General features: G+C 41.6%; 1 protein-coding gene across 1 annotated transcript; it reads left to right on the forward strand.

The window, feature by feature from the left end:
• The first annotated feature begins 3074 nt into the window (after positions 1–3074).
• Positions 3075–60439, forward strand: LOC138367248 (fap1 adhesin-like). Its single transcript, XM_069328659.1, has 3 exons — positions 3075–3113; positions 50658–51416; positions 60257–60439. Exons 1-3 carry the CDS (start codon positions 3075–3077, stop codon positions 60437–60439), a joined length of 981 nt encoding a protein of 326 aa, XP_069184760.1.
• Positions 60440–72089: the final 11650 nt, after the last annotated feature.

Here is a 72089-nt window from a genome sequence, read left to right on the forward strand (position 1 = left end):
ACACCATTCATTTTTAAACTAGATATGATCAGGAAATAGGTCAGGAATCATTGCATTTGTCAGCTGGCGGATGGAAAAGCAAGAGCCATTGCTCGATCCTGCAAACACATATAGGTGAGGACACACACACACACACCTGTGTGTGTGTTTGGAAAAGATACACCTGTGTCTTCTCTGGAAGACAGAAGAGTTAGGGGGGGACATGATCACCACATTCAAGATTCTCAAGGGAATTGATAGGGTAGATAAAGACAGGCTATTTAATACAAGGGACACACGCACTAGGGGACACAGGTGGAGCCCAAATGAGCCACATAGATACTAGAAAGAACTTTTTTAGTGTCAGAGTGGTTGACAAATGGAATGCATTAGGAAGAGATGTGGTGGAGGCTGACTCCATACATAGTTTCAAGTGTAGATATGATAGAGCCCAGTAGGCTCAGGAACCTGTTGATTGATGGTTGAGAGGCGGGACCAAAGAGCCAGAGCTCAACCCCCGCAAGCACAATTAGGTGAGGACACACACACACACACACACACACACACACACACACACACACACACACACACACACACACACACACACACACACATGCAGCTTGACATGTGTTGACAAGCACGAACAAAGCTTGAGACACTGTCACCGTCGGAAGTTTTATTTTACGTGAGTGACCTGCCCTTAAAACTTTGCTGGTGTTTGTGTACACCTGACAACTGGCACACCAAGTGTGTGTGTGTGTGTGTGTGTGTGTGTGTGTGTGTGTGTGTGTGTGTGTGTGTGTGTGTGTGTGTGTGTGTGTGTGTGTGTGAGCTTCAGTGACAAATGTTTTCCCCCATAGGAGAAATTACGTTGTTATGACTTTATTATATGTTGCGGAATACTTTACATTATGTTTCTGCACACTTTATATTATGCAGTATAATATATTCCATCTTAAGTAAAGTTTGTAAGAGTACAAGATACTCCCTGAGAGAGATACAAAGTGTTGACATTTTCAGGTGTTTCTGCTCATCGGCTTATATTTGGAATTAAGATAGATTGTCTCGTTGTAATGGAGTAACCACTGTTCCACTGTTCACGAACCACTGTTCGTGATGTATGCCGATACAACGACTCAATCTGCAATTGATGATTAACAGAGCGATACGTTATGCGTGGCACCAAAGCTTGAGTGAAAATTCGGATAGTTTGGTGTCGAACACTGCAAGTAATGGCCGCTGCATTCGAGTGAGGAGATTTTGCACAACAATTAAGGGAATATTTTCAGATACATCAATTTTGTAATTGTTATATGTTTATTATATTGCTTTGTATACTTGTTATTTTTCCAAGCTCCTACATTTTTTGTTCTGCACTTTTCATTTCAATAAAAGTGAATGTAACAAAAATAAATCAATGTAAAATATTAATATTATTCTGCCAGTAGTTAATATTATTGTTGCGAAATGATTATGAATGTGTTATGGTGACTCGACAGTTTTATGAAGTGAATTTATTTCTCGTAGTTCACCGCCAGACACTCCAAGGTGAACATTCAGTCCCTGGCATGTTGCAGTAAATTATTTACAGCCGGCGGGGGAGCCGACTTTCTTTTATTTCGTTTGCAGATCCCCGCATGATGTTGGGGAGAGTCGAGCAGCACCTCGCAACATGGTTTGTGTGGATGTTAATGTATATTTTGGCCGGATATTTCTTGCGTTGGTGATGATGTTAATGTGTATTTTGGCCGGATATTTCTTGCGTAGGTGATGATTGTGTGTGTGTGGCTTTAGGAGGCTTTCCGTGCCACTAGCCGGCCGCCAGGGCAGCGCGGCCTTACCACACAGTGTTCATTAGGTTCCGGACACCTGTGGTGATGGTTTTGCCCATAAACCCGACAGCGTTCAATAACTATTTCAAGCAGATCCGATCCCTGCCTTTGAAACGGCACACGAAGGCTACTATTTTTTTTCAACCCGAATTTTTCGAGTGATATATGTGATACTAGTTTACAATGCGTGAAATTGCAAATGTTTTTTTTTAATATGCGAGATTCGAAATATATTTCAGTGGCGCCGACTGAGTCGAGCAATTCGCAGGATAGTGTGAGTTGCAGTTTATGTCATATAGATTTCGAGGTAAGCAAGACTTCGGTTATCTAGTTCGATAGTTTCAAGACGTTGATCACTATTTTTTCCCACTGATGATTTGCCTCCTGAATTTGAAGATCTTGATCGTGTTACCCTCCACTCAGTGGCTCCAGGAAATAGAGAGAGTGACTTCCCATAACCTCTCGTCGTTCGGCAGGTCTCAATCACCAGGCTACGCCAGATTTTCTTGAAGAAATCGTTGTCCACTCTCTTATATGGTGGTCAGAGCTGGACGGCGAATGAAGAAAATAATTAACATATTGATAATTTCAGCCACTGATAATTTCAGCCACTGATAATTTCAGCCACTGATAATTTCAGCCACGTCATCATTTATCATATGAACCACATTTGTTTCCAGGGACCCAGTTCTCCACTCTGTTCTGGCCTGGTATAGCAAAAACAAAACAAAATTCTAAGATTTGTATTTACATTTCTGGACACCCTGGCGTCATGAGTTGTATTATTTTTGCCTTAATTCGTGAGTAACGTATTGTATCTCCCCCTTCTTGAAATTTATTAAGTGTATTTCTCCTTTGATGGATTTTATATATATACGCAGCCAGTGAATATTTTTGACTTAGGCCTAGTTTCAAGGTTCCCCAGTGGGTTCAAGGCTAATTTCAAGGTTCCCCAATGGGTTCAAGGCTAGTTTCAAGGTTCCCCAATGGTCGAAGGGCTCAGCCTCCCCAGGATGCAACCACACAAGAGTTGCCTAACTCTCGAGAACCTATTTACTGCTGGGTGAACAGAGGCAGTAGGTGAAAGGAACAGTTCCCCCCAACGAAATTCCCAATTTCGTTGGGGGAACTCTTTCGTTCCCACCCGAGTTCGAATCGTTCATCTCACTCAAGGGGGCCAAAAGACCCTTCGCAACATACCAATTTCCTATGTTGCCATGCTGGCTGGAGCGGTATGTTGCATATGTCGGCGTGTTTTCGAAGATGGCGGAGTGTAATGTGTTGTTGTTGGCTGATGACTTGGTTTGTTTGATGCCGCTGGCGAGAAACGATGGGCAGAGTTTCTTTCACCCTGATGGCCCTGTTACCTAGCAGTAAATAGGTACCTGGGAGTTAGTCAGCTATCACGGGCTGCTTCCTGGGGTGGAGGCCTGGTCGAGGACCGGGCTGCGGGGACACTAAAGCCTCGAAATCATCTCAAGATGCCTCGCCCATGTCCAGTCTTCTGATGTCGCTGTGTTTGTCGTGGGTGATTATGGTGTTTGTCAGCACGTCTCTGGTTATGTGTATGGCGATTAAGAGAGGGATTCATACAGACTCATACAGACTCACAGACTCACAGATTCATACAGACTCACTCGGGTAACTACGGGTAACCCCATAGTTACCCAGGTGTGTGTGTGTCTATTATAGCATACTAGTGATTGTTTCTTTGTCTATCTATAAAGTTGGCCTGAAACTTAGTCCAAAGTATATATATATATATATATATATATATATATATATATATATATATATATATATATATATATATATATATATATATATATATATATGTCGTACCTAGTAGCCAGAACGCACTTCTCAGCCTACTATGCAAGGCCCGATTTGCCTAATAAACCAAGTTTTCCTGAATTAATATATTTTCTCAAATTTTTTTCTTATGAAATGATAAAGCTACCCATTTCATTATGTACTAGGTCAATTTTTTTTTATTGGAGTTAAAATTAACGTAGATATATGACCGAACCTATCCAACCCTACCTAACCTAACCAAACCTATCTTTATAGGTTATGTTAGGTTAGGTAGCCGAAAAAGTTAGGTTAGGTTAGGTTAGGTAGGTTAGGTAGTCGAAAAACAATTAATTCAAGAAAACTTGGCTTATTAGGCAAATCGGGCCTTACACAGTAGGCCGAGAAGTGCGTTCTGGCTACTAGGTACGACATATATATATATATACATATAACAGTGTCAGACTACGGAGGAAGAATTGAAACACGAATTTCCCTAAGTACTTTCGTATATTAATACATCTTCAGAAGGCAAGATGAAGATGTATTTGATATACGAAAGTACGTAAGGAAATTTCTGTCTTCAATTCTTTCAATTCAATATATATATATATATATATATATATATATATATATATATATATATATATATATATATATATATATATATATATATATATATATATATATGTATATATAATATCTTCCCGCGTATGCTTTTCTCTTGAGGTGTGAGAAGAGAATACATGGGACCCGGGGGAGAGACGTGAGGCTCCTGAGTACGAACTTTGTATACAGTATTCTACTAAATATTGTGTTCTTCTCAAGATTATTACAACATTGTTTACATACAAACTACAAAGTTATTAATCATAGGTTACAGAGCTCCTTAAACTCCTCGGGTGCTGTGCAAAGGTTACTGGCAGTTCTTGGCTATTTTGTTATTTCGAAAATGCCTACAATGAGAAATGATTGAGAAAGGTCTTGCCACAAATACCTCAGTCACTAATTGTCTCTAAAAAAACAATCATATTGAAATTGTACTGATGGCCCAGTTCTCTGTACTTTCGGGTGTTGGCTGGTTCCCCGTGAGTGATACACGTGTGAAGTCTCCCACTGAATGGCAACCGTTCTTCCATGTGTGTGTGTATACACTGAGCTACGACCAACGACCACAACTACCACCATCTGTTGCTATATATTTATAAAGTGATCGCCCGCGTGGACAGAAGGCCGCGTCCAATCACGTTCTGCGTTCCTAATTATACAAACGAGTCTCACCTAAATCATCTTAATTCTAATCTTCAACTTGGCTACACACGTGGGCTCGTAGGTCTTCACTCCCACTTCCTCGAACAACGTGGTTCAGCCAGCCGGCAAAGGAGATGAAATAGCTAGCGTGTTATTTTTGTAAAAATAGCTGCCACGACCATCTGGGCCGTGTCCATATTGCCTCCATGTGCAAATCTCCCCCCCATGTGTCACTCCCGTACTGGCGCGCAAATTGGCGCAGTGGTATAAACAACATGTGGTTGTGCTCGCCTCTCTGCCGGGATGTCTGGTTCGCTTGCATGCATATATCCCCCTCTCCCTCCCTGTCTCTCCACGCCAGATATCACAACCACGCCAGATAACACAACAACGCTAAATATCACAACCGCGCTAGATATCACGACCACGCCAGATATCACAACCGCGCTAGATATCACAATCCACCAAGGAAAGTTGTGGGAGTCTAACCATATTTGTCAAGCTTCCAACTTCAGATAGAGAGACAAGCATTTAGTTTTGTAGATATAGAAGTGCGCTTTGAGCCTAAGGGAGGGAATTATCAGGGGGAAGCGCCAAGACAATTCGACTATATATCACTCGAGTATATATATATATATATATATATATATATATATATATATATATATATATATATATATATATATATATATATATATATTGCACTGTTCAAGGTTCATCAGTTATGCCAAGTTTTACCTTTACGCCTTCAAGAACCTCTCATTTTTTGTCTACCATCTCTTTTAATTCTTAAAACTGCCTTCCTAGGAAAGATGCCTCTTCCTTAAGTGACTGAATTTCTTCTCCACTTGTGTTTCCCTCCTCCTCCCACTCTTCCTATTCCACATTGCCACTCACTAGTTCATCCATGCGTTCCCGAAGCTCTGCAATGCTAATGGTCTTTTCTTGCTCCATATTCATGCGTTGCTCTAACACCATAAAAACTCTTCCATATGGTTAGGTTGATATCCTTTGGGCCACTGCCTAGCTATCCTATTCATCCCTCCTAGCTGTTCCTGTGACTAGCAACACAGCAGGTACAGCAGCTGAGTGTGGCTTTGCCTTAATTGCATAACAACTCAGCCTCCCACGACACTTGATAGGCGTTGTGGTGGTTCCTGGTTAATATTGATGTAGCGGGGTAGGTGGTGAGTGTGTCCTCTTGCCGGCAACCAGGAGGCCTGGTCGACGACCGGGCCGCGGGGACGCTAAGCCCCGGAAGCACCTCAAGGTAACCTCAAGGTAAGGTTGCCCAACTGGTGAGGTCACGGTTGGTGGTCATCTATTTTGAGGTTATCTTGAGATGATTTCGGGGATTTTTAGTGTCCCCGCGGCCCGGTCCTCGACCAGGACTCCACCCCCAGGAAGCAGCCCGTGACAGCTGACTAACACCCAGGTACCTATTTTACTGCTAGGTAACAGGGGTAACTTCAGTTCAGGTCAGGTCAACTCGCCTCACCTTGTGGCACTAGTCACTTCACAATGCGTTACAACACTCTCTTTCAAATACGCTATTTCTGCTTGGTTTAACTTTATTATGGTTTTTGTTAGTGTGGCAGATACTCGTTCACTCGTATGTACTTTCTCCCTGCTATATTAACTGTTTATCCCTTGTAAGTAAATAGAAAACACTAGAGTTCCTCCCAGCCCTCAACCCCCCCCCCCCCTCCACAGGCCATGTAAAAACTGTGTGTGTGTATGTGTGTGTGTGTGTGTGTGTGTGTGTGTGTGTGTGTGTGTGTGTGTGTGTGTGTGTGTGTGTGTGTGTGTGTGTGTGTGTGATTGATTTCCCACTCACGAACATTTGTGTGTTTGTCGTATCCCTGCAAACACGTGTCCTCACAAAAAAACATATACGTACATAAAGACCATAACAGAAAAAAAATATGTCGCACATTAGTTGTCGCCCGTCGACCAACAAAAATTATGTAAAAGCGCGCTTGAACTATCCTAAAAAAATATATATAATATTCGAAAAGTTATCCACAACAGTGAACGGATCACCAACCACTGATCCAGTGTATGTGAGGGGAAGCTGCGACCACTTGCAACCACTGAGTCGTCAACAGTGGCAAATGTAACCCCCTCCCCCCCTGTAGCAGCTCACAAATCACTGAATGAGGTAATATAATCAGCAACAACCACTGAATCAAAAACACAGTGGTTGTTATCCTTCACGATCACATGGCAGTGGAAATTATAACACTCAACACCCACTGAATCAATCAGAGTTTGTTTACCTTTCATAACCACTGGATATGTCTCCAGGGGTAAATGCTCTTGTCTTAGAAAAACCACAAAACATCCTCTCAGATCTTTACGGGCTCACCATAGCCCGTGCTACATGGACACTTCGTCCTGAGTAGCTAAATCTTTAACAACAACAACAACCTCTCAGAGTGTTCAGAATCATTGAACAAGTTCAAGTATGTTTATTGAGATAAGAAAGAAATACATCTCAAAGGGATAGAGTAGCTTAGGCTATTTCTACCCCCCTAATCATTGAACATAAGTGCAATTGAACAAAAGAGAGTTTGTGTGTTCGTAGGGCTGTACCAGGTCAACATTCAGAGCGAGCACCTGTGAACATAAAGCTTTGCCAGATGAACATTCAGAATTCCTGGGAACATAGTGAATTACGAGATGAACATTCAGAGCTTCTGTGGACATCAAGCTTTACAATATGAACATTGAGAGTACCTATGACAACAAATGAAAAAAAAAGAAACACTGAAAGTTAATATGCAAATTTTCAATATGTGTGCAATATGCAAAATAATTATAATTTGAAATCACCTTCATGAAACAATAATTGTCATGGGAGCAGGTGTATTGGAAATGTTTAAACTGTTAACCAGGTGAAGTCTAATAAAGTTTAGTAGTGTTGACTTCTCTTTGTGTGGCCCTGACGATGTTTATATATCGTAGTGATGTTTACAACTTGGTGATGTTTACACTGGTGATGTTTACACTGGTGATGTTTACAGGCTGGTGAAACAGATTGTTGATATTTATAACTCGCAAATTATCTCATTTCTTTCCCCGGAATACCTGCACTTTTTACGGTTGTTAAAAGGATTTATTAATAATTTAATTAGACAACATACACTGCCATACCTGCCTTTCTTTTTTCCCTTTTATTTTGTGTATAAATGTCCAAGGTAAGGTTGAGTATACGACCAAGTTAGTATAAGCTACGAGTTCTACGAGCATAGTCCTGTCTATGGTGCAAGTCCTGTCAGTTTAAGTCGTAGTCCTGTCGAGTGATGCAAGCTCTGACAGCAGCTGGGACGGTAGTCCTCCTGTCTAAGAGAGCATCTGCTGATGCCTTGATTAGCAGTAATTAATTCCCGTCTGGCCTACCCCCTAATCTGATAACCTTTTCAGCAGGGAAAGTCGACAGCTCCGTCAGCATGCAATCTTGGCTAGTCAAGATGAGCTCAAATTAGCAAATGGATTAACAGGATATTCTTATGTTAGAGAATAATGTATTAAATGAAAATCCATATTGTTAAGGACAATCTTATATAGATGCTTGTATTCGTGACGGCCTGCAGAACTAGTTACTGAAATAAACCTGTTATATGTACATTGGCGCTTTCCTGAATTCAGTATTTTATCTGAGTTTTAGTTTGCTAAAGAAGAAGCAAACATATTACAAGCCGGTGTGTGTGTGTGTGGTGTCACATGGTGTGGATACAGTGAAAGGACACTGTATCCACACCATGTGACATCATATAAAACAGTGACAGGAAAATAATCTTTTTCACTTTCACTTTTTTATACTTTCAACTATTTCGACCGCGAACCAATTTAGATTTACGCAATCGCCTCACGACTCTGTGACGTATAACATGCGCAAAGGTATCATAGTGCTAGAACTCTCCTCTTATATAAACAGAAAATCTGATATATAATATTCTTACCTGTATGATCCTTACAAATATTCATACATGCATACATAAACTGTTCACGTGTGCATTTTAGTGACCTACTGAATTCAAACCTGCAAGATGACACAAAAAATATAAACTCTAAATAAACTGTGGTAAGTAAAATAAATGAGAAATGTGTAATTAGGTTTACCTATTCAGTGTGTTTAGTGGGCCTATTTCTTGTTGCTTATCCTGATGCAACCATGCTTGCAACGGGGATAAGGCAGCATCTGTGGTGAAGTTAAGGCGATATATCTAAAGATCAGATTGACAACATTCACTACCTTGAGGTGCTTCCTTGAGGTGCTTCCGGGGCTTAGTGTCCCCGCGGCCCGGTCGTCGACCAGGCCTCCTGGTTGCTGGGCTGATCAACCAAGCTGTTTATCACTCAGATCATTTATCAAGCAGTCAGCAGGCAGAGCATCACGGTGAATGAAAGCAATCATTCCAAGGTACGACATTATGTCTGCTGCCTCTCATATTTTCCTCACAACCCTCTACTGTATTTTACGGTATATTTACTGCACCTTCAGTTATAGCTCCTTTGCAGTTATGCCAGTTCAGGCATAATAGCAACTCTGATCCAATAGTGTGTGTGTAGGTAAGGTCATGTTGCCCGTAAATCATGCGAGATTTCCCCCCTTGAATGGGTATCTCACGGACACGGAGTTGCACGATTGCATATGTCACTTTATATATATATATATATATATATATATATATATATATATATATATATATATATATATATATATATGTATATATATATATATATACATATATATATATATATATATATATATATATATATATATATATATATATATATATATATATATATATATATATATATATATATTTGTGTGTGTGTGTGTGTGTTTGTGTGTGTGTGTGTGTGTTTGTGTGTGTGTAAGCATGAATAAACGTCACCCCATTACTCCAGTTCTTGGAAATTAATATTGCCAATTATTATACATTTATAGACACAATAAGTTGTTATGAAACACTCCCCCAACAATGGTATAAAATAAATATTGAGAAATTCTCGATGGAAATCTACCGTAGTAAAATAAGAACGACAACAGGAGAGGTACGGAGGGAAGCATAACAAGGTCTCTCCTTCATCCTCAAAGAGTCAACTTGGTGGAGTGGTCAAGGCTCTCTCGGGGGATACCATTGACCAAAAAGCAATATCCCTGAACGACAGCTTCGTGAATTGGTCCCATCTGTAAAACCCTCCCAGTGGTCAGAATACACGTCTGATATGACTCGCCATTTTTTTTTATGCAGAGATAATAATAGTGACCATTGAAGGCACTGATATCAAACATAGGCCTTTAAGAGAGAGAATATTTATTTGTTTCTATCTGTTCAACGTTTCAGGTCAGACGGTCGCGGTTAGCCTCATGAAACTTTGCATGGTGAACAGTGATTGTATGGCGAGTGTCATAGGATTAGTGGTTTGGGGTCGACTTCCCTGTTCGTCATTAATTAGGATTCACTCCAATTACGAGACAACAACTCCTATGAAGTCGGAAATGTGGGATGTGTTGACCATTCAGTATTTTCCAACTTATTCGACATCGATAACGTTGATTCGACGTCGATTTAATGTTACTCATGCATATTTTGCCCAATAGGAGAGGGAATGCGATGGATAAAGGGAGATAGAACAGGAGAAAGGAGGGACGCTGTAAGGGAGATTCTGAGGGAGGGACGGAAACTAAGAGGCTGAGAACGGGAGAGAAAGAAGGAGGAACAGAGGGAGGGAGGGAGAGAGAGAAAGAGAGGGAGACAAACGAACAGAGATCCAGGCTTCCCGGCTCCCCATTTAGTATATATATATATATATATATATATATATATATATATATATATATATATATATATATATATATATATATATATATATATATATATATATATATATATATATATATATATATAGGTTTTGTTCTATTCGTGACAGGTATCCTGTATAGTATGGATGGTTGGTAGTCAGCGATTGAACGTTATAAAATGAACGTTTGGCTAGGTATTCCTGTATACTGTGGGTGTTTGATAGCAGTCTGGGAGGGGTCCTGTTGAAGGCAGTTGTCCGTGGGGGGGGGGGAGGCTCCAGCACAATCTTCTTCCATCCTATATTAAATCCTCGCTCCTCCGTCAACTCCAATTCTTTACCTCTCTCTTCCTCTACCTTCGTCATTCCCCGTTCTCTCAACCACCTCTTCCATCACGTTCCCTCCCTCACCATCCATCAATCTCCACCTCCATCAACTTTCCCCCTCTATTAGCATTCACCCCTTATCCCACAACTCACATCACCCTCATCCATCAATTCCCCATCCCCTTCATCCATCAGCTACCCTTTTCAATAAACGGCCCATTTCTCTTCCCCATCCACTCTCCACTGCTCCTTCTACCTATTCTGCCAGCTCATAAAGTGAAGAGTTAGATTGAACTGAAGTACTATTGTAGAAGAGATATGGGGAGAGTTTTGATGTCATGAATCACAGGAGAATATCATGTTGGACCACACTGCATGATGAGACTAGACCTGCATCATGCCCTTGTACCTAGGACCACCACGGGGGCACTTATACCCTGGGTGAGGAAGCACAGGATTATCCTGGGGTGGATGAGGAGGTCTAGGACCACCACGGGGGCACTTATACCCTGGGTGAGGAAGCACAGGATTATCCTGGGGTGGATGAGGAGGTCTAGGACCACCACGGGGGCACTTATACCCTGGGTGAGGAAGCACAGGATTATCCTGGGGTGGATGAGGAGGTCTAGGACCACCACGGGGGCACTTATACCCTGGGTGAGGAAGCACAAGATTATCCTGGGGTGGATGAGGAGGTCTAGGACCACCACGGGGGCACATATACCCTGGGTGAGGAAGCACAGGATTATCCTGGGGTGGATGAGGAGGTCTAGGACCACCACGGGGGCACTTATACCCTGGGTGAGGAAGCACAAGATTATCCTGGGGTGGATGAAGAGGTCTAGGACCACCACGGGGGCACTTATACCCTGGGTGAGGAAGCACAAGATTATCCTGGGGTGGATGAGGAGGTCTAGGACCACCACGGGGGCACTTATACCCTGGGTGAGGAAGCACAGGATTATCCTGGGGTGGATGAGGAGGTCTAGGACCACCACGGGGGCACTTATACCCTGGGTGAGGAAGCACAGGATTATCCTGGGGTGGATGAGGAGGTCTAGGACCACCACGGGGGCACTTATACCCTGGGTGAGGAAGCACAAGATTATCCTGGGGTGGATGAGGGAGTCTTGGATAACGCCGGCCGAAGTATATCTTCAATTTTCTGCTCGGCAGCTACGCCCGTCATTCTCTTCACCCGCAGACACGCTGCCCGCAGAGATGTGGCCATAGCGTCCGCCTTTAATAACAAGAGCGAGTTAGGGGCGGCAGGCAGCAGAGTACCCGGGCGGGAGAAGATTACGGTGAACCCGCCCGTGGGGGAGAAGTAGAGGAGAGATCACACGTCCGAAGTGAACTAGAATAAAGGAAGAGAGAAGAAGAGCAGAAGGACAGGGTAAACCAGGTGGGTAGGGGAAGGAGGGACTGAAGAATAGGAGAGAAGATCAGGCAGGCAGGACGAACAGGGTTAGGGAGGAGGAAGAGGAGGAGGAGGAGAAGGAAGAGGAGGAGAAGGAAGAGGAGGAGAAGGAAGAGGAGGAGAAGGAAGAGGAGGAGAAGGAAGAGGTGCAAAACGAGTCCCTAGTGAGCCAGATTAAGGAAAGGGAAAGGGTAGAAAAGCCGAACACCACAGTGAAGCAAAGGACGAAAGAGGACAAAGAGAGACTGAGAGATGAGGGAAAGAGAAGAGGAGGAGGAGTGAGAGATCAGGGAAGGAAGATGAAGGGAACTATCAGGAGAAAGTACCAAGCCATTACGACTATATATTGCCCTGGGAAGGGGTTGGGATAAGGATTTAGGATGGGACGTGGGGGGGGGGGGCGGAAGGAATGGTGTCCAACCACTTTGACAGTCGGGGATTGAACGCCGACCTGCATGAAGCGAGACCGTCGCTCTACCGTCCACCCCCAAGTAGTAGTGAGAGTCCAAGGGAACGTGCGTGAGGTCCAAATATTAATTAATATTTCTCTCCGGTAAAGAAAATAAAGAACCGTAACATTATATTCCTCTCAGGTTGAACCCACTTAATAAATAAACAAACATACGACCTTTCTCTCAGACATCTGTGAACATTGAACTGGAACACCAGACACACACACACACACACATACACACACACACACACACACACACACACACACACACACACACACACACACACACACACACACACAAACACACACACAAACACACAAACACACAAACACACAATCCCACACTCACACTCACACATACACACACTTCACATTTAATAATCCCATAGCTGCCGACACGTGATGACATAGAACTATCTCCGCTTGAGCTGATAAGCTTGTTGAACTATACATCCTGTGTGCGAGTTCACGCACTCAACACTATTTATCATGCCCTTGATCCTTGCCATCCACTTACCAACCAAAATCGCTCCGCTAAGAACTGTTAATCTAGAGCGCACGCGAACCCGCAGTTAGTCTGAACGAATAGTAGCCTGTAGGCCTGTATCTCTAGCCTGACCTGTGAGCCTGTTGCCTGAGGAACCTGTGAAGGAGGAAGAGATAAGATGGACACGCTGTCTGGAGCTTGGGAGTGTGCTTCTGTCTGCCTGGAGTGACAGCTGCGGAACAAACTGAACATGCAGGCGATGAGTCACAATAACGTGGCTGAAGTATGTTGACCAGACCACACACTAGAAGTTGAAGGGACGACGACGTTTCGGTCCGTCCTGGACCATTCTCAAGTCGATTGTCATAAGGTCATCGATTGAATAAGGACAATCGACTTGAGAATGGTCCAGGACGGACCGAAACGTCGTCGTCCCTTCAACTTCTAGTGTGTGGTCTGGTCAACAAACTGAACATGCTGGAGAGCCACGAGGCGCCTGACCGTCTCATAGACGGAACTAATTGTGCAATGAAGCCTCAAGACTTTATTTAACTTCTGTAACATCACACCAGAGTCAGGAAGGCTGCTCTCCTAACTTCTTCCGACGCCCCACACCAGGTCAATATGATCTTCATCTCAGAACCTAAGTAAGATAAACAAACCAGAAACTCACCTCTCCACTTTCTCTCCTCACAAAGAACGTGTGAGTTATTTATCTCGTCAAATCGTCATGAGTATTACATTACTCTGGATATAGCTGTGAAATAAGGACAAAATGGGTTCAAGTTGACCAGACCACACACTAGAAGGTGAAGGGACGACGACGACGTTTCGGTCCGTCCTGGACCATTCTTAAGTATCGACCGTCATTTGACTTGAGAATGGTCCAGGACGGACCGAAACGTCGTCGTCCCTTCACCTTCTAGTGTGTGGTCTCGTCAACTTACTTTAGCCACGTCATTGTGACTCATCGCCTGCAAATGGGTTCAAGGTTCCACACAGTCAGCGCCATCTATGATACTGTCTACAACATCCGTAAACACAATCAAATAACTTTAATAACCCAAAAAATAATAATAATGGGCACAAGACCTTTGATAGTCTCTGGCACAGAGGTCTTAAGAACAAACCAGCAAACACCCAGTCCAAAACTGGTCCCAAATTCGTCTTATCAGAAATATCCACAAAAGCTACCAATATCATCCTATAATGTCAAATAAAATATATAAATAAACCCTGTAGATAGATAAATAGATAAAATAAAACGCTGAAATAGAGGTTTTCTCTCCGAAAAAAAAGGTAAGTATGGATCAAAATTTTTTTTGACAGCTTGAAGTTACCTACGTCATCGCTTAGCATTCGAGAAAATCAAACCTGACGATAAATGCAATGAAAACATGTTGCAATTGCAATATAAACCCAGGTAATGCACAGGTTTTGGCAGAAAACGAATTGCCACACGAGGGGATACTCCGGTATTCCGGGCCGTAAACTTGCCCGGGGAATTGTAGTTCTATCGTAAAATCGGCAGGTTTGTACCGAGTACTGCAATCACCCGACACCATACAACCTTACCCCCAACCATCTTCCTCCCTTAACTATCGCTGATGCTGGAAATGCAATTTAATCGTTGAAACGTAATGAAATTCTCGAACCCTGTGCGCTGGTCAGCAAGTGGAATGTATCGATATATGGTCAGTATGTAGAATGCACTGAAATAAGCAGTCAGCATGTAGAATGCACTGAAATAAACAGTCGGCATGTAGAATGCACTGAAATAAGCAGTCAGCATGTAGAATGCACTGAAATAAGCAGTCGACATGTAGAATGCACTGAAATAAGCAGTCAGCATGTAGAATGCACTGAAATAAGCAGTCAGCATGTAGAATGCACTGAAATAAGTAATCAGCATGTAGAACTGACTTAAAGAAGATATCATCAAAGTCACTAACAACCATTACTTAAAGAACAAACAGAAATAAGAGAATTTAAGTGTCAAGATATATAAAGAGTGGGCCAGGTATAACACACCAGGAGGCTGGGAGGCATACACAGTTACATCTTACTCACTTACTCTTACAACCCACACATCAGAAAATGAAGAAACGACGACGTTTCGGTCCGTCGTGGACCATTATCGAGTCGTGTGATGGAAAGAGTGTGTGGAAGGGATAAGCAATACGAGAGATGAGAGTGAGGCGAAAGGAGAGATGAATGAAAAAAGCAATATGAAGATCAGAATAACATGAAAGGTAAAAATATTCACTGATAGGTAAGCACTTATCCCAGTAAGAACATTTGAACCTAAGAGTTATGGAACGCTGTAACCCTAGAACCCTAGCAACCTAGCCAGGTGGCTAGGCTCATGACCATGTCATGGTGTAGTGGTGTAGGGTGCTTGAGAGTTCCAAGCGTGCTGGTTCGAATCTTCCTCCTCATGTCTCCTACTGATTTTCTCATTGATACATCACGTTAATGAGATATCATTGTGTAGCTATATATGTGCGTCAAGCTTGAATGGTCCCCAAGCTAACATGCATCAGAAAACTCTTGACCCCCTGAAGGATTCGAATCCGGTCAGCCAGGGGCCTCCAGGCCCCCCTTTTGGTAGTCCAGTTCTGTAACCACACAGCCACCGACTGTACAAAAAGTATTGGGAAGTCGTAAGACCAATATACCCAAACACCCGACAGCACTCGTGGCATTACTGGACACAGATATTTCATCAACTCACTTCAGCATGCTGAGGCCGCATGGGCAGCAAGTGTCCGTCAGGCGGGAATGATCCTGAAGTCATCAATGGTGGGGTAGATCTTAAAGGGTCATCACAGGAAGGTTTGAGGGACCTCTCCATGTGGCTCAACAAAATATTCCGACGATCTGGACTGTCTGTGGGTGCAGTCAAGTTCTGTGTTTTCCATGCACTTCACGAAATATTTTGGATTCCAAGTGGTAATAGAGAAAATTCTGGATGTGGTCCTAATGCATACTTGGAAATATTTCTGTACTCACGTGGTAGCAATAACTTTTTTATCAGTGGCTCCGGGAATTTTTTTTTTTTCATAGCAAAGGGGAAAAAATTGTCTTCACAGCCGCAGGAATTTTTTTCTCCGTATGCTCAGGAAAAAAACTATTTCTTATTCTACGAGGCAACAACAAAATGTTCTGGTTTCTCGATGACTGCAGGAAAACGCTATTGTTTCTATAGCTAATTGGAAAAGTTTTACCGTCCCCCTTGAATGTAAAATGTGTTTTGCATCCAGATGCGTACAGGGAAGACTTTCCTGATGTAATCGTGGCACCAGGAAAAGCTTTATATGACTCGTGTTTTCAGACAAAAAAAAATTGTAAAGAGCCCTTGTATCTGCAGCGAAAAGTTGAGTTGTTCCTATAACAGTAGACTCGCTTTGTTTGGTGTCCTTGTTGCTTCATTATAGACCATTCTGGTACATCAGTGATATCAGAAGAAATGTTTTAATGTCTCCCTCACTTTCTGACAAATTTAGTTGACACGAGTAGAAAATATACCCATATATATATATATATATATATATATATATATATATATATATATATATATATATATATATATATATATATATATATACATATATATATATATATATATATATATATATATATATATATATATATATATATATATACTCATATTTATAATGTTTATACCCAATTTATACTATTGGAAAACCGCATTCAGTTATCGTGTCAATGGAAAAAGATTGCGTGTCCACGTGATTTCACAGACAACATTTGATGCCCCATAACTTGAGAAGAAACATTGCGATGCTCTTGGGAACGCCTCGAGGCATTGTTTTGTCCCATATAGCATCAGGAAAAACATAGTGTTCACATTTCTTAAGGAAGAAAAGTTATGTTTCTTTTCTTGAAACGTTCTGTTACCCCCTCAAAGTCCTTGATAAATTGCTTCTTGAATGTCCTCAGTTCCAGAACCTGTTTTTCTGTTTATGTCTAGTGGCTTTATAAACATGAGGTTCTGGCGTTTCTCTGGCTACAGGGGAAAGGTTGTGGATTCCCAATTGGCCGCAAGAACCGTTCTTGAACCACAATAGATGTACTCACCAACTCCCTTTCCATCCATCCTTTCCACGCAGCCATTGTGATTTTCACGTGACTAACAGAAAAGTCATGATATCCCAGTGATTTAATCAGTGTTTTTGCATGCTGGAAACACTTCTTTTACAACAGTAAAAAAAAAATTGCTCTGGTGTCCACGTGGTTTGAAAAAAAATATCCGGGTGTTCTCGAGGCTTCAGAAAAAAACGTTTATGGAAGCCCTACTTTTTCAGGAAGAAACGTTATGAAATACCGAGGTTTCCGAAAAAAAATTATTTGTGTCTTTCCAGCCGCAGGGAAAAATATTTGTGTATTTTTCTAGCATGGAGAGAAAAGTTCCGGTGCCTCCGTATCCCCCAGCGGAAAAGAACAAGCACGGCTATATTAAAGGGAAATTGGCGGGAGAATTGTGATGACGTCAACACGCCATGGTGACTCGCTGCCATTCCTCGCCAGCTTATTGGTCTGGTGAGGACCACCTGTGCTGGTGAGGGCCAAATGTGCTGGTGAGGGCCACCTGTGCTGGTGAGGGCCACCTGTGCTGGTGAGGGCCACCTGTGCTGGTGAGGGCCACCTGTGCTGGTGAGGACCAGCTGTGCTGGTGAGGACCAGCTGTGCTGGTGAGGACCACCTGTGCTGGTGAGGGCCACCTGTGTTCAGGAGAGCCACCTGTGGTGAGCCTCATCGTCCTATCATTATCAAGTAATTATTTGTATAACATCGTTAAGGATAATAATATACACATTTTATGATTCATTATTCACTCTGGTGATGTGATTATAGGGCTCGAGTCTCCTTTCAACCTAAACAGAAATAAAGTACATACATTAATATAATTAATCCTAGCAGAAAAAATTATACCAATATTTTTTTTTATATAGTAAGACTTTATTTAACTTTATCCCTTGGTTATCAGGAATGACTACGGAGTCGATTTAATCCCAGATTCCTCGATTTAAATAACTGAACATCCGAAACATATTGGGAAATATCTAAAAAAAAGATCACGTCAATTATAAACTTTATTCAATTTAACAAAATTAAGGATTTACCCAATTTTTACTAAATCAAATCAAGAACAGCCTGAATGCTGTCAGAAAAAATATATATATTAACATGACGCTGCAGCGTAAATTGACATCTTAATCAAATTATTTGATTGCTAGGGAAAAAACTAAATAAGATTAGAAGGATTTATATTTTGTAGGTTCCAAATGTCTATTGACACTAATCTGAGGATTAACTGCTAATAGACTAGGCGCTAACTACACTTGGCTCTTTACCTTTCTTTAGCGTAGTATATAAGGTTTAGCACGCTGGTCTTGAAGTGGATATTACCAAACTCGTGCTTCTTGGGTGTTTATATCCCAGCTTAAGGTGTTGTGTATGCGAGGAAAGTAAGTTTGGTTCCTGCGTTAGTTTACAGGTTGCTTTAACTATAGTTTGGGACACCTGAATGTATGTATTTGAGTGCTTATGATGGATGAAAGTTGATCTATGTACATAATTTGGCATACTAGCCAATAATATAATTTGTGTATAACGTGTACACTTGTGTACACACATACACAAGTGTATGTAGTGTACATGCTTCTGTACAGTAGCAGTATAGAGTACTGCTTCTGTAGAGGTGCAGTATTTACACATAACCACGCAATTGTCGCTGTGTATTAATCAGCGTTCAGATGAATAATTGCGAGAAGTGAGGTAGGCTCAAGGGGGGAAGGGGGAGAAAGGGAAGGGGAAGAGAGGAAAGGGAGAGAAAGGGAAGGGGAAGAGAGGAAAGGGAGAGAAAGGGAAGGGGAAGAGAGGGAAAGGGTGGGGGGGGGGACGGAAGACAGACTGCACTTGGGTATAATAGGGAAGGGCTCTCACCTGTCTCCGAGCCACCACAATTTTCATACCCCTGATATATAACCCGGGTTTAATAACTCCTTAAAATTCTCACCACTGTAGCTCCACTGGGCCATTCGTCAGCGTATTGGACGGGCGCTCACTTACCTGGCGATGGAGCGGAAATTTGGTCACATATTCTGCCATGTGCCGTCTTCCGGAAGAATTTAATATTAAAATCTGTTAAAGAATGTCTTCGTGTCAAACTTAATTTTTCAGTTGGGTATGGAGAATTTTGGAAAGAAATTGATGTTTTCATGTCAGAGCTTAAGTAGTTTGTTTTTATTTTTAAGTATCTTTATTAAGGAAGATATGTTCCTTTAAGTCTTTCGAAGTTTAGTAATTTTGTGTAAATAATTTGTAGTAATATATATATATATATATATATATATATATATATATATATATATATATATATATATATATATATATATATATATATATATATATGTCGTACCTAGTAGCCAGAATGCACTTCTCAGCCTACTATGCAAGGCCCGATTTGCCTAATAAGCCAAGTTTTCATGAATTAATTGTTTTTCGACTACCTAACCTACCTAACCTAACCTAACCTAACTTTTTCGGCTACCTAACCAAACCTAACCTATAAAGATAGGTTAGGTTAGGTTAGGTAGGGTTGGTTAGGTTCGGTCATATATCTACGTTAATTTTAACTCCAATAAAAAAAAATTGACCTCATACATAATGAAATGGGTAGCTTTATCATTTCATAAGAATAAAAATAGAGAAAATATATTAATTCAGGAAAACTTGGCTTATTAGGCAAATCGGGCCTTGAATAGTAGGCCAAAAAGTGAGTTCTGGCTACTAGGTACGACATATATATATATATATATATATATATATATATATATATATATATATATATATATATATATATATATATATATATATCATTATAATATATATCATATTATCATTATAAACAACATATTGCAGATATAAATAATTCCCAACAGAAGCAAAACACGTGACCTCTCCTCTCCTGTGCCCGACTATTCAGTCAATTATGTAAATTGACTCTTTAGAAAATATAGTTTTTGGTTTCACGAAACGTTAACATTGAGGAATGGGTCTTTGTCAGTCGGCCATAGCTTGGGCGAGCATTATCTGAGGATGGCTTAATACTCCCCCATAGGATGGGCATGGAAGGCTATAATTATACTAATTATAATAAAAATGATTAATAATTATCAGACCTTCAGTTTGTATCAACTTTATCATATACTTTCTGCTTATCTATTTATGCTATCTAGCCTACAAAGGAATCCTTATATAAACATATGTTGCTTTTAACATTCAAAATATTCTGTAATGTTTATCCATAAATGTGATTACAAGTTGGTTTCGTCTGTATTTCTCACATTCACTCTCATTTTCCTGTATTTACACAGCAGGAAAAGCCCTGTCTTTCCTAACAACTGTATTAGATTCAGCTGCTGGGAACAAAAAACGTTCCAAGTAGCACGGGCTATGGTGAGCCCGTAGTGGACTTGTCTGGCACAGGAGCGGGGCTGTAACTCTTTTGTAACAATTCAGGGACGCTTATATATTCCTCCTTGGCGAGGAAAATAAGGGTGTTTTTATACCCAAATAAAAACATGCGTGTTTTTTTTTTTAAGTATCTATTCAGCATCCGATTTCTGCCACGTGCTGCCATCTATCTCGGTCCCCTCAACACTATTTTTTACAATTTGTGTCAACACTATTTTTTACAATTTGTGTCAACACTATTTTTTACAATTTGCGTCAACACTATTTTTTACAATTTGTGTCAACACTATTTTTTACAATTTGTGTCAACACTATTTTTTACAACTTGTGTCAACACTATATTTTACAACTTGTGTCAACACTATTTTTTACAATTTGTGTCAACACAATTTTTTACAACTTGTGTCAACACTATTTTTTACAATTTGTGTCAACACTATTTTTTGCAATTTTTCCCCATAATTTTTGATAATATCGACTCTTTTTTTTTATCTCTATATCTTCCTGATCAATTACTCTTTTCTTCTATTCCCTTTTTTATATCTTCTTTCTCTTCTTCTATTCTCGATTTTGCTAATACCGTTTCATAATGAGACTTCTTCATCCAGCCTGTGATACAAGGCGCTCAACTTCACACTTGTTATACACATGTTTTTCCCTCATTATGGCAAACTTGGCCCCTCCTCATAATCCCCACCTGTCACTCCCCGCAACTTTTCCACTCATTTCCTCCTCCTCCTCGGCGGCACTTTGTTTACCAACTTTGTACCTGAGCACCCCATTGTGGTATTCCACCCATCTCTTCCCCCACCCAGGCTATTCCCTCACCCCATGTTGGTAACTCATGCACACTTTCCCCCCACACTACATCAGTCAAGTTCTCCTTCCACGGTGTCCATATTACTTTCTCATGCATGCACGCACACGCACACGCACTCGCACGCGCACGTGCGCGTACGTACACACACACACACACACACACACACACACACACACACACACACACACACACACACACACACACACACACACACACACACACATCACTTCCATTAGGAAGTGATGTTGTGGAGTCTGACTCCATACACAGTTTCAAGTATAGATATGATAGAGCCCAATAGGCTCAGGAATCTGTACACTTGTTGATTGACGGTTGAGAGACGGGACCAAAGAGCCAGAGCTCAACCCCCGCAAACACAACTAGGTGAGTACAGCTATGTGAGTACACACACACACACACACACACACACACACACACACACACACACACACACACACACACACACACACACACACACACACACACACACACACACACAATAAGCAAGGGTTCCAGCGGCACCAACCTGCTGCCCAACTGGAACTTAACCTTCCCTACGCTGCCACCTGAGCACAGATAAGTTAAGTGATCCATGCCTGAGTCACATAAACTGTCAACCACAATAACGTGCTCAGTGTGTGTGCTCAAGTGGAAGTTCAGGTAAGGCTAAGTTCCAGTTGGGCAGCAGGTTAGTGCCTTTGGAACCTTTCCGTGTTGTGGCTAACTGCGTAGCTCAGTCGGTATGGAGCGGCCTTCTCCCGTGCTGGTGGTCGACTGTTCTCGGGTCTGCCTCCTCCTCTCCTGTTGTTGTTATAGACTACAAGTTCCAAGTAGCACGGGCCATGGTGATCCCGTAGTGGACTTACCTGGCACACCCTCCCCTCCTTTTCCACATTCCTTTTCTTCCTCTATCCCTCATCTGTCCTTCACTATCCCTCACTCTTCCCGTCTCCACCCTCTCCATCTGTCTCTGTTTCTGTGAGTCTCTGTCTGTCTCTGTATCTTTCTAGGTCTCTCTGTGTGGTTGTTTGTTATTCAGTTTGCTTCCTGTCTCTCTTTTTTGCCCTTGTCGACCCGTCACTCTTTCTATTTGTCGGTCTGTCTCTTATTTTGTCTGAGTGTGTGTTTTCGCTGACCATCTCTTTGTCTCACTCATAAAAATTATATATAAGTCATTGACGTGAGGGTTGTCCGCTGGTAGAGGAGCCTTGCAGTGTGGCATAATAATATATAATTGTTACCCTTCTTGCTTTGAGAAAGAGGCGAGGCTTCAGAAAGCCTTTAAAGCTTTCGGATTATCGTCCTTTTTTATACTACTACGGCCAATGTAGGAATAGCAGAAAATTCATGTTAATTTCCCGTGATAGCTGGGTGTAGCTAGCAGGCATAATGACAGCAGGCAGTGCCACGCTGTTTCATCTTGAATTCTGGTAACCCCCATCTAGCCTATGTCCGTTCTGTACCCCAGGACGTTTCCCTTGCAAAGTTGGGTGAAGCTACCCTATAACCTCCAATCTTGGACGGACAGACAAGAAGAGAAACAGACTTTTTCTCTCATAGATATTAGTTAATTCTATATAAATTAGTAATATATGTTTATGTGTATTGAACATAAGCAACATTCGCTACACTTCTAAAATAAAAATCTCATATATCATTTGTGCAGCTGGAGCTCGAGTGCCACTCTAATGACAGAACAAACTGAAGAACTAAAGAATATGGGAATAAATAAATAATTATTTATTATTAAATAATAATAATAATATGGGAAATAGTACACTTATCAAACTAAATAATAAATACAATTGATGGCTTGAGCCAGTATACTCGTGGAGACTATAACAGACTGCAGACAATGAGTCACAATAACGTGGCTGAAGATATGTTGACCAGACCACACACTACAAGATGAGGAGACGACGACGTTTCGGTCCGTCCTGGACCATTATCTAGTCTTGAGTGTCTCTCTTGTGTAGACATATTGCTACATAGCAATATAACAGGCTGTCTTGTGCAGACATATTGCTACATAGCAATATAACAGGCTGTCTTGTGTAGACATATTGCTACATAGCAATATAACAGGCTGTCTTGTGCAGACATATTGCTATATAGCAGACTGTCTTGTGCAGACATATTGCTATATAGCAGGCTGTCTTGTGCAGACATATTGCTATATAGCAGACTGTCTTGTGCAGACATATTGCTATATAGCAGACTGTCTTGTGCAGACATATTGCTATATAGCAGGCTGTCTTGTGCAGACATATTGCAATATAGCAGGCTGTCTTGTGCAGACATATTGCTATATAGCAGGCTGTCTTGTGCAGACATATTGCTATATAGCAGACTGTCTTGTGCAGACATATTGCTATATAGCAGGCTGTCTTGTGCAGACATATTGCTATATAGCAGGCTGTCTTGTGCAGACATTGCTACATAGCAGACTGTCATGTGCAGACATATTGCTATATAGCAGACTGTCATGTTCAGACATACTGCTACAAACATATATTTTATTTTAAAAAATAACTAAATTCTTCGGTTCTTCTCAGTAATCCGGTTTATAACCCAAGTAATCCGCGTATCCAGGGACAAATATATTTGCGAGTCTTTTTTTTTTCCGAAAATTTTCGACGCCTCGAGGCGACGAGCGAGCGAGTATAAATTGTTTGCGGACTTAGAATTTCGTTCTCTGGAAGCCCTCCATAAATCTCTGCCCTTAGAGCCAGATTCTCACCATCTTGACTAGGAACATAAATCCGAATTTCACTTTAGAAGAAAAACTTTCACAAATTTTCACATTTAAAATCAAACCAATAAGCCAAGCCATCCTCCAGAAATGTCAGCACCCAGAATAAGGGGCCGAGCGGACAGCTCGCTGAACACGTGATCCTGTGGTCCCGGGTTAGATCCCGGGCGCCGGCGAGAAACGATGGGTAGAGTTTCTTCCACTCTATGCCCCTGTTAGCTAGCAGTAAAAATAGGTACCTGGGAGTTAGTCATTTGTCACGGGCTGCTTCCTGAGGGGTGAAGGCCTGGTCGACGACCGGGCCGCGGGGACACTAAAGCCCCGAAATCAACTCAAGATAACCTCAAGATAACCCATACCGTAGCAGCTGTGGTGGGACTCTACATGATGTGGACTGTTGGGCTGAACAAATTCATTTTGCACTGTTGGAACTCGTTTTGAGCTATTGGGCATAACAAAAAAGGTGAAAATATCGAGTAATTGTATGCATTACCTAACCAGTACTATAGACCTAAATAAGCAATCCCAGCTTAACATTCACCATCTTAGTCCTAACATTTGCAGTCTTAGGACTCGTAGAGAACATATGCACCATGCTAGGCACTAGGAATAATCAAGTTTAGGTATTAGTATTTTTCTCAGGCACTCAAAAAAATGAATAGTTTTTTTTTCTCCATCGTGGCTTTCGTGTGGGTGCAGGAGGCGCTAATGGCTCTAGGTACTACCATTACTGGATGGCACCTTGCGTTACTAATACCATTATGGTTGAGAATATTTATACTGACTGAAAATCGTTTCTTAATAACTTTGTTTGGCTGCACTTACCGCATTTTAAAATTAGTTATTAGAAGCCAGTGACGGGTCCCCGGGTAGAGGCCCGGGTGTGTAGCGAACGTACGCCCTTCAGACTCATTATGATAAGAGCCTATTTTCTCGATCTGCCGTTCAAGAAAAACCTAATTCGTATTCCCTAACCAAAAACTTGCAAACCCAAACAATACTAACAATGTAGTCTCCGTGGTGTAGTGGTAAGACACTCGCCTGGCGTTCCGCGAGCGCTAAGTCATGGGTTCGTATCCTGGCCGGGGAGGATTTACTGGGCGCAATTCCTTAACTGTAGCCTCTGTTTAACGCAACAGTAAAATGTGTACTTGGATGAAAAAACGATTCTTCGCGGCAGGGAATCGTATTCCAGGGACCCTTAGGATTAAGGACTTGCCCGAAACGCTACGCGTACTAGTGGCTGTACAAGAATGTAACAACTCTTGTATATATCTCAAATAAAATAAAAAAAAACAAATACTCTTGTCCAGTCGAGAACAATATATAGAAATCGTCAATATTACGGTGGCTATATTTGCATTAGTGGGCGCATTTTTAACGGATTATTCGATTCTGGAATAAATGTGACGTATTAGAGAACGAGAGAACCGTTCTCTTAACTAGAGAAAAAGTAGAGACCGGTGGCGATCAATGATGGGGCATCCAGCATCCATTCTCAATGCTTGAGGAGATAAGCATCGACCATTAGTGTAGCATTAACCACAATAATGACTTTATCACAGGTTAAGGGTAAGCTCGCAAGTCGTGTTTCAATAAGCACTTAAGTCTCATAAAGTGAAAAGATATTTTATATTACTTTAAACGATGTAGGCCTAACCTGTCCTAGGCCAATATAAGTATCCCTAAGCGTAGCGCAGGCCATCTTAAGCCTAACTTAGTACATATATGCAGGCGATGAGTCACAATAACGTGGCTGAAGTATGTTGACCAGACCACACACTAGAAATTGAAGGGACGACAAAAGGGGAGAAAAAGGAAAAAGGGGGGGAAAAAGGGGAGAGAGAAAAAAAAGCATTTTATGTGTCTTCTAACCAAAGTCGGGCTCTTACCAGCCCTATCAAATCCCCATACATTACGTCCTCCTATGATGGAGTGATAGACGGCCGACAGGCCTTAATAAAAACATATACACATACATACACATAATACAAAACATATACACATACATTGTCGTCCCTTCAATTTCTAGTGTGTGGTCTGGTCAACTTAGTACATATAAGTGCTATACTAAAGCCTAGAAGAGTTCAAGTTTGGTTATTGCTTTTCTTTCTCCTGCTCTCTACACAATGATTAGTACAGCTTTATGTAGGCGCAACAAGTCTATTTTTATACGTTCCTCCAATACTTTCTATTAGCAATATATTTTTTCAGTGACAGATTCGATTAAGTACACTTCACAAGCATCTTCACGGTGACTGACAGAGCCTCGACAACATGGCCAGTAGCTGTTGAGTCTAACGACATAGTTACAGGACCTGCAGGTAGTTCAGTGTGCGTGTTGCTGGATATTTTATGTGAGAGGAAATATATATCCTCTCCAGGTGAGAGCTGTGTTTACAGTAATTAACTGAGACTCACATACACAATCGTGGCAAGTGGCAGAGGCTGTAGTTAGTGGTGATTGTAACGGTACTGGCAACAGTGGTACTTGAAGTGGAGGTGATAATGGCGATGGAATTTGTTGTGGTTAATGTTAATTAATGTTAATTAAACACGTTAATGGAGGCAATTGCTTTCTATTTCCCAGTATTCAGAACGTTGATGCGCACCGAATGTTGTTGAGTTCTTGGACGCAAGCAACATTCCTGGACCTCAAAGGTCTAGTGCAGCTATCGCAACTCTCTTGGATCAGAGGTCTCGAGAGAGGGGGGTGTTATCCTGATACGGTTCCTGAGTACTTGAGTACTATCCCATGTACTCCCACTACATGTGGTTATGTAACGTCACTCATGACTCACATGCTGTAGTCCCCTAAGCTCTATTATAGTTCCCTAAGCTCCATTATAGTCCCCTAAGCTCTATTATAGTCCCCTAAGCTCTATTATAGTCCCCTAAGCTCTATTATAGTCCCCTAAGCTCTATTATAGTCCCCTAAGCTCTATTATAGTCCCCTAAGCTCTATTATAGTCCCCTAAGCTCTATTATAGTCCCCTAAGCTCTATTAAATATATATTTTTGTTTAAATACACCCCCCTCTCTCCCCCCACCGCCTCTTTTTTTTCTCCAGTCTGTTGTCGACCGAAAGAGATTCATCAACAATGTGGGGTGTGCTTTTCATTCTTATCAAAGGACCCAATTATCCAGCCCCCTCGGAGTTCGAAGCGGCGATTCTTTAGAATGTCGAAGTCGCAGCTGCCTTTTCTCCCGTTCCATTACAATCGCTGCGAGAGATTCATGCTCAGGCATTTTTCTTCGCGTGCCTTTGGCCCACTTCGCTATTTCTGAACTAAACCGTGTCGACATTTATTGCTTTCGAAATAATTCAACTGCTTATTTTTTTTTTTATTCCCCTATATTCAAATAGTTTTCTTATGAGCTATTTTCCAGGTCATGTTTTTTTTATTTCTTCAAGGTGCATGAACTGTCTGATTCTTATTAGACTAAAAGTCTTATAGTCATTTCTTTGATCTTGTAACCGTATTAATTTCCTGGAGGGAAATGAATTTATTAAAATTTCTTGTTTTGCTTTCATGTCGTTAATATCCTTGCTCAGAGGTCAATGTACCCGGTCACTGTATCCGGTCACTGTACCCGGTCACTGTATCCGGTCACTGTACCCGGTCACTGTGCCTGGTCACTGTAACCCGGTCACTGTATCCGGTCACTGTACCCGGTCACTGTATCCGGTCACTGTACCCGGTCACTGTGCCTGGTCACTGTAACCCGGTCACTGTATCCGGTCACTGTATCCGGTCACTGTATCCGGCCACTGCACCCGGCCTCTATATACTACTATACCGTCTCTAAAATTTAACTTTAGTGATGCTGCCCTAAGCAACATCGCTAACGCTAGATTTAAAACATCACCATTCCTTCCTGTTGCCTAAGTTAGTACTGGAAGTGTTTTGCAGCGTTGAAAGTCAAAACACCATTACAGTCTATGTAATGACGGCGTTACAGTCTATATAATGACGGCATTACAGGAAGCAGTCACTTCCTGTAATTCTGTTTGTAACTGAATATACCATTCAGTTACAACAAAAAAAAAATGTGTAGGCAAGATTGGAGATTTTATGAGATAGAAGCAAGTGATTCAAGACGTCTCCACTATTGATGAGGTTGATGAAGTAGTTGCAGTCCTCTCGAGTTGTCACAACGTCATCAAAATGGTGTACTAAATTGCCCCGAACCTAACCTAATCGGAGGACCTCCCCGCGAATAGATCACGTGATACCTCGTCAATTTAGCGAGTCGTTCTGTATAGTGCATCATTTTTTGCCCGATTTATGCGTCAAAAATGCAATGGACGGACGTCCATTTGACGGACGTCCGTCCGCATGGACGTTCAAAGGCCGGCAGACTGAGCAGCTCATGCCTCCAACTAATACCTAAACAAGAGGCACACACACACACACCTTACAAAGTCATTAGACCATTAGGAACCACCCCTCACAATCAGGGAAAACGCATCACAAACTCTCATGAACAAAATTGACCACAATACAACCAGACTAGAGCTGTGCAAGTCAGTTGATTTGCATGAACCATAATTCTAAGTAAATAAATGATAAGACGTGTAATGCCAGGCAGAATACACTCAGAATGGAGAGCATACAATTATTGTATGAAATATTCAGAAGCAGCAGCCATTTACCTGAGTATTACTGAATATAAGTGGCGGACAAAAATGGTTGGCCATAAGGGGCGATTAAGCGCGGTCAGGTGTGTGTGAGCCGGACAGATGGGTCCTGTACACTCGCTGCAGCTCAGTGATGAATAGGTCAGTTGCCAAGGGGGATGACCTTCTCTCCCGGACGACCCCCGTCCTGGGAACTCTAAAATATATAGCAACTGTAAACAATGAATGGATATCCACGAATGGATAAAAAGGTCGCTATAGCAACACAATATCGCGATATATCCTATACTCGAGGACGACGACGGGGGAAACTCTATCGGTAACAAACCGCGTCGTCGAATCAACCACCAGAACGACTCAGCCAGACACCTAAGGTGTATATACCGACAACACACATACGTCTCATTACCGGATATACCGCCCTACCCTCCAGAATGTTCCAGGGTCAGGATAAAACGTCGACACTGGCGCCTGTACGTCAACTGATCGCTGGGGGAAAAGGCACCCTGGCTGTGCCTGGCGGCTACGACGGCGGGCAGACATATTAGTGCACTGTGTTCTGCGTCTCTCAGGATACTTCATATACCAGGTCGCCACCAGCACTGTTGATCACTGTCAGAGGGAAGGGGAAGAAACAAGCCTCCTCCACCAGTGGGAGGGGGGTGTGGACGTCCTCCACCAGTGGGAGGGGGGTGTGGATGTCCTCCACCAGTGGGAGGGGGGTGTGGACGTCCTCCACCAGTGGGAGGGGGGTGTGGACGTCCTCCACCACTGGGAGGGGGGTGTGGACGTCCTCCACCAGTGGGAGGGGGGTGTGGACGTCCTCCACCACTGGGAGGGGGGTGTGGACGTCCTCCACTACTGGGAAGGGGGGGGTGTGGACGTCCTCCACTACTGGGAAGGGGGGGGGGGTGTGGACGTCCTCCACTACTGGGAGGGGGGTGTGGACGTCCTCCACTACTGGGAAGGGGGGGTGTGGACGTCCTCCAACACTGGGAGGGGGGTGTGGACGTCCTCCAACACTGGGAGGGGGGTGTGGACGTCCTCCAACACTGGGAGGGGGGTGTGGACGTCCTCCACTACTGGGAAGGGGGGAGGTTGAGGTCCTCCACCACTGGGAAGTGGGGAGGTTGAGGTCCTCCACCACTGGGGGGGGGGTGTGGACGTCCTCCACCATTGGGAAGGAGAAAGGTTGACATCCTCCACCAATGGGAGGGGGGGGGGGGGGTTGACGTCCTCGTTAATTAACTGAGGTAAAACGCTTTGTCATTCTTGATATAATTGGACTAACGTGTCACCTTTTCCTCTATTTTTGTTCTTTATAGCTAAGGTTGCTATACATATATTTTAGGTGCTATATAGCTATTTTAGGTGCTATATAGCCATTTTAGGGGCTATATAGCCATTTTAGGTGCTATATAGCCATTTTAGGGGTTATATAGCCATTTTAGGAGCTATATATATATAGCCATTTTAGAGCCTACATAACCATTTTAGGGGGCTACATAGCCATTTTGGGTGCTGTTTATAACTTTTTAGGTGCTATATATAGCCATTTTAAATGCTATATAGCCATTTTAAATGCTATATAGCAATTTTAGGTGCTATATAGCTATTTTAAGTGCTATATAGCTATTTTAAGTGCTATATAGCAAATTTGGGTAATATATAGCTATTTTGGGTGCTATATATAAGCATTTTAGGTGCTATATAGCCATTTTAGGTGCGATATTTAGGTGCCATTTAAGGTGCAATATAGCCATTTAAGATGCTATTTAGCCATTTTAGTGGCTATATAGCCATTTTGGGAGGTAAGACATTTTGACATTCTTGTATCGGCCCAAAGCGAAATTTTGTTTATCTTTTAAACCTGCTATAGTCTACGTCTCGCCCTTAGCTATCGGTAGAGCCAAACCAAAGCCGTCAAAGATTGAGGAAAGATGTACACGTTCGTAAGTACTTGCGTAACAGCTTAGTGAATCTAGCCCAGCTGGTGATTGATGTTTGGGTTAACTGCGTACGAGTCTTCTTGTCAACGTTGTGACGGTAACGCGTTGGTGTTCGGCTGTTTAAGGCTAGGGGTATGGCCTCGTCACATAGTTATAAAAAAAATAGAAAAAACTGGAACTTCGTCTGTGGTAAGGTAAGGAGAAGACACACAAAACACAAGTAAAACTTTAACAATGAAATTTTAATTACGTTAAATAAATCAAAACATGAAAATATGGACAAAAAAATATGTATAATAAAATCAATGAATCACAATAATAAGAATACTTAAATGACACAATGAAAAGTTACGTTAAGGCAAAATAACAAGAAGTGCAACAAAAGTTAAGTGGGAGGTGCTGGAATATTGGCTTAAAGCCACCACCTCTCTCAGTACACGCTAACGTCTAGCTGGGAGGAGTGCTGGCTACGAAAGCACGGAACATTCTGAGGACTGATGTTGGGGCGACCCCAGACATCAGGTAGTATTGGGGGCGAGTGCAGGTGCAGCCAGACCGGCGACCAATCAGCGGAGCCGTAGCGATCAACGGGTAGTTTGGTGGTTGGAGTTCGAACAGGTGGCTGGATGCATACGTTTCTGCTCACCCTGGCAAGCCTTGCTGGTGTTGGACATTTCTTCCATAGTCTTTTTATATAATTGTGAAGACGTAATTTTGGAGGGAAGAGCAGGCTCAATCTCTTGAAGGAGATTATCGTCACAACGTATATTCAACACACCTATTTTTTTACTTCCTGCTCCTCTTAAAAACTGGTGTAATGATATCAACATTCGGGTGAACATATCAACATTCAACATGATATCAACATTCTTGGATATCACGTTCTATTTCTACCGACCCAATGGTAATATTTTTCACCCTTGTTAATTATATATTTATGTGTCCAAACTACCCTAGAAACACAAACCGTAACTGTCTCTATTTTCCGCTTGTTACAACTTGTAATAAAGTTATTACATCTTGGCTTAACGTTTTTATGACGTATTAGAACGTCGTTACATCTTGCTATATTGGTTGTTATAACTGGTTAGGAGGTGTTAAAACTTGTTCGAACGTTGTACCAACGTCGTATTTTCGGTGTGTGTTTGGCGGGTATAGAATACTTTTCCGTTTTCTGTGGTAATTTGCCATAATATTGACTCATTATAAGTTTCGTGTATATAATAATTAATAAAAATGATGAGACGACATATTTTTTGGTCAAGTATATATATATATATCTTTTAAGTTTCTTCCCCGCGGTCTCTCTAGGGGGTCACAGGCGAGATCAATAGCCAGTCCTCAGACCTTAACAGGAGACTGGCACGCATTCACGAACACACAAAACGGGGCTATTTTGCACGTTTTCAACCATTAAATGCTCGGTGCACCTCACAACGGGTACCTCAGACTCCCTCACAGTGGCGTATTAGGGACAACAATGTGAGCTCAGGAGAGAGAGCACAGAAGCAACACTCTGCTTGGAAACAGTCTTAAATGGATGTTACTTGTTTGTCGAATATTTTAGGAGTTTTGAGCCTGAAAAAATAAAAACACTCGCACTCGCACACACGAAAACACATACACACACAACACACATACACAGATATACACATACACACCACACCACACCACACCACACACGCACACACACACACACACACACACACACACACACACACACACACACACACACACACACCACACCACACCACACACACACACACACACACACACACACACACACACACACACACACACACACACACCACACACACACACACACACACACACACACACCACACATTACTCTCAACGCACAAACTCAAATCTGAACAGCAATACTCTTAGAACTTATCATTCAATTGGTCGGGGGACAGGCAGCCTGTGTGTATTTATACGATAGGCTTATATTGTAATCCTTCCTAAAGATATAACTTCCGTCCCTCCCAGAATGCACACCCACCCCCCATAATTGACTAACATACACATACCTATTCACTGTTAGATGAACAGAGACATTAGGCAATAGAGAACGTGCCTAACCATTCCTCCCCCACCCGGGATTCGAACCCTGAGATACCCGATTGTAAATCGAGAACTAACCCCCCCCAACTATATTTCCCACGAGATGGCCCCTCACCCAATTCCCCCTTTCCCCCTTATTCTTGTAACAATCTCAGAATGTCGTCGTAACGAGGATTAAAAAATGTGGTTTGGGAGTTATTTAACGAGTGACACAATTGTGACACATTGTTGGAGAGGTAATTGTCGGTGAAATATTAGACAGCCATTGGTTGTTCAGTGTTGGAAGGCCGGATACTGCTTGCAGCCTCCCATAGGCCGCTTGTTCTGATTAAAGGCCTACGTGCAGCACGACGCTTGCGAGGCGCCTCAACGTTCACACTATGGTGTACTAAAGCACCAGAACCTTTACCTAACCGAGCAACACTACGCCCAGAAACACACACACACACACGTGGAAGTTTGTGAGCCACTATCATAGTGTGTGCGTTTTGGAGGGGGGGAGGAGGAGGATTTTGACGTCAAAATGCTATATATGTATTTTTCGAGTGGACAGGTTGATAAGGGAACGAGCCATTCAAATCCTTCCAAATATTGTCATGCGGAGGCACAGTATTCTGTTAAAACGCCAGGAAAAAGATATATATATATATATATATATATATATATATATATATATATATATATATATATATATATATATATATATATATATACAAAAGTTATATGCGGACGTTCGTAAGATAATTCAACCATACGATTCGTCAAATATAGCGGAATGTAGAATTAGTTCGTTCGAAACACGCTTCGGACGAACTCATCAACACTAGGCGACATACGCTGACCCAGGAGCAGGAGCTCAACCCCACCCCCTGCATGCACAACTAGGTGAGTATACCTAGGCGAGTACACCAAGGTGAGTTCAACTACGTTGGTACAACTAGGTTAAGTACAAGTAGGTGAGTACAACTAGGTGAGTACAACTTGGTGAGTATACTTAGAGGTGTAGTACCTCTCTTCTCGGTGTACATACACTAAAAGTTTACCTCCCTTGTGGACGATACACCCTAAAGTAAAGTAGTGTTGTTGGATGGTCAGTCAGTATAAGCACTTGAGGTCGACTTGAAAATCCTCCAGAGGTTGTTAGGCGTGAAGCCCAGCACAAGACCTAACAATTCCTTCAATTGCGTTGGAAACTTTGCTATGATGAGACAGCTGTTCCACTACCACCTGTGTTATGCTGAGACAGCTGTTCCACTCTCACATATTACTAGAGGAAACTCCAGCTGTGCTAGAGGAATATTGTAACTCTCAGCTTCGTCAATCTGAAAATTCCAAGTTGAAACGTTGTTAAAATTCTGCGTCAAGTTTTTGTAACGCTAACAAGGCGTTTTAAAGCTTATCAGCAGTTCAATAAAAGTTTAGTTTTCAATCCAACTTGCGGAATAAAAGGTTAAAAAGGAGGTCATAAAAGTAAAGCAGAGCTTGACCCGGTTACAAAGCCTCTCATCCTGGAGACATCCAGGAGACTTTGAGACATCCAGGAGACTTGGAGCAATCTCTCAAACACAAACTTGTGCAGGTTCGAGCGCTCGTTAAATTATCCATCACGAACTTCGTGACCAGAGGACGCACGGGAAGCCCTCATCTTCACAAACTCATCAGTCATTATGGATTAAAAGTAAAAAATTTTGTGAAGCTTCAATTGCTCTCTGCATATATCTCAACTTGAGGTAGCCAGCTGTTGCCGAGATCGGCCGGTTTATTTGTTTATTGTTTGTACTCGGTTGGAGTGAAAGGTCAAAGTTTTAAGGTCAGACGATGGACCGAATTCGACTGAATACCATCTTAATTACGTGCCTCGCTTGCTGCAAAGTCGGGCTTCGAGCCCCGAAGGTCTAAGTGGTTGGACACTATTCCTTCGCTCCATTTTTACACCCCCACCTCATCATCTATCCTCCATATAACTTCTCCAGATAGTTAGCTTTTCTTACATGTAACTTTTCACAGATAATATCTCTGAAGAAATGCAGAAAGGACAGAGGTTCTGTGAGTGAGTGCAGCAAGACTACACACACACACACACACACACACACACACACACACACACAATCATTAATTCCTGAGAGCTGTAGCCATGAACCGCTTCCTTCAACTAATATTGTTTGAATGCTAATTCTTGTATGTTAGTTATATGGTGCAATGGTTTGAGACGGTATAATAAGAGAAAGTTATTTACAGGAGGGCTGAAGATGTATACTAAGTAAGTTTACCTCATGCCTTGCAAGGTGGAACCCCACGTACATTATTCACTCAGCTTAACGTTTTCAGTAAACTTAACAAACGCTATATACACATACATGTAAACTAAACAAACGCTATATACACATACATGTAAACTAAACAAACGCTATATACACACATGTAAACTAAACAAACGCTATATACACATACATGTAAACTAAACAAACGCTATATACACACACATGTAAACTAAACAAAAGCTATATACACACATGTAAACTAAACAAACGCTATATACACATACATGTAAACTAAACAAACGCTATATAGACACACATGTAAACTAAACAAAAGCTATATACACATACATGTAAACTAAACAAACGCTATATACACATACATGTAAACTAAACAAACGCTGAATAATATAATTCAGTAACATAATTACAAACACAAAAAGTCTATTGTGTTTCGATTGACGACTTATATTTACCTAACCATCAAAAATATAAATACTACAGACAAGGTAAACAACACACGTTAACAAGGTAGACTAAACATCGCCTCTGTTGTCCACTATCAGGAGAAAAATATTCTGCTCTTGGGTGAGATCCACTTATCTCAAGCGAGCCCAGAGTCTGCCGTAGTAAACTGCCCAGAGAATTTTAATACAAGAGTCTGCTGCTCCCCCGTCTAACTTCCAACATTAACCAACGTCTTAAAAACTACTAACTCGAGTCCCTGAGCTGGAATACGTTAAACACGGCGTTGTAAGAAGATATACGAGAGTAAGAGAAGAGAGAGAGAGAGAGAGAGAGAGAGAGAGACTGGCATATATATATACACACAGAGACCCTGGCATTCAGAGCAGCGGGGAAGGTCTCGGCGAAGTATCTTCGTCGAGTCCTTATCCACTGCTCTGAATGGAGCCAACGTGAGGAGGGAGTTTGAAAGGATTACACAAGTACTGGTGAACAATGTGCTATAGTAACCACGATATCAACACCACTATAAGACGACACTTGGACCGGTGGTACAACCCTGACCCAAGAACAGAAACCACAACACCTCACACTAAAATTATATTACAAATCCATCATGTGAAAGAGGAAAGAATAATGAAAGAAATATTCCGTAAAGGAGGAAAAAGCACAACTCCTAACCAAAATATAGACAGCATCAGATACTATAAGACAAAGACAATCGACCTCCTTATTAAAAACATACCGAAGCCAACTGAGACCCCTTTGCAGTAGTCAAACGTGGTATATATGTACACTTGCCCCCACGAAGGATGTAACCTTCAATCTAGGTACATAGGTATGACGTCGACCAAGCTGACGAGGCGTTTGACCTGTCATCTTCAGTCAGATGCCCCTTAAAATCACACGAGACCAGCCCTTGTCATCATAAATATAAATTTATATATATGTATATATATATGTATATATATATATATATATATATATATATATATATATATATATATATATATAATATATATATATATATATATATATATATATATATATATATATATATATATATATATATATATATATATATAATTATACAGTTATAATTCCAGATAATCTGTTTATTTGCATAATATGCTTTCACGAAATCACATCATTTGTGTAAGATGTAAGCGTCAAGTTACATACTCTCACCGATAATGTTATTTGATGTAAAAAGTGTTGGATATAAGTAAAAACTTGTTCGTATTGCTTTGACAGAATATCGGCCACCATCTTCCTCAAACATTTGCATTTAGATGAAAGAGTCGACTTCCTTTACCTCTCTTTGCCAACCTTCCATGAATTATTGGCAACAACATTATTGGTTACGCCAATATTGGTTACACCATTATTATTCTTTGGGTATTGTTGATAAACCAATTTTTTTCTCTCTAGCTGTCACATGCGTGCTGTTTCCCTCCCCTTTGATTTGTCCCGCTCTCCTTCTTTTATTAACGTTCCCCCTTTTGCCATATTTATTTTTAGAATTCACTGTACACGATTGTATTTTTTTCAGCTTCAGTTCGGGGGTTTACGCCTGGTTGGTGGGGTGTAATGCGTCGACCCATCAAGCTGGGCTCTATTTGGACGCAAGATCAAATAGGGTGATAGTGTAGCGCCGTAGGTTGTGTATTTTGACTAAAATATATATATTGCACTAATTTGAGATAGTTCATAGCTACTGATGATATAGCATTATAGTTGCAGGTGGCAGGATTTTGTTTTTTTAATATTGAATAATTTAAAATTTCCTACTCTGGTTGACAAACGTAACCCAACCTATCCTTAACTTAAAATGTTACGTAACTTATCCTTGCTTAATATATTGGTGTGCACTCATCAAACCTCACCCAACCAATCGTAACCTCGCCTATTCTTAATAAACCTATTGCTGTGCATAATCTTAGAAGCAAAGTAGAAACTTCTGATTCCTGTTCACAGGCTTGGAGCTTTCTCTACACAAAAGCTTATAGTAAGTCTTAACCTACTAAAAAAAAATTTCCTTGGACTTGACCCGCCATTTGGTTAACAACCAGATACCCAATTATTGCTGGGTGAACAGATGCTAACAATTAAGGATTGGTGCCCAGTCAGTCCTCCCCGGCTATGACTCGAACCCTAGACCAAATCGCTCACGAGGTCTCGGGGCGAGAGTGTTACCACAACGCCACCAGGGACTCATCAACTGCTACCAATTTGTCTACTTCTACCTGCCCAAACACACGACTACTGAATGATGAGGAATAACTCAAGTTATTCTACCATTCCATTTCAGGAAATATCCATACGTCTAGGACGATCTTCCTTCTCCACTGCCAATTGCCGCCAATCACTAACAATTCCCTACGACAACACTTCGTTCTGACAGGTATCAAGAACAGACTCAGTCTCACAAAATTAGTGTCATATGAAATAACACACATATTTTATGCTTATAACCTCGTAATTGTCTCATACTGGCGTGGAGTTGTTATTTTCAATAACGATTTATTTGTCTAAAGACGCACAATTGTATACTGTTGGAATTGTTCTAAAAGCTTATATTTCGAATGACTTTATAAGCCCAAACGGCATTCTAGACAATTGGAAAATTAACTAAAGATCGTAATATAACCGAACTTAACTTGCCCAAGCAATGCTAGAGATAATGCACGCTTCCTTAGGCCTAATATAGTATATTTATTTGCTATACTAGGCCTATGAATTTGCATGTTCCAGTAATAGTATTTAATATCTTATTATTGTCATTGTAGACCACAATTAAAATTATATTGTATTCAATTATTTCGTGGGACATATCTTTATGAAAACTCAGTTATTAGCATATAAAAAAAAAGAATGAACAGGTTATATTTGGTTGATTGCATCAACGCTGACTAATTGCCAGATTTTACTGTAAAGGGATAATTTGCTGATTAATTTGACTTTCATTAAATTTCTGACCATTTCACTCCACGTTCTTTTTTATTTTGTTTACCCATGGCAAATGGGTAATGTTTACCCATGTTTACCCATGGCAAATGGGTAATGTTTACCCATGTTTACCCATGGCAAATGGGTAATGTTTACCCATGTTTACTCATGGGGAGCATGGCATTGCTCCACATGGCAGCAAAGAGAGAGAATATTTCAATTCCGTGTACGAGAATATTGTATAAAAATGACAGAGATCCTGTTCGGTTATGAAAATATTTCCTCGGGAACGTAGCGATACTCACTAGACTCATGAATGCAGCGATACTCACTAGACTCATGAATGCAGCGATGCTCACTAGACTCATGAATCCCTGTCAAAGGCTGCTGCTGTTGCTGCCAGTAACGAAGTATTTGAGTATGTAACACCCACTCGCTTGCCTCATGCTTGGCTGCCTTCCTATTTGCCATTTGGGAGGCGAGTGAACTCCGGGAAAAAAAAACTTTTCTAAGTTGGTTTTGTTACCCTCTGGAAACTAGTTTGGAGAGAGGTGACGCCGCGGAGACGGGGTTTAATTTCTTTTAAGTGGGGGAGGAGGTTGGGAGGGGCGCCGGGTCCTCTCTGAATGTCTGGATTACTCTCAGTCGTGGAACGATTCTCAAGATGTCGAAATGTTCTGAAATGACGTATAATGATGTAGCATGAAACCGCTCACACGACGTACTTCGAAAGACGTCGTGACGTAAATTTTGCAAATATGTTGTGATGGTCTTTGGGATGCGTCGAGGCGTAGTGATAGGGGGGACATTGTGATTTCCTTCAAACCAGTACTTACGTGCTTCAAACCAGTCCTTACGTGCTTTAAACCAGTCCTTACGTGCTTCAAACCAGTCCTTACGTGCTTCAAACCAGTCCTTACGTGCTTCAAACCAGTACTTACGTGCTTCAAACCAGTCCTTACGTGCTTCAAACCAGTCCTTACGTGCTTCAAACCAGTCCTTACGTGCTTCAAACCAGTCCTTACGTGCTTCAAACCAGTCCTTACGTGCTTCAAACCAGTCCTTACGTGCTTCAAACCAGTCCTTACGTGCTTCAAACCAGTCCTTACGTGCTTCAAACCAGTCCTTACGTGCTTCAAACCAGTCCTTACGTGCTTCAAACCAGTCCTTACGTGCTTCGAACGAGTAGTTTCTTCACGTAGATCGAAACCTGCTTCAATCAGCGGGCTTATGAAAGACTTCGCTTCGAAATCACTCGCATCGCGCGACGTATTGGAAAACACTATATAAGGCGCACAATACTTGTATTGTGCCTCAATATTGAGCTAATTTGTGGGCTGAGCGGTGTGTTGAGTGCTCAGGTGTTTACTCAGCGCTCCTATTGTATAACTCGCGAAACGGCTGAGCTCAGGTTCCTGGGCTCCCATTGTATGACTGAGAGGGGGGTGCGAGGGTTGAGTTGTGACTCTTGAACTCCCGGTGAATCCACTGACGGAATGTGGAGTTAATATTTCAGGGCTCACATTGTATGACTGACTGATGGTGGTAGTTATAATGATTCAGGATGACAGAGTTGTTATTGATTTTCTTGTTTAACAAACGCCAATGCATCACCTGCAAATTAAACATCAAATGCGTAGTAAATATTTGGCTTAATTATCTTTTTAATTGGCTAACTATACAAAGGTTTTTACATTTGTGGTGTATAGGTGATGTTAAAAAAAACACATTTTTAAATTTTTTTTTTATTTTTTTTTAAATAGGGAAGGGAGTTAGTTTTTAATTGGTTTTAATTAGGGAGTTTTTTAATTGTATATTGTTACATCCCGGAATATTTACTGATTATGTTCAATGGCTGGTCAGGTTGAATATATTTTTTTTTTTTTGCATTTTAATTATTAGGTACAAGTAAAGTATGTTTATTTACCCGTCATGATTTTTGTTATGTATTTATTTATTTTAGGTTTAACGGGCCACTTGAGCACATCGAACACACGCACCTAACTCGGAGGTATGCTTTGAACAATATCAATTTTGTTGGAAATTTGTCCAAATGCTTATGTCATGTAAAATATGTAATCCAACCTGTAATAGTTATAGAAGCTACAGCTACTATGGATGGAGTGTACACAATACAGACTGCTGTACCATACACTTTTTTGTGTACTAGTGTAAAATAAAGTGATACTTAAAACTGAAGAAGATTAACATTAAATCAAACTTAACCTGCCCTAGGCCTAAATAAGATACCATAGGCCTAACATATACAATATAAGACCAATTTAATACGTAAATGCCTTACACTATGCCAAAGGTTTGGTAGATGTCGTCCTTAGCGAACCCTTTACAATATGTAATTGTTCACATGTGGCTCCTTTTTATCCTGGTACAGCAATTCGTATTATGTACAATCCATCCACAGGACGGATTGTACACAACCCATCCTGGTCCTGTGGCACAATCGCTCTCGCACCACCGGTTGCACACGCGTCCCCCCTTACGGAGGTCAACGTTTAGGGGCGATGTCTCATTGCACTTAACACCCGGGAGTTAGGCAACTGTTGTGGAGCGCAGCTTGCTGGAGGTTAGTAGTTGGCCCAGGGGAGGAGGGGAGGGGGCGTTGATCAACCTGTACACCTGAAAAGGGGGAATTAGAAATTTGTATTACATTTGAAGTATTGCTGAACGCGAAAATATTTGGGTTGAGGAGATTTCAAGGAATCTCTAAAGTGGTTAATATATATATATATATATATATATATATATATATATATATATATATATATATATATATATATATATATATATATATATATATATATATATATATATATATATATACACGAAGCTCATTTACATATTTTGTTTGTAATTCTTGGCTTTCTCCTCCTAATTATATGCTGTTGGGATGAGTCAAACAAGGCTGAAGTGTATCAAACCTGGACTCTTTACTGAGGGTCATGCATAGCTTTATTTGTATTTATTTTTTAAATTTTAATATTTAGTTTTATCTGTTGATATGAATATGATATGAATATATCTCATTAAGAGAGTAAATTAGAATATTAATTACAACAATCTCAAGGCCTCGATGCGTTCTTTCTGGTTCCTGAAAAACATGAGAATATTTCTGCAACTTTTTAGCAAAGTAATATTATTCCATAGACATATTATACCCAGAACACACAACATATAAATAATTACTACTCATGTTTTCACGAATTGGTTATAGTCCTCGCTCTATATAATTTTCAGAATAATGTATGGAAAATTATACATTGACTATTAAAACTGGGGCTGGACAGTAGAGCGACGGTCCCTCTTCATGCAGATCGGCGTTCAATCCCCGACCGTCCAAGTGGTTGGACACCATTCCTTCCCTCCCCGTCCCATCCCAAATCCTTATCCTGATCCCTGCCAAGCGCTAAATTGTCGTAATGGCTTGGTTCTTTCTCCTCATAGTTTCTTTCCCTTCCCTTAGTTGTCGAAAAAACACAATTTTATATTTATTTAATTCAGATGAATAAACTGATCGTTCATTCGATCATTAATAATGGATAGATCACATATATACTCATTCTCATTGGAATAAAAATGTAATGAGAAATAATGACATTGACTGAGGGCTTTTATCCCGCTGCCGTTGTCTTAACGAGGTAATTTAATCCCAAAATTTCAAACAAATGCGACAAACTAGCAGTCATATTTCAAACAAATATACTTTTAAAACACACTTTTTTTCACCAGACTATCTACGGTCACAGGTGCTGAGTACCCACAGGGTAAATAACCAGGAAGAAATAAATACCGTATCCTTACCAAAGAGAAGCAGTCGAGAGTCCAACTTCTCTATGTTAGCAGCTAACTTAGCACTTATAGAACTTAGCACTTATAGAACTTGGCACTCCTTCACTAGAACAGCAAAGAGCACCACCATCAGTAATTTCACATTTGTTGAGAACTGCAACTGCTTACTGTATTATCTTATTTAAGATAAAAGGTGCAATATCGGCATTATTGTCCTCTTGGGAAATAAACCGGTTCTGTACTTGAGCAGAGTTTGGTTCATCCCAAGGAATATAATTAGGAACAGAGAGACACAAATGTTGCTATAACAAAAAGAACCATCAAAAGAGCAAATCAGCTTCATGTTTGCGTTGCGTTGAAGCAACACTTCTTAGTGCCGGAATGTGTTGTCAACGCCACACATATATTACTTAAAAGCTGCGAATACTGACGGAAAAAAAACACTAGTATGAAACAATATTATTTTTGACAAACTTGAAACAGCCAACAGCATCGTTGATGTGACCATTCCGTGTCAGCAGAGTTGATGTCAGCAGAGTTGATGTCAGCAGAGTTGATGTCAGCAGAGTTGATGTCAGCAGAGTTGATGTCAGCAGAGTTGATGTCAGCAGAGTTTACAAAAACAATTGATGAATGTCACTATTGAGTGATATCACACTAATAATAATAATAATAATAATAATAATAATAATAATAATAATAATAAACGCTGCTCGACGAATATTCAATTTCGTGACAATCAGCCGATGAGTCACAATAACGTGAATGAAGATATGATAACCAAACCACACATCGGAAAGTGAAGATATAAGGACGTTTTGGTCCGTCCTGGACCGAAACGTCAGTCCAGGACGGCTTGGTCATGGTCCAGGACGGACCGAAACGTCGTCGTTTCTTCACTTTCTGACGTGTTGTTTGACAAGCAGGTCACAACGAGAAACAGTAAACCAATCAAGATGGAGGCTGGACACAGTGAGCAGCACAGTAACCTGTGGCACAGTACCCTGTGGCACAGTACCCTGTGGCACAGTACCCTGTGGCACAGTACCCTGTGGCACAGTACCCTGTGGCACAGTACCCTGTGGCACAGTACCCTGTGGCACAGTACCGTGTGGCACAATACTCCTCACTATTAATATTTCTCAATTTCATACCACACAGTCTTACTTACAAAACATGTGGAGGAATTTTGCTCCAGTAAAAACCACTGGATAACTAAAGACAGAACTCAATAATGTCATTACCACAGGGCAAACAACATAATATTTAATAGTGATGAACTCTAGCTATATAGATAGGGAAACTCCGAAAAAAAACTTCGACTGGGAAGAGCACACAAGACGCAGTCATATCTCTTGATAGACTGGCAACACCACGTAAGGCAAGAGGGGAGAATACTTTCACTGAACAACGTAACGTCCAGTCAGTTAGCATGATTAGATTAATCGTGCGTCGACCAGGGGGCCAGATTCACGAAGCAGTTACGCGAGTACTTACGAACGTGTACATCTTTCCTCAATTTTTAACGGCTTTGGTTACATTTATTAAACAGAAGTTGAAGAGACGACGACGTTTCGGTCCGTCCTGGACCATTCTCAAGTCGATATCGACTTGAGAATGGTCCAGGACGGACCGAAACGTCGTCGTCTCTTCAACTTCTAGTGTGTGGTCTGGTCAACATACTTCAGCCACGTTATTGTGACTCATCGCCTGCATTTATTAAACAGTTTATAAGCATGAAAACTTGCCAATCAACTGTTGTTATTGTTATAAAGTGCCTCCTGGTGCTTCGGAGCTCATTAACTGTTTAATAATTGTAAATAAAGCAGCTAAAGATTGAGGAAAGATGTACAGGTTCCTAAGTGCTTGCGTAACTGCTTCGTGAATCTGGCCCAAGGTAGATAAAGAGGGTGTATTACAAGAACCTTCGAATCTAGAGATGCCACCACAATGTTCGTACTTTTCAAACCCAATTGTGCTTTCTCATCTTAATTACTACTCAGCACTCGCCTCCTTTTCCAAGGCAGGAAATATTTCGAACATAGATAGATAACGCAGGGAACACAGCTTGCAAAGACACAGTCAAACATGCAGGAAATATTTCGAACATAGATAACGCAGGGAACACAGCTTGCAAAAGTCACAGTCAAACATGCAGGAAATATTTCGAACATAGATAACGCAGGGAACACAGCTTGCAAAGACACAGTCAAACATGCAGGAAATATTTCGAACATAGATAGATAACGCAGGAAACACAGCTTGGAAAAGACACAGTCAAACATGCAGGAAATATTTCGAACATAGATAACGCAGGAAACACAGCTTGCAGGAAACAAAATCCCACACAGTCAAACATGCTGATACCTGGAAACGTCCCATAGCAGCTGAAAATGGTATCGCTGGAGAGGGAACGAACGAGAGATATCACGAATAATTTACATATGAAAGACACTCGGAGGTCAGGACCCAAATATATACAATGAAATGCCAACTTACTGGAGCGAAAGATATTGAAGAAAATGTAAAATAAGTCCCGTGAATCCTCGGCACTAATAGTGAACCATCATTCGGAAACCATCCAGGAAAGGCTACGGGAATTGAACTTCACGTCTCTGGAAGACAGAAGACTTCTGGAAGACATGATCACCACCTACAAAATTCTAAGAGGAATTAACGGGGTGGACAAAACCAGTTTATTTAGCATGGGCGAAACACGAACAATGGGACGCAGGTGAAAGCTTAGTACTCAAATGAGCCACAGTGACATTAGAAAGAATGTTTTCATCGTCAGAGTAGTTAACAAATGGAATGCATTAGGCAGTGATGTGGTGGAGGCTGACTCCATACACAGTTCAAATGTAGATATGATAGAGCTTAATAGGCTCAGGAACCTGTACACCAGTTGATTGATCTTTGAGAGGCGGGACCAAAGAGCCGAAGCTCATAAAAAGAAAAGTAAAGAAAATACAGTATTACCAGAAAAAAAAATGGACGTTTTCAAGAGGCAATCGAGACTATTCCAGCGAAAAGTTACGGATTAGCCAGGTTGTAATAGATACACAGACCTGCGGGACGCCACAAGCAACAGCCTGTTCAACCCAATTATCACCAGACAAGCTAAAAAAGACGAATCGAAGGAGTGGCTTCGTCGCCGACTTTTCCTATCAATTTATGATGATTTTACTTGATATTATAAAGATTGAGGCCTGGTCAACGGATCCGTAATTAATTATATTTGTCCACTCTGGTGCCTGTTAACCTATTTACATCATCACTGTCAATCTGGTATTTATTTACTGCGTTGAAGTGCAGTTCCAATACGAAGAGGAACACCACCGACGTTATTCACATTCAGTTTATTTAATTTTGGTTATACATTCAACTTTTAATAATAATCGCATAATATAAATGTTTTTCAATAATTTTCATTACATAAGCGCTATCAATTTGGCTTCATCTTCAAGACACTTAAGTTTACATTTCGTTAAATCATTTCGCAAGAGATGTTCAAGAGCAGTTGGAGTGATTATTGTATGATTATAGTCTGGTGCTTGGAGTGTGTGTGTGTGTATACACGGTGTAGTGTCAATAAGCTAAGATTAGCTAGGCAACGATACGCTTAGCTGCGTTAAGCTGAGCTTAGCCTTGAGAGGCTTGTTTGAGCATTGCATCATCTCAATTTTATATTAGCTCGAAGTTGCTGTGGCCAAAATTTAAGTATTTGTTGAAAATAACTGAACTGTGTTTAATCTCAGTATGCTGAGAAAGTCGTATACAGTTCCAAAAAAATTATTTATTAATAACTATCTATCTTGAGATGATTTTGGGGCTTTTTTTTAGTGTCCCCGCGGCCCGGTCCTCGACCAGGCCTCCACCCCCAGGAAGCAGCCTGTGACAGCTGATCAACTCCCAGGTACCTATTTTACTGCTAGGTAACAGGGAGATATTAACCATATCAGGATTTTACACATCAACCTGTAGAGAAAGTCTGGTTAAAATCAACTATATGAACAGAATATCAGAAGGTGACAATGAACAAGACTGACCGATGTTCAAGTGCCCATCACCTTCAAAGAATATTAGCAGAAGATATCCTAACCAAATAAATACGATTATGAGGTCGTGATAACAGCTTAAAAAAAAAGTTCCAGTAACGCATGGTTATACACATTGGAACTTAGAGAGGAAAAAGAAAACCTAAAAGTATATGAACGACTTGATCCAGAAAGTGTAGCCACTGTGATCAAGTAAGGAATATACACTTTGCACAAGAGTACAGGAGTGGATGATTCTTACTGATAAAGTAATATAAATCTAGTTCACTGAGACCTTCCAGTGAGAGCCCAATAATGAGAGGAAAGTGGCACTTGTTGAACTACAAACAATGTGGTCAACTCGGTCTACTACTCTTGTAACTCAGGACCTAGGTCATCAGCTAATACATGAGATTATACATAAGATTATACACAGGATTATACATACGATTGAAAATAAAATACCACAGAAATACAAAAAAAATGGCAGTGTAATTGGAAGCAATTTACAGATAACAACAAAGAATGATTAGAGACGAAAAACTCTCACTGATCATAAGCACACCTCCAAAAAAAACCCTCGAAAGACGTCATTTGACTGTTGAGGCTCAAACATTCATCCCTCAATTATAGGTTCTTATATGACGGATCTCAGGGGCCAAAATATGATGCGCATCGTATATCTGTCCTTACAGTATATTCCGCCATAACGCCTCAAATATGTAACCAATTAGAGGGTACACGATTCACATTGCAAATCCCTCCAACACACAAAAAAGTTAATAACGAATTGCAGATTGGGTCGCCTATACGTTTAAATTATATACCCATATATATATATTTTCCACACTCTGAATAATCTCTGAGTTTTAACCAAGGGTCTTAGGACAAAAATATTTTTATTCGTTTTAATTCCGTATCAAGTTTTTGTCAAACTAGGAGGGAAAAAAATAGGGACAAAGTTCCCATCGTGAAATAATAACAGGTTTGTGTACGAGCAGTGACTGTAATGAAGGGATTTAGTTGTGATCCAACATGAGAGGAAGGCCCAGGTAATTGGTCAGTATTGGAATAGAGGCACAAATATACACAAATACACAGATGTTGAATATAGTACAATGTTTTGAAGTGTTATTAGCAGTATAATCACCCTTCCTAATGAGCTGAGAGAGAGAGAGAGAGAGAGAGAGAGAGAGAGAGAGAGAGAGAGAGAGAGAGAGAGAGAGAGAGAGAGAGAGAGAGAGAGAGAGAGAGAGAGAGAGAGAGAGGGAGAGAGAGTCATTTCCTCAGAGAGTCAGAGAGAGAGTCCGGCAACCAGGAGGCCTGGTCGACGACCGGGCCGCGGGGACGCTAAGCCCCGGAAGCACCTCAAGGTCACCTCAAGGTACTAATACGTTTAAGTATTGGTTTTCTCCACCTGGCACGTTCTAGTTCATTATCATAATGGCGTTCGTCACATCAGGTAATCTTGCTGCAGGAATTTGGTTTAATCTTTTACAACTTTGTGAGTTTGGGAAAGACAAGCAATTTAGTTAGAGCTGGCGACGTGTAATACCCTAAACCCCCTTTTTCCACCCCCCCCCCCACCAACACACACACACACACACACACACACACACACACACACACACACACACACACACACACACACACACACACACACACACACACACACACACACACGCGCGCGCGCGCGCGTGTGAATGAGTTAGCACCGCGTATTGCGTATATTTGAATCCCTGGCGTCAGTAACCAGCAGGCAGCAGCAGCAGCAGCAGCAGCAGCAGCAACAGCAGCAACAGCAGCAGCAGCAGCAACAGCAGCAACAGCAGCAGCAGCAGCAGCAGCAACAGCAGCAGCAGCAGCAACAGCAGCAACAGCAGCAACAGCAGCAGCAGCAGCAGCAGCAGCAACAGCAGCAACAGCAGCAGCAGCAGCAGCAGCAGCAGCAACAGCAGCAACAGCAGCATTAGCACATTTCAGAATAACTGACCGCCAGGAGATGTGGTCGTGGCTTGAAGCTAGCTAATTAGCACACGGGAAGAGGCAGACCGTTTTCAATTTGCCACTCAGTCAAAAATACAGCTAATTTTTTCCCCTTCCCGGAAACGGACGATCTCAAAGCAGACCAAATAACCCAACGGAGCTGATGCAAACATATTGTAAATGGTTCACGGAGCTTGAATATTTACTAATACTTCACTTTTTTTTTTGCGGATTAGTCCATTCCGAACAACAAAGTGTACCGTATTAATTGTGAGGACAGGTTGGGTGTGTTTAATTCAGTCACTGTTGTAATTATTTGCATTAGTTGTTACTAACATTGTGAATCTGAATTTGACGACTGTAAATATTGTTAAATTATTGATAAAATTATGCAGCTTCTATATCTAAATCTAAATCTTGGGTATACAGTTCATATTTACAGATATCTTACATGCTATATTACTTTTATGAACTACCCAGTTAAAGAATTGATTACACATTTGTGTAAACTAATCCAACTCTAAATGTACAAACAATTATGAATAAAGTACTTGAAATAGAATTGAAGTTCCCTTGACACTATATGGTCTCGACCCTAGGCTTGTCGACAGCTATCAAGGGCGCCTGACAGCTGGGTGGACAGCACTTCGGATTCGTAGTCCTGAGGTTCCGGGTTCGATCCTCGGTGGAGGCGTAGAGAAATAAGCAAAATGTTTCTTTCACCACGATACCCCTGTTTCCAAACAGTTAATAGGTACCTGGGAGTCAGACAGCTGCTACGGGCTACTTCCTGGGGATGTGTAACAAAAAGGAGGCCCTGGTCGAGGACCGGGCCGCGGGGACGCTAAGCGCCGAAATCATCTCAAGATAACCTGTAAAATAATTCTCTCTGTCCCCCCTCTGTCCCGGGGTCTCGACCCTCGACCAGTAAAAATCTCTTAAATACGTATTATACTTGACCCGAAAACAGTTTCTTGGCCTTATCAGGCTCCCTAGAGGCATAAGTTGTTATCATCTTCAGTTCCCTCTGTTACTACGGCATCCATAGGTGTTTCGTGTCGGGGTTGAGATCGGTGTTTTCTGAGCAATTTTTGAGAGCGGCGCACTAAAGTTGTCATATGTGAAAGCGGCTCCGGAGTTTATGGTCTTTAACGACGCCTGGGGGTAGCGCGGCCATCTTTATTGACGGTGTTTATTACTTTCCTGTGGTAAGAGTTATTCTTGCCGCTCTTTATTTAAATGTTCTGGTTTGGAAGAAGCTTTTTTTCTCTCTCTCTCTCGTGGTTCAAGCTTCGTTCTCGTGGCTCTTGTTCAGCTCACCTTTGTTCCTTAGTGGTTCTGGCTAAGCTGAAGCTTACATGTTGACTAAACCACACACTAGAAAGTGAAGGGGACGACGACGACGACGTTTCGGTCCGTCCTGGACCATTCTCAAGTCGGTTGTGAGAATGGTCCAGTACGGACCGAAACGTCCTCGTCCCCTTTACTTTCTAGTGTGTGGTTTAGTCAACATATTTCAGCCACGTTATTGTGACTCCTCGTCTGCTTAAAGCTGTCATGTTTAGTGGTTATGGCTTATACCTGATCAACCAGGCTGTGACTCATACGTCAGGTTGCGAGCAGCCGCGTCCAACAGCCTGGTTGATCAGTCCAGCAACCAGGAGGCCTGGTCGACGACCGGGCCGCGGGGACGCTAAGCCCCGGAAGCACCTCAAGGTAACCTCAAGGTAACCTCAAACTTTCTTTTCATGTGGCTCTAACTTTATTATTTTGTACTCTTTACAGAATTCATATGTGTTCAATATGTATTAAGGCCACCATCGCCTTTATTGTTTAATCGATTTTAAATATGTATCTATTATACATAAATATGTATTATGCTATTGTATCTCCTCCTGGCTTCGGGCTGGGGGAACTGTTGTTTGTTCTGATGTTTGTATTAATGAGTTTAAATCATTAGGTAACAGTGTAGTTGGGACCCAACTGTTGCTGAGGGTGAGATAATTTCAATAACTTCATAGTGTAATTGGGTTTATGTTCACTCAAATTGTGTTTTCATTATTTCAGTTTTTGTGCTACGTTTGGGCAGTATATGTAAGTGATACAGTAAGTGATACAGTAAGTGATACAGTAAGTGATACAGTAAGTGATACAGTAAGTGATACAGCAAGTGATACAGTAAGTGATACAGTAAGTGATACAGTAAGTGATACAGTAAGTGATACAGTAAGTGATACAGTAAGTGATACAGCAAGTGATACAGTAAGTGATACAGTAAGTGATACAGTAAGTGATACAGTAAGTGATACAGCAAGTGATACAGTAAGTGATACAGTAAGGGATACAGTAAGTGATACAGTAAGTGATACAGTAAGTGATACAGTAAGTGATACAGCAAGTGATACAGTAAGTGATACAGTAAGTGATACAGTAAGTGATACAGTAAGTGATACAGTAAGGGATACAGTAAGTGATACAGTAAGTGATACAGTAAGTGATACAGTAAGTGATACAGTAAGTGATACAGCAAGTGATACAGTAAGTGATACAGTAAGTGATACAGTAAGTGATACAGTAAGTGATACAGTAAGGGATACAGTAAGTGATACAGTAAGTGATACAGTAAGTGATACAGTAAGTGATACAGTAAGTGATACAGTAAGTGATACAGTAAGTGATACAGCAAGTGATACAGTAAGTGATACAGTAAGTGATACAGTAAATGATACAGTAAGGGATACAGTAAGTGATACAGTAAGTGATACAGTAAGTGATACAGTAAGTGATACAGTAAGTGATACAGTAAGTGATACAGTAAGTGATACAGTAAGTGATACAGTAAGGGATACATAAACCAGTATAAGCTATGAAACATAATGGTCGCTATTACCACTGTGAGTCACTATACTGTTTGGGACAATCCCTTCAATTCTCGTCAAATCTCAAAAGAAAAAGAAGCAGAATTAAATTCTCCCACGACGCTGAAGCTGTACACTAAGGGGGGCCTGACGGCTGAGTGGACAGCGCACGGGTTTCGTAGTCCTAAGGTTCCGAGTTCGATCCCCGGCGGAGGTGGAAACAAATGGGAAGAGTTTCTTTCAAATTGATATCCCTGTTCACCTAGCAGTAAATAGATACCCGGGAGTTAGACAGCTGCTACGGGCTGCTACACATCCTTGGGATGTGTAACAAAAAGGAGGCCTGGTCGAGGACCGGGCCGCGGGGACGCTAAGCCCCGAAATCATCTCAAGATAACCTCAAGATAGGAGTGAAAAGCTACTTAGGAAATCGGAAAAAGATATCAGGGAAATTACTTGTTAGCCAAGGCAAAATGTAAATAAAAAAAGGTCTTAGCAGTTATCATCAGTTCCTGCAAGATCTATATACTCACATGATAACAAAAACTGAGACATCGGGAGAGGATGCGATTTTTTGTTGCAGATTGTCATCGTCTGTGTAAAGATGATATGTTTCTCCAATTCTGGAATATTGTGTCTGATTGTGGAATTTGAGTAACTCACAATTACTCAAATTCTAACCGAATTTGAGACAAAATTACTAATAAATTGGAAGTTGTTCGGCGTCAAGCTGAAAAGAAGATCATAAAGTAAATCAGATTATCAAAGGGAATGACAACTTTTAGCCAAAAAACAACCCATTTTTATTGCACAAAAGCAACGCTCTTAAATACCTTTATTAATACTGTAAAATACATCTAACAAGGATAGAGTAACTTAGACTATGGCTACCCTCCGATGGTAAATATACTGTCGTTAATTTGACGCAATTCATTGTACTTCTAATGCCAGATGCATTTAATGGTAATCCTTACCACTTTCTACTGCATCATATGTGTTTGAAAACAAATGCAATAAATTTGCCAAACATGAACGTCCTCAGAAATGTCTCGTAATCTTAGCAATATTTCAGTAGTACTCTGGTCTGTGTGCCTGTATGTGTGTGTGTGTGTGTGTGTCTGTCTGTTTGTCTGTCTGTCTGTCTGTCTGTCTGTCTGTCTGTCTGTCTGTCTGTCTGTCTGTCTGTCTGTCTGTCTGTCTGTCTGTCTGTCTCTCTCTCTCTCTCTCTCTCTCCTACCTGGCGTCTTCCACAGCCAAGCAGAGACCTTGAAAAACAATACCTGAGCGCCGAATTTCCCTGTGAATTTCATCAGAACTTCGGTTAGAGGCCATTTATCTCGGCCTCTATTACCTCGTAAATCGCAGGAGTCATGGGTGCTTGGAGATAATCCTGATCCCTCGGCTCCCTCCCAAGATGCCTTGGTGCATCTTGGAGGGTCCTACGCATTTATCATATATATTTTGATATATTTTGGAGGTATTAACATATGCTTATGAAACCGGAAGGGCATCTGCGGATTTTCTTTTGTTTGTTTTGTCTATTGGTGATCTATTGTTTGCGGAATGTGTTTGTTTTCAATTTTCCGTTTTCAAAATTGGTAATCTGTTATCTATTGGTTACACATTTTCTGACTTTCCAATTAATGATAAATGTTCTGCTTGATCTACTGTTGATCAACTTTCGGCTTGTTCTATTAGCCGAATCAAGTCTCTGCTTGATGAAGTATTATTTGTAAATCTTTATAACACATAGTAAGAAATAGACATAACTTTCGTCCCTATTTTCAGGCCTATTTCACCCTACTTTCAATGACCATTTCTGGAACAAGCAAGAGTATGAACGCAGATCACGTTTTCTGCTTGATTCAAGTCTCGAATTAACTCAAGTTCAATATGGGCAGATCAGGCTCAGCTTAGCAGTTTAAGTTCAACTTATCAACACTATCTCACTGCAAAGTTTCTTGTGTGCAATGTTTTATATTTTAATCATGAATTTATATTATAAAAAATATCCTCCTTTGCAGAGGCCCACTGCTTTTAACAATTTATATCAATTCCTTGGGAGACACATATAGCATGATATTGTATCGGCTCACTCCTCCCAAGTGTCCAGACTCTCTAGGATACATATATATGTGGCATAGTTTTTTTCCGGCCTACGATAAGTCAGGGTGATGTATCCCGCCCCATAAATCCCGACTCGGGATCCGCGGCTCAGCGGGCAACTCACACAAAAAGTTTAGGAGAATTATCTTTCAAGTTGCTGTTATTCGTCAGTATTGGGAGAGATGGGCCTTAGTTGCTACCGTCTGTCGTTGTCCCAAGCGAGCGTCTGCCAGGGAAATAGTAAAGATAATCTGGTTCACAAATGTAAATATTAAAATATGAATTCAATTTTTAATTAGGACAATCCGATAACAATATTGAGAATTTATGTTACTGTCACTGTCTGGGACTCTGATTCCTATCATGTCTGGGACCTTCTCTTCTACCATCTCTGGGACCCCCAGTGTGCGGAAGGTCCAGCACCTCACTCAACTGTTCTGTCACTACAAAGACACGATCTGAGCTACGGGACAACACATATCCCTTGATAAATACCTCTGACTTTACGCTTCTCTTTCTTCTTACTTATCTCTCAGTGTTTGACTTCATACTTGGGTGTCAACTTGCCTTCGCCGGTTGCCTGAACACCCGAAGCCAACCTCTGTGTTCTTGGCTTCCCTCCTCTGTATCGTTCACTGTAGTATGTCTATGCTGTTGCCATCACCGACCTCTGTATCTGTACCTTCACCGGGTCTAATGTCTTGCCAAAGTATAATTTGAGGGTGTAGCCCGGCAAGCTCTATAAGGCCCTGGGAGTCCTCTCCTGTTTTCTGAAGGCACGGTACTAATCACGTGGCTATGTGCTGCTGTCAGCCTGACTGTGTGTGTGTGTGTGTCAGGCTCCGTGCTAGTAAACCACGGTACAAGGTTCCGGCCCTCACAAGGGGCCTCCTATTCCTGAAGGAAGGAGAGTTAGCCTCTCCTGCGATCAGAAAGTGTCTCCAGTGTCGAAATGAAGGAGTAAATTTGTTTGGATTCCCGTCCATGTTGGAGCTTAGAGGTTTAAGTTTGTAGAGCGTTTGGGGCTTGCAGGAAAGCAACCACACACTGGTTGATGGGGTTCTGGGAGTTCTTCTACTCCCCAAGTCCGGCCCGAGGCCAGGCTTGACTTGTGAGAGTTTGGTCCACTAGGCTGTTGCTTGGAGCGGCCCGCAGGCCCACATACCCACCACAGCCCGGTTGGTCCGGCACTACTGACTTTCGACTGTCCAATACAATTATCGCATATACATACAAGAAATTACTTCCGAGTTAGAAGCATTAAAAAATGACCAAAGACTTGAAATTTGCCGTATTAAAAGCTATGACAAACTTTTTGTAATAATGGAACCAGGCAATGTGATGTGGTGATTGCGTGACCTGCCTTGACTACAGGCACGTCTGGTAGGTTAGTGAGGCTGAGCCTTGACCGAAATAGTCAGCCTTCAAGCTCAGTGACTAACCGTTAAGGCATTTACTTGCAGAATACAGTATTGAATGTGAAACGGTAAAAGACCTTAGACTTCCCATAGACTTAGACGGGCGCCTGACAGCTGGGTAGACAGCGCTTCGGATTCGTAGTCCTGAGGTTCCGGGTTCGATCCCCGGTGGAGGCGGAGATAAATGGGCAGAATGTTTCTTTCACCCCGATGCCCCTGTTATCTAGCAGTAAATAGGTACCTGGGAGTTAGTCAGCTGTCACGGGCTGCTTCCTGGGAGTGGAGACCTGGGTCGAGGACCGGGCAGTGGGGATACTAAATCCCGAAATCATCTCAAGATAACCTCAAGATAAGATCCTGCCCTGTTGTACAATCAACCTTGTAACTATATATCACTGGATCTATATATTGTATATATATTGGATCTATATATTATAATGAAATATATATTGGAAAGACATCCTAAACATATGTCTAAAACTTGCTTATCCATCTTAAAGAAACAAAACTGGCACCCATCCCTCTCCTGTGTATGCCAGTGATCAATAGAAAGTTTAGTTAACAAATTCGTAAATTTAATATGAATAACATCTGATGCAGCCGCATGAAATATTTATGTTTAAATCTAAAATTTGGACTTCTGATGTATGGATTGTTGTCCTGTGTGGCAGTGACTATAAGCAGCATCCTCACTCTAATGAGATCTAATTTTATTACTCCGATTAGGCAAGAAATACAAGAGTTCTCACGTAAATCGCCAGGAAACACAAGAGTTCTCACGTAAATCACCAGCAAAGACAAGAGTTCTCACGTAAATCACCAGGAAACACAAGAGTTCTGACGTAAATCGCCAGGAAACACAAGAGTTCTCAGGTAAATCGTCAGAAAGCACAAGAGTTTTCACGTAAATCGTCAGTAAGCGTAAGAGTTCTCACTAAATCACCAGGAAACACAAGAGTTCTCACGTAAATCTCCAGAAAGCACAAGAGTTTTCACGTAAATTACCAGGAAGCACAAGAATTCTCACGTAAATCACCAGCAAACATGCAATTGTTCAAGCAAATCACCAGGAGAGGGGGTGAACACCTGTATGTTAGTCCCCCAGGTGGCGTTCGTGATCCAGCAAGCTGTGCGTGCGTGTAATTAATATAGGTATAATATTTATTTTCTTCCACGCTTTGTTTTTTTCGTTTTACCGGAGTATGAAGCATTTTCCGGTTTAATCAGCATATAACGTGTTTTGCCTGTTTTATATTCATGGACGGCCAGACTTTGCAACCATGGAAATTGCTAAATGCACGAAAAATATGAAATTCTTGGAATAACTGTTTACTTACATCTGCCACATATCCCAGGATTGAAGCACAGAATCGACACATTTATTCTGACACGGGAAACTGTTTAATCATATCCTGACATAGACAATTATAAATCATATCCTTTTAGTCAGAGCTGACACTATTTCTGACACACAGCCGGCACTTTGTGCTGTAGCCACATGTAGCTATACAGCATGTGGGCCACATATACCACTACCACATAATTATACACCATATGTGACATTAATAATCTGTTCCAAGTTTGGCTACATGGATCAGTATGGGATAACAGGCCATCTAGCAAATTAAAATGAGCTGATAATTCCAATTTCCATCCATGTGACCTAAACCAAATAGCGAAAATACTCACAATTCTTGAAAAACAGGAGTGAACAATTTTCTTGATAGACATTTCCTTCACCTGAAGGTGAGTTTATAAACTCCGGGAGTGTCTTGATAGCCATTATGCTTTATTAAATGTAATTATGCAGAATTATACGTAATTGTTCTGCATTACGTATAAGTATGCAAAATTATGTGTAATTATGTTACATTTCAGGTAGCTTCGCCCAGCATCCACAGAGAAGCCCGGAAATCTGCTCTTCCCCTTCCGCCAAAATGAACAGAAATAGAGATGAAGATTAATTTTAATTATCAGGGGGAAAGTGCCAAGTCATTACAACTTTATAGCACTTGGAAGGGGGTCAAAATAAGGATTTGGGATGGGACAGGGGGAAAAGAATGGTGCCGAACCACTTGAACGGTTGGGGATTGAACGCGGACCTGCGGTGCGTTCTCATGTAGTGACAAACGTTAGTGATATCAGATTCACAGACCAACAGGCACTCAGGCGATATCAGCCTCCCAAAGCAGCACAGAAACAAGCGATAACAGCCTCATAGACTAACAGACACCAAAGAGTTAACAGCTTCACAAACTAACAGACACTCCAGCGATATCTGTCTCACTGACCAATAGAACGTAGAACGATAACAGCCGCACTGACCAACAGGACATAGCACGATAACAGCCACACTGACCAACAGGCCGTTGAACGATAACAATCTTACAGTCTTAAAACTAAGAGAACGACAATAAATCTTCTAAATCTCTTTAATTGCTCTTCTTAACACTTCAATCATTTATTTCCATTAAAAATAACCCCAAAATCATTTATTTTCATTCAAACTCCGGAACTCTACCAAATGTCTGGCCTTCTAAGGCAGACATTGAAGGCCTAGAATAGCATGACTGAGATTAATTAATTGATTCTAATTCGTTTTCACAGGGACAGGAAGCCAGTGTATATGTATTCTTTTGGCGTGCATCCTCTCTAGAGTTGAATTACTGACTCCCCGTTTCCCCAGGGTGCAACCCTGCAACAGTTGCCTAACTCCCAATTATTTTCTTCTGGGTGAACGGGTGTATTAGGTAATTTAAAACGTGCCCAAACGTTTCTGTCTTTTGGGCTCTCCGGTTGTAAGTGGATAAGGAACCGAATTGTGTATTACGAGACGCTAATGTATACACGGAGGCCACTATACAAACTAATACAATTATAATCATTACTCGAGTAATCAGTGCTAGTCTCTAATATGATTAATCAATGATTACTTGTCCGGCGAATCAACTGTTGTTATTGTTATGAACAGCTTCCTGGTGCTTTGCAGTTCATTAGCTGTTAAATAATTGCAAACAAAGCCGCCAAAGATTGAGGATAGATGTACAGGGGCCAGATTCACGAAGCAGTTACGCAAGCACTTACGAACCTGTACATCTTTTCTCAATCTTTGGCGGCTTTGTTTACAATTATTAAACAGTCAATGAGCTCCGAAGCACCAGAAGGCACTTTATAACAATAACAACAGTTGATTGGCAAGTTTTCATGCTTGTAAACTGTTTAATAAATGTAACCAAAGCCGTCAAAGATTGAGGAAAGATGTACACGTTCGTAAGTGCTTGCGTAACTGCTTCGTGAATCTGGCCCCAGGTTCGTAAGTGCTTGCGTAACTGCTTCGTGAATCTGGCCCATGGAAGGCTAAGGAGGAGGAGGTATCCGACCAAACCTTGCCACTCGCGCGAGTCAGTGCGGCGCTGTTCCACTATTCCACGACAGACGCGACAAACGGGAAACTACAAATGTTAATTCTTCCTCAAATTCCATGTTGGTATTCCTGCCGAGTTGTAGACAAGAGTGGGAGGCGGTCCGGACAGCCCGGCTGCGCCTACGTCTGGTCCGTCAGCTGCGCTGGATGATAAATATGGAACTCTGCTTCCGCATACCTGAGGTCTACGTTGGGAGGATATTGCACAGGGGGTGATGGAGTATGTGCACGAATTTTGAGTAGCACCATATGCTCGTCTGCTTGTATGAATGTGTGTGTTTGTGTGTGTGTGCGTGTGTGTGTGTGTGTGTGTGTGTGTGTGTGTGTGTGTGTACTCACCTAGTTGTGTTTGCGGGGGTTGAGCTCTGGCTCTTTGGTCCCGCCTCTCAACTGTCGATCAACTGGTGTACAGATTCCTGAAATTCCTGTGTGATTCCTGTGTGTGTGTGTGTGTGTGTGTGTGTGTGTGTGTGTGTGTGTGTGTGTGTGTGTGTGTGTGTGTGTGTGTGTGTGTGTGTGTGCGCGTGTGAGTGTGTGTGTGTGCGTGTGAGTGTGTGTGTGTGCGCGCGTGTGAGTGTGTGTGTGTGTGAGTGTCAGGGTGGCCCATATTTACAAGTGTGTGTGTGTAGATTAGGGACCTGTAAATCCCCTGCTAAGTCTAAATGAGCTCACATATACAGCCCTCGCTGAACAACCTCAGGATTACGACCATTAGCAAATAGCTGTCGCGTGTTGAGGGCCCCGAAGCGGTAATCAGGGTAAGTCAGAACACGCCATAAATACCCAACTACCCAGCGCACGGCTACAATGTACAAATTATTCTCTGTCGGTCCTGTAATTACAACGGAATTTTGTAATTTTCCTTCAGACAATTTTTTTTTCCTTTGTTTCAGATCTGTTCTGCTCGACGAATAATTTATTTAATTTGTAAATTTCCTCCTCAGTCATGACTCGAACTCCATACTGTATAGCCATAAGGAGAAATGTTAATTCCGTGGGTCTGAATCTTAACTAGAAGGCAGAATATCAGTCTATGTGTTCGTTCAGCTTTACCCAACTTTGCAAGGGGAAGGGTCTTGGGTATGGGACGGTCATAGTCTGCTCGTTGTTGGCCTACCTTACCTTGAGGTGATTTCGGGGCTTAGCGACCCCGCGGCCCGGTCGTCGACCAGGGCCTTCTCGTTGCTGGACTGGTCAAACAGGCTGTTGGACGCGGCTGCTCGCAGCCTGACGTATGAGTCTCAGCCTGGTTGATGAGGTATCCTTTGGAGATGCTTATCGAGTTCTCTCTTGAACACTGTGAGGGGTCGGCCAGTTACGCCCCTTATGTGTAGTGGAAGCGTGTTGAACAGTCTCGGGTCTCTGATGTTGATAGAGTTCTCTCTCAGAGTACCTGTTGCACCTCTGCTTTTCAATGGGGGTATTCTGCACATCCTGCCATGCCTTCTGGTCTCATGTAATATTTCTGTGTGAAGGTTTGGGTTAAATACTTAATGATGCCTAAGTTAAATTAATTAACATCAGCCAATAACCCCCCGCTCCCTCCCCCGCCCCATTCTTTCCGGTGTGATTTTTATGAAGACTGAAGTGAAGTCAATGATGTGTTTTAAGTGAAGTCAATGATGTGTTTTAAGTGAAGTCATTGACGTGTTTTCGTCGAGTTCGCAGTTACTTTAGTAGTTTACCGGCGCATGTCCTGGTTTACTCTAAAAGATGAACCGAGTTCACTCAGGTTACAGTGATAAAGGTAGTGAGTATTGTAGATGGTTATGGTAACGAAGGTAGTAAATACAGTGAAGATAGTGGTCATTCCACTATCTTAATTGAATCACTCTATCACTTTTGTGGTCATGCCACTAGAGGACACGGCACCCAGACGGTGTCCTCAGTGCCTGGACACGGCACCCAGAAAGTGCCCTCGGCTCCCAGAAAGTGCCCTCAGCTCCCAGAAAGTGTCCTCAGCGCCAGCAGAAAGAAAAGCTGTACTCCCGGAGAATATCTGCTGACCCTTGGGAAATCAGCTGTTGTGTCACCGAGACGTGAATCGACCGGCGGAAGCGCTCTCTCCATCCCCCTCCCCACACCCCACCAAGGCGGCCCGGCGGCTCCCATCATAACTTCTGTCATGTTTACACTCTCACAAAATGTTACTGTCTTAGTGCATAGTCTTACGACAACGACTGGTGTCTCCAGCGTCATTTAACACACGTAATTGGTCCGGCTCTTAACACTAAAAAAATGACAAAAATCGTATTTTAATACTGGCCGTTCATGAAGGAAACAAAACAATAGGTTCTTTTTATCTCCGAAATTCTTTTGATCTTTGTCGTTAAAAAAGTAACAGCCATTGTGTAGCTACGCTGTTTTGACTCGTCGTGTGACGAACAGCAAGAAGTAATCAATGCAAAATATATTATTTTTGGCTTTTAGTATAGTATGGGTGGCTGTAATGTCCCTTAATTACCGTAATATTCTGTACTTTATTAACACAATTATATGTAAAAATTTAATTGAACCAAAAAAATGTTTATCTTTTAAAAATTACAAACAAAATGTATTTTGTTTATTACTTTTGCTATTGTCTTTCCATATTAAATTTTTTACATATGGTTGATTAAATATAATAATATTACAGTAAAGTGACATTGGGGGCGACCCAGTTTAGCATTTTTTGCATAACTTAAATATTAAAATTACACAACTCATAAGATTGTTTGATTATAATTCACTGATTGTTTTAAAACCATAAAGAACTTTAATTTGAAAATTAGTTTCACTACCCATTGTATAACTGTTCTTTAATTCTGTATCTCAACAGCCCAGTACACATTTGTGTGTATCTATGTAGCACAGTGGCTCATTGCCACGTACTCTTATAATACAAGTTGTCACGTACCTTTATAATACAAGTTGTCACGTACCCTTATAATACAAGTTGTCATGTACCTTTATAATACAAGTTGTCACGTACCTTTATAATACAAGTTGTCACGTACCCTTATAATACAAGTTGTCACGTACCCTTATAATACAAGTTGTCATGTACCTTTATAATACAAGTTGTCACGTACCTTTATAATACAAGTTGTCACGTATCTTTATAATACAAGTTGTTAAGTACCTTTATAATACAATGTCCCCCATGGGTATACAGCCAAATAGCACAGTGCCCCATGGGAAGGGAAGGGAACTATCTGGTGGAAAGCGCCAAGCCATTACGACTATATAGCACTGGGAACGGGTCAGGATAAGGATTTGGGATGGGACGGGGTGGGGGGAAGGAATGGTGCCCAACCACTTGGACGGTCGGGGATTGAACGCCGACCTGCATGAAGCGAAACCGTCGCTCTACCGTCCAGCCCAAGTGGTTGGACGTGCCCCATGAGATTGTAACCAAACACGTGCCCCCCCCCTACATGGGCACGTGTCTGTCGTAACAATTAATCCGAGTTTTCAACAAGTCGAATTTTCCCTGAAATGAGAAATTTTTTTCAAATATTTTCTCTTGGGAAATAAAGTCTTAAAGAGATGTTATATATAATTGGGATTTTTATATGAATTAAAACTAACATAAATTTAACTCAAAATTTTATAACCTAAAATAACCTAACCTAACCTAACCTAACCTAACCTTACCTAACCTAACCTAACATAACTAATCCTAACTTAATCTAATACAGCCTTCCCAAGTCAGTTATTTGTGCTCCTGGAATACAAATCAAGCCTTGCTTATTCGGCCAAAAGAGTTTGATTCTGGCTATTAGACATAACATATTCCAACTCATCCTCCTGATAAGATAGTACTAATAGTGACTACTTGGTCAAAAGTACCAACATGTAGTGATGGACCACTAAAAAGCTCGCATTTGTACTTTTCATATCTATATAGCCCCCCAAAAAACTAAATAAGAAACAAACATTTCTGGGCATAGTATAGCATAGTAATATAGTACTATATGTACTATATTAGACCTAAGAATGCGCGTATTAGGCCTAGTATTGCCAGGAGAGGATAAATTAGGTTCTATTTTTCAGGTACGGTTAATCACGTCTCCCATTTTGGCCAAATTCAGAAATACAAAACTTCTGATGATGCATCACTACATATGTGTGCTTTCGTGGCAATAGTTACTATAAGGAGGCTAAGCTATCCATATATTCCGGTGGGCGATATTATCGGTCCTAGGGGGTACGATAACATCGGTTCTAGGGTACGATAACATCAGTCCTAGGGTACAACAACAGTGGTCCTGGGGTACAACAATATCGGTCCTGGAGTACGATAACATCAGTCCTAGGGTACAACAACAGTGGTCCTGGGGTACAACAACATCGGTCCTGGGGTACGATAACATCAGTCCTAGGGTACAACAACAGTGGTCCTGGGGTACAACAACATCGCTCCTGGGGTACGATAACATCCGGCCATCAGCAAGATTATATTCGAAGGTGGAGACATTGCATTAATTACCGGTGAGCTGACTTAGTAGTGATGAACCAACATTAGCGTCGTTAATCCTCTACAACGGGTACCTGGCTGAAGGGGGAGATGACCCTGGTTCTGTGTCCCATTTCCGACTTCCCATCGAGCACGAACCCTCCTCCTCCTCATCCTCCTTTCTCAGTAATCATGTCAATCTCTCCCGCTCTCTCACTCGAGAGAGAGAGATACTGAGACAAAGACAGAGATACATAAACATTGAAGCAGAGAGACGACGTAAGACTGCATCAGTCACGGGTAAATGAGAAGCAAGATTCATCAAGCCTTAGAGAGCAGTAGTCTGATGTGGGGCAGAAGAACACAGACAGAAGGGGAGGATAGCGCTTTGAAGCGGCCCAGGTTGTCCAGATTACAGACTTGGAGGCCCGGAATTGGTACATTAGTTGATGGAGGTGGATAGGAGCTCTCAGGGTCTCAGGGCAAAAAGAGTGTCGTTTGGCGCATTTTGAGGAGAGTGTTGTGGCGCATTTTGAGGAGGGGTGTTGTGGCCCATGTAGAGGAAGAGGTTGTGGCTTTTAGATAAATATTATGAATGAAGATTCACTTAACTACTGAAGAGGACAAAAGGCACAAGTGTATTGTTTCTTAGTCTTATCCTCTTCAGTAATTTACGGGCACACTCTTAATGACAGACTAAAAGAACACAAAGTGTTCAGTCTGAAGACACAAACAGTGTTCTCTTCCGTCATATTAGGGACTCGAATCATCCTAGAGATTGATCTTCTTCTTAAATTATCTCTAATGTCTCTACTTTTTACAGACGCAGTCTTGTCTGGGCTCTCGTATACAACATACCCAACATGACCAACATGCCCAATATGTACCAACATACACCTTGGTGCTGGCTATGTTGCTTTTAACTCTCACTTCTCTCAGCATGTAGCTAATTGCTCTAACCTTCTTTCAAGTAAGCCTCTTCTGACATAATTACTCCCAAACCTTTTATATTAATTATTGGTTCTATTGTATAATTTGACTGCATTTTATATGTGGTTTCTGTTTTCATGTTTTTTTTCCATAATGTAGGAGCTCAAACTTATCTTCCTTAAACATCATAAAATGTCCTGTATCCAATTGAAAAACTCGATTTACACCAGTTTTGAGGTCCTCTATATTGTCTACTCTCATAAAAATCCTGTAGTGTCATCTGCAAAGGATGATACGGTATTATGGTTCTTGTCTATGTCCAATATGAGGATGAGAAAGAGTAGTGGGGCAAGCGCAGTACCCTGGGGGACGGAGCTTTTTACGGTGGACGATCCGGATTTGACTTTGTTGACAATTACACACTGGTGATGTTAGCACTATCGGTCAATAGTATTTTGCCTCTGTTTTATTTCATCCGCTTTGGGGTGGTGTTATCTCTCCCCCTTTTTTGAAGTATGTCAGGAATAACCTGGGTATCTAGGCTTCGTCTCCAAGTAGTATTTAGGGTCTGTGATACTGCATTTGTTTACAATTCTTCATGAATATGGACTTCCAGGGATCGGGCCCTGGTGCGGAGTGTCATGGGCTCACTGTTTATGGCTGCTTCCAAGTCCAGTGGGGTTAGGATGACGTCGCCGTACTATAGACTAACATAAATTCACTTGAACAAGTTCGTAGTAAAATGACAAAGTGAATTCCAGGAATAAGAAACCTTTCATGTGAAGAGATATTAAAAAAGCTAAATTTATGTCCTCAAGAAAGGTAAAAAGGTTCAAGTATGCACAGGGATAAAACGGTATGAGAAAGAAGATACAGTACGGAGAAAATCAGTGGAAGTCATGAGAAGAATTCGAACCTGCACACTGCATACTCTCAAGCACATGCCCTAACCCACTAGGCCATGATATGCTACACAAGTAATGCAAAGTGGGATTCAGCTGATTCTTCTACAAGTACTGAGGCTTCCACTGAAACCAAGTCAGGGTTTCACGCCTAATTCACTCTGGCTGTGGTGGAGGAGGTCGACCCACAACGCCTCTCATCAAATGCAAAAGAAGATATTATTAATGGTAATAAATATGTTATCACAAAACTAGAAATTGAAATTATGGTCATAAATTGGATATGTTTAGATTCAGGAAAGACTTCGGTGAATACTGATTTGGAAATAGCTGGGTGGATCCATGGATCTATTGCTAGGTAACATAATAGACCTGAAATCTCGTGCGTGTTTCAAGCGTAAGTTAGACGTAAATATGAGTGAGTTTAAGTGGATACAAATAGAAGCTTCCTCCTATATTCTCATGATCGTGTGTATGTGGTACTTACCTAACTGTCACCTAATTGTGCTTGCAGGGGTTGAGCCTCGACCCTCGGGTCCTGCCTCTTAACTGTCAATCAGGCACCTGTACACCTCTCAAGCTGGTGTACAGGTTAATGAGCCTATTGGGCTCTAAAATATCTGTATTTGAAGCTCTGTATGGAGTAAGCCTCCGCCACATCACTTCCTAATGCATTCCATTTGTCTACTACTCTGACACTAGTAGTATAGATCTTGTGTGTGTGTGTGTGTGTGTGTGTGTGTGTGTGTGTGTGTGTGTGTGTGTGTGTGTGTGTGTGTGTGTGTGTGTGTGTGTGAGTGTGTGTGTGTGTGTGTGTGAGAGTGTGTGTGTGTGTGTGTGTGTGTGTGTGTGTGTGTGTGTGTGTGTGTGTGTGTGTGTGTGTGTGTGTGTGTGTGTGTGTGGATGAAGGCTATTGAACACAGCACTATGCGAGAAATAGACAGCATTTCCATATTAATGAAACAACTGTTCGCTATATAAATTCCTTCGCCCCTTTCTGACTGACAAATAAAAAACAAATATGATGGGGCATGAATCCGTATGCTTTGAACTTTCACTATTTCCACCTCCCAACACTCCATTTTTGATTTTGGGGGTTTTGGTTTCTGGATTGGTATTGGAACCAATTAGGTAGACCAATTATATGTTTTTACTAGAACACGAGTCAAAATTTGAATCCTCTCCCCATCTCCCTCTCTCTTTAACTATCTTTATCTCTCTGTCTCCCATTCTTATCTCTTTTTTTCCCTTTATCTCTCTCTATTTCTCCCCCTCCTCTCTCTCTCTCTCTCTCTCTCTCTCTCTCTCTCTCTCTCTCTCTCTCTCTCTCTCTCTCTCTCTCTCTCTCTCTCTCTCTCTCTCTCTCTCTCTCTCTCTCTCTCTCTTTTAATTAAGACTAGGGTTCATAAGGGCTGTCAAAGGACTTACCTAGTGAAACCGCAAACAAGAGCTGTTATCCTACTTCAGCTCATATGAAGCCTACTCCTAGAGACTCATTTATTTCATGAGAATGTACTTTTGAAACTATCACATAAGGAACTATCATTCAGGAACTCTCTATAAGGAACCTGGTGAAACTGCAAGTAAGAGCTGTAATCCTATCTCAACTCAATTGACACCTAATCCTAGAGACTCATTTTTTTTCATGAGCCTATTATATGTATCAATAGGAATAAACTTTATTCATTAACAACATTCGGTATCAGTCATATGAGGAACAGGATGAGTCCGTAGTCAACTGTGTGCCAGAGCCTTCATGTGATCAGTTGACCTGATCTCCCGTGTATCAGTTGACCTGATCTCCCGTGTATCAGTTGACCTGATCTCCCGTGTATCAGTTGACCTGATCTCCCGTGTATCAGTTGACCTGATCTCCCGTGTATCAGTTGACCTGATCTCCCGTGTATCAGTTGACCTGATCTCCCGTGTATCAGTTGACCTGATCTCCCATGTATCAACCTGTTGGGCGAACAAGTTCCAGATACGAGTCAGTCCAAGAGTGATTTTTTTTTTTGCAGGGATATTCCTGCACGGGTCTCTAAGCCTCTGGCTGGCCCACTAAGTGTTGCTGGCTCATACTTGGGCGGAGTATGAGTATTTATGACTGGTATGGTCGCTTCTGTAAGATTTTGCCATATGTGTTTAACAACTTCTTCTGCTCTGTTGAATCTAAGTTGAAATCTTAATGGGTTTGTAACTGTGCACTGTGTTAGCCAAGAGTGAATGATCGCTGATGGAGTGATGTTCTTGAGAAAGGCAGTTCCAGCATGAGACTGTTGATGGCTCAGAGCCTTGTGTCACGGGTGGCAACTACTGTTGTCCACGACGTTGGGCCAGGTGCGGACATTCGAAAATATCGCCCCAACCACAACATTTCAACCCACGCCGGCCTTATATCAACCATACAGCCCATGATCCGCCCCTTCCTCAACCACTCAACCCATGGCACTCCTCTGCTTCACCATTCACCTCACGGCCCGCACCAACCTCAACCATACAGCTTACTGGCCACCCCCCTCTTACTCTACCATACAACCCACTTTCCGCTCTATCTAAACCATTGAGCTCAATCTAATGTTCCGTCTTGCTTTCCTCTCTCCACCAACCCCACACTCTTCCCTTGCTATATCTTCCAACCCATCATCTTCCCTTCCTTGCCTTTCCCCCTCCCCCTATTCCCCATCTCTTACCTTCTTCATCCCATCAACCCAACATCTTCTCTTCCTCAACCGTCCAGCTGACCGTCATACCTTCCTCAGCCAGAGTCTTAGGGCCCGCGCAGGAATATCCCTGCAAAAGAGAAAAAAAAGTTATCCCTTCCTAAACCCGTCACCCTATCGTCCTTCCTTGACGTAACATCCCAAACCTCTTTTCCTGTCTATTCCCGCTCACTCTCCCCGTCCATACCCATGCCTCAAGAAGCACCCGGCTTCTCCCCCCAGGAGGCGAGGCCGTGGTTGCGGGTGTTGGGAGGTGTTTGGTGAAGCGTGTGTTGGGTAACAAATGACAGTTAACCTACCGGCAGAGACCTGACACATCCATTAGTGCCAGGCGTACTAGGTTCAAGGAAAGGGGCCCATCCCTCCCTCCCCCCCTCTCTCTCTCAGGCTGTTCAGCGTGTGTGTGTGTGTGTGTGTGTGTGTGTGTGTGTGTGTGTGTGTGTGTGTGTGTGTGTGTGTGTGTGTGTGTGTGTGTGTGTGTGTGTGTGTTTATTATTTCTATTAACTATTTGTGCCTGCTGGACTAAGCTGTTAACTCTTGGACCCCGAACCACTTCACAAGTCCAGTACTCTGACCAAATGACCACCAGACTATTAAAAGTCATTGGTAACTGAAGCTATTTCCCCCCAATGACTCAATGGCTACCATTGGTAGCCATATATATATATATATATATATATATATATATATATATATATATATATATATATATATAGTTGCTTATTCATAACATTTCCTCAGCCATGTACATTCTGCCAAAATTTATTTGCCTAGTAAAAATAATCGAGCGAAGAAATAAAAAAAAAAGTCATCATAATTAATATGACGTTGGAAGATGTTATCGATGTTTTCTCTGATGAGGAAAGTTGAAGCGTTTAAGAGATTTATTTTTGTTGAGAAAGTTAAAGCTGGATCCAACAGGAGCCATATGTCACTTCCTGAGAGTTCCAGCTTTATTGGCTTCTCAACATTATTGCAATAGGCGTTTTGTTATATTGACTTCACGGCATTATTTCACAAGGCCTTTCTTTACTACTGGCTTCTCAACATTATTGTCACCCGTTGTCTTTACCGTGTGCTCGACGTTATAGCACCGGGCTCTCTTTATTGGCTTAATTCTCAAACATTATTTCAGTATGCTCTCTCTTTATTTTCTTAGAATTATTACGCCAGTGGTTTCTTTTATTGGCGATTCAAAATAATTTCATTCGGAGGGGGGGGGGGAGTTCTTTATTTGCTTGTAAGCATTATTTCACTTAAGGTTCTTCTCTTTATCAGCACAATATACCTCATTACCACTCACACTGTCTCCTCTAATTGCTTGTTTGCCTCCGATCACCTCATTTGCGTTTAATTTTAATTATTAGTGTGGCGACCATGTCTTTTTATTTTTGAGTCTATCTCTCAACTCAAATTCACCTCATTTATATTTGTCTGGGTCTTGAGTTTAGATATCTTATATATTTTATTGCGTACTACTTGTCAAGTCAAGTAATGCTACGTAATTTTTATTTATGCTTGTCTCTTACAATAAAATGACGCAGAGAGAGAGAGAGAGAGAGAGAGAGAGAGAGAGAGAGAGAGAGAGAGAGAGAGAGAGAGAGAGAGAGAGAGCTGAACGCATCCTTCAATCTCTTGGCATTAATCTTACCTCAGACATGCTAGAATTCGATACACTACTTTGGTTCCACCGCCTCCTCCTCTTCCTGGAAGTTTTCGTGATATTGATTCTGTCTCTCTCCCTTCTTTACTGCCCCCTCCCTCTCTCACTCTCCCTTCTTCACCGCCCTTCTCTCCCTTCTTCACCACTCTTCTCACCCTTCTTTACCGCCCTTCTCACCCTTCTTCACCGCCCTTCTCACCCTTCTTCACCGCCCTTCTCACCCTTCTTTACCGCCCTTCTCTCCCTTCTTCACCGCTCTTGTGTCATTGATACGCCTCAAAACGTCACTTTTCACACAAGATCCAAATAATTGCGCCGCACCTGAGGCCAGGCGTACTCTCCTTATATATATATCCCGAACGTGTTGATCCTAGACGCGTTGCTCTGTTAATTTATGCGGAACTTGTTAATCCTAATGCTTCACTTTATCCAATATCCTTAATGAAGTCATTTTGGCACGTCCAAAATCTTTTTTTTCCCCCTAGTTGAGTTTGCTAATTTGTAAATGATATTAGTAACGTTTGGGCAACGTTGCCGTGAGACTACTGGGAATGGTGACGGCCACTCGGGTGATTTTGTTCACATTGGACTTGTGTTCTGTTATCTGGAATACTGTTATGTACAGACTGTTTTTTTTCCGAGGCAGGTGAGATATCAGTACAAAAAGATATTCAGAGATCATTTGTTGATCGCCTCACATCTCAAATAGGTCTCTATTTGAGACCTGTTTATAGTGAGACCTATATACTGATAACTATTTGAGAAGACCTGATAGGTCTCTATTTGAGACCTGTTTATAGTGAGACCTATATACTGATAACTATTTGAGAAGACCTGATAGGTCTCTATTTGAGACCTGTTTATAGTGAGACCTATATACTGATAACTATTTGAGAAGACCTGATAGGTCTCTATTTGAGACCTGTTTATAGTGAGACCTATATACTGATAACTATTTGAGAAGACCTGATAGGTCTCTATTTGAGACCTATTTGAGGCCTCATAAATAATGCAAGAATTAAGCGAATAATTCATGAAGATATTCCACATCTGAGAGTTGAATGTTGTTAAAGATTCGCTACCTGGAACAAAGTTCCAAGTAGCACGGGCTATGGTGAGCCCGTAGGTGAGAGTTGAAGCAAGAGCTCGCTGAGGGCCTAGTGAACTAACAGGATGTCTGTTGAACCAAACGGGGCGTCGAGCGGCTGCGATCATACCTAATCTAAGTAATATCGCTAAAATAAACGCAGAAATGTTCCCAAATTAGACAATTTAATGTTTCTTCAAAGAAGAAACCACTCAGCTGGGTTGTCAAGGGCCTGCAAGATATTGACAGCAATAGCCTGATTGACTGGGCTATATACAGGATAAAGTCCAGGCGACGGCCTCGCTTTTTTTTCCCAAGTCGGCGTTCGATCTCTGATGCTGCGAGTGGTTTGGCAACCATTCATTTATCTCTATCCTCATATTCCAGGATTATGTCCTCATATCTCAGCCTCATGTCCTCATTTCCCAGCTCCATATCCTCATATCCCAGAAGATCTGAATAGTCGTACTGGCCGAGTACTTTCTTTTCATAGCGTAATTACTTGACATTCGACTCTTGGATGTGTTCGTCTCGACTTCACACTGGAAAGCGGAATTATTATCGACAATTAATGCAAACAGGGAATAGTAACGGAGCAAGTTGAAGGGAAACTACGCCATCACGCAGTGCGTTAGCGCATGCGTAGGTGTTGTCACGCGAACACCCTAGTTACACTCCCTGTAATCAATCTCAGTCTCGTCTGAGATATATATATGAAGATGTAACACTATCCTTCCACACAATAACAGCACACACACATCCACGTATTGACTGGTGATTCTGTAGGACGTAAGTCAGGTACTGAGATGGTCTGTGCACTCAGGCAATCCCTAGAGAGAGATGCTACACACACACACACACGCTACCACCAGACTACATCTCTTTCCTCGCGCCCTTCCTCACAGATCAATACTTTGTAACATAGAGCAGACATGACATACAATGACCATCGTTGTATCTTGAAGTGCTGATGGGCATCTTGATCATACCCCGTCTGATGGTAGCAAACACGACGGTCCTAGCTGCATGCAAAGTAGTTTGAAGGCAGTGAATCCCTCTCCATTGCTCTCTCGTGCACAACCATTGCATTCTCAAGGCAATGTGAGTTCCACAACTCTCATAAATTACTGATCAGTGACACTGGTTTGTGATTTAGTGCCTCCTGCGTGTCCTCTTTATTGAATGTTGTGACTACATTTTCCTTTCGAGCATTCTGGGAGATTTAGTGTCTTAGAGTGATTTATTTGTAATTGTAATTAGCCTTCACATTAACGTCTCCACAATGGTTCTTTTGTAAAGACCTCGTGAAATCGTTTTTGAGTTCTATAGTTGCATTCTCATCATTTTGTGATTGAATTTTCCCCTTGTCACCCTCAGTCTAATCAAATAGACTTGTTATTTTTTTTGTATTTCTTTTTATATCGCTATAGAATACCTTAAATTGGTCTTAAATGTTTGGGTCCTTTTTCATTAGTTTTTCTTCATTGCCAATTGGGTCAGAAGTTTAATGTGCATGTACCACCCCCTTCCTTGTGTGTGATGAAATCTTTCATTACATCCCTCTTTATTGTGCCCTGTAATCTTTCACATGTACATCCCTTTTAAGAATTGTTCCTTCATTTTCTCCTTAGGTATTTCTAGGCTGGTATGTGGATTCTAGGCTGATTCTAGTGGTAGCTCAGTCGATTAAGGCAGCGTCAGGGATGCTGTCGGACGCAGGTTCGAATCCTCGTCACGGCCCTTGTGGATTTGTTCATTTGGCATGTGGAGTTTGTTACTCCTGGTAAGTTTAACTTTTAAGTCTCCAATGACCTCATTTTTCTTTGGTACTCTCTCCTGTGTTTCCTGAAATTGTCTTCCGGGTGAAGCTGCTGCCTCTTCTTGCATTTCTCATATATTCTCTTCCCTGTTGATTTCTCTCCGACTCCCCCCATATTTATCCACTACAGCAT

Source organism: Procambarus clarkii, chromosome 21 (genome assembly GCF_040958095.1).
Source record: "Procambarus clarkii isolate CNS0578487 chromosome 21, FALCON_Pclarkii_2.0, whole genome shotgun sequence".
In the NCBI taxonomy this organism is placed as follows: Eukaryota; Metazoa; Arthropoda; class Malacostraca; order Decapoda; family Cambaridae; genus Procambarus; species Procambarus clarkii.

Bases quoted from the DNA above. Each gene is read 5' to 3' on its own strand.
- LOC138367248 (XM_069328659.1), top strand. From the start codon at position 3,075: ATGGCGGAGTGTAATGTGTTGTTGTTGGCTGATGACTTG. The intron at 3,114-50,657 runs GTTTGTTTGATG...TCATTATTTCAG, and splicing joins TGTTGTTGGCTGATGACTTG to TTTTTGTGCTACGTTTGGGC. The intron at 51,417-60,256 runs GTAAGTGATACA...TCATGCCACTAG, and splicing joins GTGATACAGTAAGTGATACA to AGGACACGGCACCCAGACGG.